Source organism: Lactuca serriola, chromosome 1, assembly GCF_051521515.1.
Source record: "Lactuca serriola cultivar US96UC23 chromosome 1, Lser_US96UC23_V15, whole genome shotgun sequence".
Taxonomy (NCBI): Eukaryota; Viridiplantae; Streptophyta; class Magnoliopsida; order Asterales; family Asteraceae; genus Lactuca; species Lactuca serriola.
Genome location: NC_136408.1, coordinates 105,119,682 through 105,191,770, shown reverse-complemented (window position 1 = coordinate 105,191,770; position 72,089 = coordinate 105,119,682). Strand labels below are relative to the sequence as shown.

General features: G+C 33.8%; 2 protein-coding genes, 1 long non-coding RNA gene and 3 pseudogenes across 3 annotated transcripts; 1 reads left to right on the top strand and 5 right to left on the bottom strand.

Moving 5' to 3' along the window:
* Positions 1–7,348: 7,348 nt before the first annotated feature.
* LOC145059868 (protein root UVB sensitive 2, chloroplastic-like) lies at positions 7,349–15,007 on the bottom strand (annotated as a pseudogene).
* A 2,075-nt stretch (positions 15,008–17,082) lies between these two features.
* LOC145059861 (F-box/FBD/LRR-repeat protein At1g13570-like) lies at positions 17,083–19,429 on the bottom strand (annotated as a pseudogene).
* A 3,489-nt stretch (positions 19,430–22,918) lies between these two features.
* LOC145070378 (uncharacterized) lies at positions 22,919–25,818 on the top strand. Its single transcript, XR_013689923.1, has 6 exons — positions 22,919–23,313; positions 24,273–24,568; positions 24,650–24,789; positions 24,891–24,951; positions 25,549–25,611; positions 25,694–25,818. It is a non-coding gene; the product is annotated as an uncharacterized LOC145070378 (long non-coding RNA).
* Positions 25,819–49,279: 23,461 nt separating this feature from the next.
* Positions 49,280–51,333, bottom strand: LOC145059855 (F-box/FBD/LRR-repeat protein At1g13570-like). The gene is made up of 4 exons (XM_079007629.1): positions 51,330–51,333; positions 49,893–50,725; positions 49,666–49,833; positions 49,280–49,570 (listed from the first exon to the last, which is right to left on the bottom strand). The coding sequence occupies exons 1-4, from the start codon at positions 51,331–51,333 to the stop codon at positions 49,280–49,282; spliced, it is 1,296 nt and encodes a 431-aa protein (XP_078863755.1).
* Positions 51,334–59,037: 7,704 nt separating this feature from the next.
* LOC145059851 (uncharacterized) lies at positions 59,038–60,886 on the bottom strand. Its single transcript, XM_079007627.1, has 3 exons — positions 60,333–60,886; positions 60,102–60,243; positions 59,038–59,781 (listed from the first exon to the last, which is right to left on the bottom strand). Exons 1-3 carry the CDS (start codon positions 60,884–60,886, stop codon positions 59,038–59,040), a joined length of 1,440 nt encoding a protein of 479 aa, XP_078863753.1.
* Positions 60,887–65,089: 4,203 nt separating this feature from the next.
* Positions 65,090–71,542, bottom strand: LOC145059845 (uncharacterized; annotated as a pseudogene).
* Between the last annotated feature and the right edge of the window lie 547 nt (positions 71,543–72,089).

Here is a 72,089-nt window from a genome sequence, read left to right as displayed (position 1 = left end):
ACGCCTTTGCTTTCTCCCAATCATCTGGAGTATCTGAAACTTAAACTGAAAACCGTAAGTCAAACTTAGTTAGTTCCTCAAAAGTATCACACACAACCAAAACATATACAATCATGCATGCTAGGTCCAGTCAGTCATCAGACTGGAATACCCTCGGGTCCACAACTATCAGGCTAGATTACCCTCCGGCCCAATCAGTCATCAAACTAGAATGCCAATATATAATGTGCCCATTCAGTCATCGGACTGGTATACCCTCGGTTCCATAATCATCGGGTTGGAATACCCCCGGTCTGTTAGCTCACACATATAGCAATAAAGCCTCAACCCAAAACCGTATTATGTCGACACATGCAACAGATAAACACATAGCCAGTCAACAGGAAATCAGACATATCTATAGATTACTACCACATAGAAGCATCCTATATACCAGGATATAGATGTAACAGATCACTACATCATAACAACATCCTATATACCAAGATACATATCTAACAGATCACTACAACATAAGAATATTCTATATACCGGGATAAAGATCTAATAGATCACTACAACATAATAAAATCCTATACACCAGGATACATAACCAAGTGGGTTGGAATTGGTGCCTTCGACCCGCATGTACAGTGAGAAAACTCACCTCACATTCTGACGAAATAGTTGAACAACACGTTGCTTTGAGTACCAACTCTATCGGCTACCTTACAACAAATAGTGACCAAAACTAAGACTCTAGCTCAAAATACCGAAAATACCCCTAGATCAACCTTGGTCAAAATCCTAGTCAAAGGTCAAAGGTTAAGAGTCAACTTAGGCTGAGTACGTCCAACATACTCAGCTCGTATGCATGACATACTCACAATCAAGATACGGGGACTAAAGAGAGTACATGCAGCGTACTCAGAAGTACACACAACGTACTCCGCTTCCCACCTTTCCTTCTAAATGAGCTTAATCCATGTAGTCCTTTCATCCAAATCCTAAATCTAGTCCCTTAATAATATTCTAAATCATAAAGTTTCCAACTTTATGATCTTGCATGGCCATTAAGGGTTCAAATCTTAAAACCCTAACTTCTTAACCCATTAAGACATCATAACCTTTGCATAGAAAGACTAGAAGAGCCCATATCACATTTTTATCACTCTAGACACTCTAAAACATCTAAAAGGACAACTCCTTTGGTCTATAGTAGCTCATACTCAAATGGACCAATATTATGGGGCTAAGAAGCACAAAACTACACAACTAGCAAGATCTAATGAAGTAACCAACACGTTTAGAGCTTTATTACACTAAATGAAGCTTGAGGGAAATATGCATCTAGATCCAAAGAGGTCTTGAGCTTCTAAGGCAAATCCACTTACTCCCTCAAAGGGGTCTTGGAAGGGTATTTTTTTCGTTAATAATTGCACCCCTAAGGCCTCCACCCTTTGGAATCGACCTAATGTACGAAATATTTATAATTACCATAATTTGGTCACCATGTCGTGGTTGACCTCCACCGCGACGTGGTCCTCAAGTTTATCCCGTATTCTCCAAGTCAGCATTGGGAATCACAAAGATTCAACTCACCACGTCGTGGTGGGATCACCACGTCCTGGTTATCTAGAATCAGCATTTTCTCAAAACACGAAAGTCATCCGAAATTTTGTCTAGTTTTCAGATCATTGTGAATCACATTAATCGGATTTACGAGTCATAAGATATGGTCAAAATACCGACGAGGGGTCAAACTGTCCAACAACATCCTTTTTGTTTCTTATTGTTGCCTACGCTCACATTTTCTTGGTTCTTGCTCCTCGTTTGCTTCCTTTTTCATCCCGAGCATGTCTTCGCTGCAACAAAACATATTTCAAACATAATAAGTACCATTTATCCCAAATTAGTCATAACTATATCTAAAAGTATTAAGAAATATGCATAAAATACATGACTAGATATGCACTTATAAGGAAACAATATCTATGTTATCAATATCCAACACTTCCCTCAAGATGGAGAATGTAGATTACCAATGCCCATCTTTCCAAGTAGGAAATGAAGTTGGTTGGAACCAAGAGCTTTGGTGAGAAAGTCAGCAACTTGCATCTTGCCATCTATCTTCATTAATGAGACTTCTCGAGAAGCAACCCGTTCTTGAACCAAAAAAAAACGTTCCATTTACACATGATTCGTCTTCTTGTGGAAAACGGTGTTGTTTACAATATGATGAGCTGCTTGTTTGTCATAAAAGAAATTGGTTGGAGTGTTTATGACAATTTGTAAATCCTGGAAGAGCCATCCAACCTATAAAACTTCACTAACCATTGAGGCCATGACACGATACTCAACTTCATCGAAAGAGGGAGAGATGATGGATTGTTTTTTAGTTTTCACAGAAATAGGAACACCGCTAAGAAAAAGCAAGTAACCTGTTCGTGAACATCTTGTGTATGGACAAACAAGCCAATAAAAAAGAAAGTGGTTAAGATTGGTTTTGTAGTTCGTGGTAAAAGGATTCCTTGACATGTGGTCCCCTTTAGGTATCTTAGGACTCGTGTAACTCCTTGCATATGGCTTTGGCGAGGGTCAGAGAAAAATTGAATCAACAAGTTAAAAACAAATGTAACATCATGACGAGTTCCTTGAAGATAAAGGAGCCGACCAATAAGTCTACGATACTGACTAGCATCGACCAGAGCTTCGTCTTCTCATTGATCTAACTATATGTTTTGCTCAATAGGAAACGAACATGCTTTACAACCCAACAATTCACTATCTTTGAGGATATCTAAGCTGTATTTTCGTTGACTTGGAACTAAGTCGTCTGAAGTTTTTGCTACTTCTATGCCAAGAAAATATTTTAGTTGCCAAAGATCTTTAATGTTGAAAGCTTTGTCGAGTTATCCTTTTATTTGTTGAATCTGGTCAAAATTGTCACCAACTACGATAATATTGTCCACATAAATCAAGACGACAGTGAAAAAACCACTTCGATTTTGCAAGAAAAGGTGATGACTGATGATCAGCCTCTGAATGACAAAAAAGAATGCTCAAAAGAAAATTGTAACATCCCGGATTTTTGGGTATGCTATTTTAATTATTTAATTTTTGAGTTATTGGAGAGACTCGACGAGTCGGTGCTGACGAGGAAAACCCTAATTCCCCGGGTTTGGGACCTATTTAAACGCCCTTATGGCCTTCATTGGTGGCCACTTACACCCTTGAGAAACCCTAGTGAGCAGAGAGAGCTTAGAGAGCAAGAGAAGGGCTAATTTATCATCCTTTTTGGTGTGTTCTTGCAAGGAAGAAGGGGGGGGGGGAATCCAAGCTAGGTTGGTGGAGGAGCTTGGATCTGTTGCTATTCGACCCGAGATTGCTTATGGAGGTATGAATTCATACCCATTTCATGTATATGATAGATTACTTGGAATCTAGGGTTTCTTTACATCATTTTGGTTGGAATATGAAGCATGTGGTGTCCCATTGTGGTGTAGATGTTAGATCTGGACCATGAGAGGTCCAAAGAGTCCCAACTATCCAAATTTATGTGATGCATGGACGTAAAGTTTGAACCTTTACGTTACTTTTGAGTGCTAGAAGGTTAGATCTATGAGTTGGAAAAGCAGATCTGACCTCAGAAGGTCGAATGAGCATGATAAAGAAGGAAACTCACTGAGTCCATGAGTAGACTCGACGAGTCGGATCGGGTTGCCACGCGATTTGTGATCATTGGTGACCCGGCGAGTTGGACGAATGACTCTGTGAGTCGAGTGAAACCTTAGGAGGAATCTGAGTACACGTTCGGACTCGACGAGTCGTCGAGTGAACTTGGCGAGTCTGGTCAGAGTTGGACCGTTGACTGGAGTTGATTTGACTTTTAGGGTTTAGTCAACAAGTGGACCTTTGGGCCAGTAGTGGGGTAGAATGGTCTTTTACCCTTTTAGGGGTCTTAGTAAGAGACTTATCTAGCCTTTGAGAGTCGTTATTAATTTAGAGTAATTTGTTTATGTGATTAGGCGGAGGCTAGATCAGTATTCCGAGTTCGAGACTTTTTGAGATTTCCCGAGGTGAGTCTTCTCACTATACTTTACCTAGGATGGTAATTAGAGTCGTGTAACAGAGTACCTTATATGTTGTTGTATGATGTGACACACTGTATTATTATATTTGTTAGGTGCTGTGTATTTATCAGAGTTTACAGAGTTAGGACCAGAAGGTCCACAAAGTTAGGGCCAGAGGGCCCATAGAGTTATGGGACTGGAGGGTCCCACAAAGATACATTGACCAGAGGGTCATGCAGAGTTATAGCCTTGAATGGCTGATTATTTGTGTGCGGTATTTTGGGGAACTCACTAAGCATTAATGCTTACCATGTTATGTGTTGTGTGTTTCAGTGAGGATCGCGGGAAGGCGCCGACATGATTTGTACACATTGGCAGCAGATTATGTTTTTAAGATTCTGGGATATATTTTATTTGTGATGACATTTGATACATGTGATTTTGGGAATATTAAATGGGATTATATTGTGTTTGAAAAATGAAAAATTATTTGAAAATTTACGTTATTACAAAAATTAATAATGCCCAAAAGAAAACTTGTCAATTTGTGGTCCCAATTACGAGAAGCTTGCTTCAGACCATGGATTTTTGTAGACGACAAATGTGAGTAATAATAACAACAACAACAACAACAACAACAACGATGATAGTAATAATAATAATAATAATAATAACTAGATTATAACCCGCATTTAACGTGGGGAACGCATAAAAAAACATATAAATGTCTACAAAACTTTTAAAATGAATTTATTAAATTCTTGAATACACATATTAAAAAAATTAATATCATAAAACAAAATAAAACATGACTTGAAGGCTAAAACTATAAATAAAAAAACAAAATATTCAATCATTAAATAATATAAAATATTAAAATATGTGCATGAGAAGAAAACACGGTTTTCAAATGCAATTTGAAATAAATACAATCACATATTTTACTTGGTATAGTAACTATCTCAAAATCTGAACAAAATAAAAATACTCCATGCGAATGATGTGCCGGAACGACATGTTGAATCGTATTTCTTTTAAAGAAATAAAAGAGATTGTTTTGATAACACCATCATTCATTTTCACCAACATTGTAATTAGTAACATGTAATTTAACCCACCGATTCTAATTGAAAACCCAAATAGTCCACGAAAGATCTCCACTTATAGAAAAATATGTCAATTTTTCATCAAACTTGATAAGCCTCGATGTATAAGAGTTGGTATCATTAGTAATAGAAGGTGCAGATATCACTAAATATTCTTCGGAAAATACATCGAATCTTAAAATGTCATAGTTAGAGAATAAGAAGTAAACTACACTTCCGCTTATAATTGCTTCATCCAAAACAGGATAAACAGAAGATGGTAATCTGATATTACAAAGCTCCCTCCATTCCCATGTATTAAAGGCAAACAATTCTAGGTGGAAGTTATCATAGTCCGCATGATCCTTAAGCAGATCACTACAAAGAAAATAACATATAAGGAATAAAATAATATAAAAATAATATACCTAAAATAGAATACAGATAAAGTCTTACGATGACAGTACATATGATAACTGAATGATCTTGAAATGCAACGGCTTCCAACTCATAACCACCATAGCAAAATTTATCGCAGCGTAATTAGAGATTGGAAATGGTAATGATTTGCAATCTAAAGTCGTTGCTTTACAAACAAATAAAAACTTTTTTGGATATTCATCTCCATTATCACATTCACCAACAATCAGTCCGCACAAGGAATATGCTACAATTGTACACGAATTTGGTACACAACTGATGTCGTTCTCACCACATGACGGAACAAAATGACGCTCTACAATTCTCCATGGTTTTACTTGTTGAACAATAACCCCAAAAACCATATTATTTCTCCACCAGTTTATAAAAAAATATATCAAGTTGTAAGCATTAAGAAAATTTTAATGTAATACTTTGTTGGAAATTTTAAATTTTATTACAGCATAAGTGGCAATAAAGGATGCATTTAAGTATAAAAAATATCATAGCATAAGTGACAATAAAGGATGCATTTAAGTATAAAAAATCCCATAACGTTCGTCAAAAGGTAAGGAAGTTCTCCGGTAATAATTTTAATGTCCACTTTCTTTTTTTTTTAAGAATTTGAAACTTATAAATTAAATCAGAGCAAAAATATAAAACTAAAAAAGCTAAAAACCAAAATTATAATGTTCAAAATTCATTACATCATTTTACTTTCAACTTGTTTTTAAGGAATTGCAATTTGAAATTTTTTACCCTACTTTAACATTCTACTTTTCAACTTTCTTTTTGGACGCTGAAATTTGAAAAATCTACACATTTATATCTATGGTATTTGTTTGTTACAGAAAAGAGATTGTTATAATGAGGTAGATCGTTTCAAAGTACAATGCTACAATATGAAGAAATAAAAGCAGGATGCAACATTAAAAATAACAAATGAATATACATTGTTATATCTTGCAGTTGAAAGTAACAATCTTATACAACACAAACGGAAAATAGGGCAATGAACAAAATGCACCAGGGGCTAAAACATCTTCAAAATGAGGCAAAAAAACTGCACCATGGAATTTTAAAAAAAAAGAAATAAATACTTATCTAGCATACCGAGCAAAAAATTATACCAGGGGTAAAAAAACTATATGGGGTTAATGATATAAGTAGCTTCAAGCAAGATGTAAATTTATTTTCTGTTTTTACCACTTTTAATTTTGGTTCTTGGTCTATTATTCAGGGAGAGGTTAAATAGCATCAAAAGGCTCCAAAAGTTGCAACTTTGATCCTTGTTTGAGGGATTTATTGAAATTTGGCTTCCTACTTAGTATAATGCATATATTGCCCTTTTTTAATGAATATTTACTATTTTTTATAATATTATTATATTTCTATAAGGTAAAAGGTTACCATGTGTTTATGTTGTCCCATCAAAATAAATTTATGGTTTGAGGTGTTAGAAAAAAATTTAAGCATTTAGAGGAAATCTAGTTTATTGATACTTGTTTGGAAAATACATCATTAACCAATAAAGCTGATTAAGAAACAAAGGAACACTAATACACTAAAACATTGGTTTTATGTAAATGACCATTTTACCCCTATCAGATGCGAAACAAAAAATGGAATATTTACATATGAATTCTCCGTGTTATCTAATGCAAAACCTATGACTTCCTAAATCTGAATTCTTTCTAATGTCAAGGACTTAGGGCATGAAGCATATCGTCATATTCATCTCTTGGTATATTGGCTAGTGTTTGCTTAGTTTCTACGCGCTGCAAAGAAGAATCAAAGCAAAAAAAATATATAAACGATTAAATTGTTACACCCTTGTTCACTGTGAAGCTGAAATAACACTTACACAATAAAAATGATCACTCAAAACCACATGGTAAATAGGAATCTTTGTAAAAAAAAAAGGTGTAGGTCAATTTCAGAACTCACAATTTAGTTCTTTTTACCATTTTTTGTTGTTTATCAACCACAAAATCAACCAAACGCTTCCTCAATAAGCTATCATCAACAACAACACCAATATAAATTTTAATCTCATCCACCGTTATTGCATTCCCATTTGAACTATTCTCTGTGAGAAAATTAACAATTTTTTCAGATAGATCTGCTAGTGAAGACTTCAATTCAAAACACAGTTTATGATCATTGAGTACAACACAAACGACTCAATTACACGATAAATTAGAATTTCACATCAATAATAGTTGTTTCGGTAGCAGCATAAAAAAAAATAGAAGACACACACAAATACAAATGACATACACAATTACATACAAACATACAATTAGAACAAAATTAAAAAAAAAGTATGGAGTTTTGCTTTGCAACTTTCGATCAAAGGGAATGTATGTGATTGATCTTTTAGACTGCAACCAAGGTCAAATTTGTTTGAAAAATATAAATAAATAAATAAAAACATAGCAGATGAAATAAAGGCAGCTCTAGGGTACCCTTTTGGATAAGGGATGAAAACGCATATGTAAAAAAGGAAGGGCCCTGGTGTAATTTTGGAAAAGAGACAAAAAAAGGGCAAATTTGTCTTTTCCTTTTTCTTTTGTATCTCGAAGTACTGGTGTAACAACCCGAAGTTGTTCATCGCCGAAAACCCATTCTACCCGTATAACTCGCCGGAAATCGATTCGTTCCGATGTCGTTTTTGGGTTAAATTAATTAAATTTATATGTTTAATTGATGCTAATGAGTGTCCAAACCTTTTAGGAACTCATGAAATTAGCCCAAAATACTTATTCCAAAAAATTTTAGAAACATCCCCGCCGAGTCACGGAAACTTAATAGGGTGCGACCAAAAGCCCCGTTTAGTGCCGGTATCGGGTAGAATTCCATCGTGTCCAAGTTTGGGACCTATTTAAACATGTTCAAGCTTTCATTTGAAGCTTTTGCTTCATTTCACAACCATATCTCTCTAACCTCTCTCCTAAATCCAAGTTTAAGGGTCCAAATCATCAATTTAAGGCTTCTAATCACCAAGGTACCTTCCCTAGCTTGTTATGTAGCCTCTTTAGCCTTCAAATTCGAGTTTAATCTTTGGATTAGGACCATTATCATGTGTTTACGGCCTTAGAACTATCCTAGGCCGTAAACTCATTTAAAAGGGGTTTTTGAGCAACAAAACCCTTCCAAACCACAACTAGAGTTTAGATATGGCTAAATGACTTCATGGATTGGACTTAGAACATTTTAGACATGGATTTTGAAGGATTATTATGAGTTTACGGCCCAGGAAGGTGTCTAGGACGTAAACACTAAATTATAAGGGTTTTAAGCCCTTAAACCCTTCCTAGACTCAAACAAGGCTTAGATATGAATTTTAGAATATTGGTAATGGCCTTAGAACATTTCAAACATAATTTTTGGGGAGTAAATAAGAGTTTACGGCCAAGGTTCATGCTTGGGCCGTAAACCCCTCAAAAATGGAGGGTAAACTCATTTTTACATGTCCAAATGCCTTGAAACTCAACCATTAGCCTTGTGGTAAATCCTAGAACCATCTAAAAATAGTTTGGGGGTCTTAATCATATCAAAATGCAACATATAAGAGTTTACGGCCATAGATCATGCTCTTAGGCCGTAAACTCCCAATTATGTGTTAAATGATGCCATTAAATCATAACAAGGCTTGGAAAATTAACTAGAATCACATGTGATTGTCCTTTGTGCCCCAAAATAATTACTCTTGACCATAGGAGAGTTTACGGACGTAAACTCCAAGTTTACAGCCGTGAACTCCCTTTTGAATGGTATAAGTCCCATAAATTTATTCCAAGGCATTTTAGAAGTCCATTCCAACATTTCCCAAGTCCAAACAAGCCATTAAGCACTCAAAATCACACCAACATGAGTTCACGGCCGTGAACTCATGTATGTAGGTGTTTTATGGTTGTAAACTCCCTAAAATGTTTACTCTTGGGGAGTAAACTCAAATCCCAAGTCCCTCGTGCCATTACATGTCCGTAGATGTCACCCGGGTCACTCCAAACACTCGTTTTGAGGTGTATAATCTCATTGGAGTATAATGTTCCATATAATTAGTGATTGTAAATCTAATTAGATATATATGGACATTATTTCATTTTACATAGGGACATCGCGAGTAATCAGGCCCCGAACTGACGTTTAGTGTCCGAAATCGTCGCATTTCCGAGTCCGGTGAGTTCATACCCCTACCCTTTTTCCGTGTTTTCAATGGTTTTTCAATGTTTTTAGGGGGGGAATACAAGCAAAAAGTACAAGTGTATTTTGTACTTAAACTGATTTTCAACTCAATGGTTTTACTTACTAGATGTCTTGATTTCCAAAGATTTATGGTAACTGACGTTTTGAATTGCAGGTTAAACATAGATTTCTTTTAAAAGTGTTATAAATACATTCTCTTTGAATAAGAAATCATACTAATCATATTTAAGATCAACGAATGTAATATAGTATGAATACTAATATAAATACGAATACGAATACGAATACGACTACGAATGCGAATATGACTACGAATGCGAAATGACGCCTTTGGTTGACACTAAGATTTCGAATATACAGTTAGTGTACTCCTTGAGTGTCACCAGAGTTTCGAATCTAATACGAAAATACGCCTCTGGACCTCTACTGAGTTTTAAATATATCCGCCTCAGAATGTCGACAGAGCTTCGAATACACAACTAATATACTCTTTTGGAACTCAACAGAACTTCGAAAATACTGTAATGTACGCTTCTGTGTGATTCCAAATATTCGAAAATACAACTAAGTTAGTAGATTATAGTCATCCGAATGTAGAATAACTAAGGGTTTAAAACACATAACTAATACTACTCACATGGTAATTACTAGTACATCGAAATCAGACTTAAGAATCAACCACCACACATAGGAAAATATGGGATTTTCCTGGGATAACATTACAATCAGTAACGAACCTAGATACAAATAGACAACTCAACACATAGGAAAATATGGGATTTTCCTGGGTAGCACAACAACACATAAACGGATAAAGTAACAAACGAATAACTAAAACTGTAAGGAAAATATGGGAGTTTCCTGGGTAGTACAACAACACATAAACGGATAAAGTAACAAACAAATAACTAAAACTATAAGGAAAATATGGGATTTTCCTGGAACGACATAACCAACTGTTTTCAAAATTGTAACAAAAGATAACTAAAATGTTTTCATAAGAAAATATGAGATTTTCTTGATCAATAACTTTTCCAGAAAGTAAAGGAACTCGTTCTTTTCAAAACTAAACCGCTTATAAACTCACCAGCTTTATGCTGATTTTCAAACCGCTTGTATTCTCAGGTCAGCGTTAGACAGGTACACCGCAACCCTTTGGAGAAGATGGAGCGTCCCGAAGACTCGTCTTTACTTTTGTTTATATTACATATGTAAAACACTTGTATAACTTTACTTTCAAACAGATGTAAACAATATTATATAATGTAATGTTTTGTGATTACTGCTTTACTATGTGCATTGGATTTGATACTCAACGTGGAGTCAACCCCGTAAATGTTTCCGCCTTTGATTTTCGGAGTGTGACAACTGGGCAACAAAAAAAGGGTGACCAAACAAAATTGGTTCATATTGTATATGACTTTTATGACTTTGCCAATGTTCTATTATATTGTTTTAAGCTATGTTTAACTTATCAATGCTACTTAGTGCTAGAGTTTATTCTCATCTTTATTTAAGTAATGTTTATTTATTCTATATTTTTCTACATATTATTTGTGTATGCGTAAATACCTTGATAGTAACATATTTTTCAAATTCATGAGATTGGTCTAAATACGAAAATTATTCTTTACCAACTGACCTTATTGTCATATGTTCTCATTAAACCCTTTCAAAATAGTAGATTTATGACAGAAACGTAATCAATCAAAAATTTTAACCTAAATGTAAGGAAGTAGGGGCATAAGTTGGAAACAATTACACATGGTAAAACCCACTACAACCGTAGATGAAGGTATTTTACATTTAGTCAAAATAAATAATCACGTATTACCTCAATTCTCCTCTTAATCTAATTTGACTTTTTTTTTTCATTCAGCACTTGAATCTCTTGTGGAGAACATAATAAACGGCTTACCTGTAAATTGCAATCGACGATGGCTGGAAATTAGTATGATTTTCTTTCTTTTCCACATTTTTTATTCCATCTTCTAGTTGTATTGTTGTGCATAAGTTGGGGTGGTATCAGATTATGACTTATCAGCATTGGATTCTATATCAGGTAATCATATTACCACATTCTTTATTCCATCATATTACTTCTATATCATTCAATAAGCCAAATGTAAAGATTAATGTGGAACATTGTTCCTGACCAATTTATCATTCAATCAAATTATTAGTCAATTAGAATCAAGTTAAAGATACATACATACATAAGTATGATTGTAACAATGGGCTTAAGTAAATATATGGTAAATTGAAATGCCATATAAAAAACATTCATGTAATTAGGAAAGGATATATGATTACCTGTGATTTGGGGTTGACAGAAAGAAAGTTTAACGACAATGCTTGATATCAGCAACAGTAACCGGCAAACTGCAATATAAGATATATATATATATATATATATATATATATATATATATATATATATATATATATATATGTATTCTTTAATTTACGGAGTAATGATGGAATTAAAACATTAAATAAATTATTTAATTACAAAAAAACTACAAAATGACATGTGGAAATAAATTTAATCCAAAAAACTACAAAATTACATGTGTCCAATTGAAGGAGAGTAAGAAACGATAGTGTACCTTTCCATGTAATATGAGACTATAGGAGTAGGAGCAACTGTCACAGGAAAGCGAGGTCTAAAATTTGATGTGTAAGGTATAGAAGGATTCAATAGAAGTAGTTGCAGCTTGTCCTCTAGGATCATTAGGAAGTTGAACCATTTGAGATTGGCCTTAGATAAGACAAAAAAATGTTATTCATCAAATATGTAAATTATGCAATGTCCCCAACTATATACCTAAAAGTGCTTCTTAGGTTTTTATTTACCATGAATGAAAATAGGTTCTTGAGGAGTCAATGGATAGTTCACAGGTGCTCCATCAGTTCGATCTATTGTCATAAAAGCAATCTCAAGAAATCAATGGAATCCCTAATGAAATGGAGAAAGAGAGCAAGTAATCATACCAATTGAAGGTCGAGTAACATTATCTGGAAATTGACATCTTTGACTTTGACCTGAAAATAAAAATTAATCTCGCATGATAGTCAAAGAACATCTGCCCCACATTCTGGAACAGATAAGAAAACCAAACAACACGGAGCTCCACGATATGTTTTAAAATCAGCTATGCTCAGGGACTAAAAGAGTCATTTTACTTGGAACCTGAACCAAAAACATTACAATACCAAAATTGCAAAAATAAGCTATACACAGGGACAACAAATGTAATTTACTCTATGTTTTAATAAGAAATTTATAAAACATTAGCAAAATAGACAGGACAAAAATGTAAGCATTTGTTTATGAACCTTAATGAAATCTTCTATAATCATTGCACTTCTTTGTGGATTTAATGTGTTAACAGGAGCAGCTCGCATTTCCTCAGATACACTGTATACATGTATTATAGAAAGAAGTGACCCAACAACCATCTACACAAAATAAAAAGAACTGACATTAGATTTGTTTCCCATATATAACAAAGGGGCAATAATGTCAATTCAAAATTTTACATGTACCTTTCCTTGCATAGATGAACAAACTGTTGTAAGCAACTGGTACCTAACCCGAGCACATTAAACACGGTTGAGATGGCTTCTCCTTTTGCAAATGAAGAATAAATTGGTAGTCTTGTTGCTCTTGCAACTACCACAGCCATTCCTTGTTCAATAATGACAACCAAGTTTTTAAAATTGGTCAATTTTGGTTATTATATAATTATTGAATATTGGTAATTATTCACCACCAACTAACCTTTGAAAAATTCCCAAGCCCAGCTGTTTGAAGAAACAGTTGAGGGCACAATGGGGAAACGATTTCGAGACCAGTGCCCAAGTCGTATAGCACATCAGCTACATATTAAAAAGAGGTTCTTGAAGTTGAATATTTCATACTCATATATAAGAACAAAGAAAAAAAATAATGGTACAAACTACAAACCCAATATTCTCCACCGTTTGGGTTCTACATCCATGAGTGCACCTAAATTGCTACATATTAGTTTTCCCATATGCTGCATTCCATCTTTTAGTACCTGTTTGACATCAAGAATGTGAGGTTAAGTTCTTTTAGTATTGGTATGATCAAATTCTTGAGATGAAAGTTGTTCCTCACCCAACTAACTGCAGTTGCTTGTGTAGGTTAGGTCTCAAGCCTGCAGCATATAGCAGTGATTGCAAAGGGGTAAGATTAAATCTTGCTATTTGCTACAATGGAATGAATCACGTAAAAATGGAATTTAAGAGACGGAGTGTATTATTGGAAGAGGACCAGAGTTGATAAAAAAGATAGTGCTGCACTTGAGAATTGCTGTAACTTTTAAAGCCCAAAATTGAGTATATCTAAGGTATCATTTGTTGACGCTGGAGTAAGAAGCGATGGTGGAATTTATATGATATGAGAAATGAAACTTTTCAACAAATTTTATGTGAAATTAAGTTCCATCAACTCACCTATATGGAAAACCAGAGGGGAAGAATTTGTTGACGAAAGATTCAGCCATTTTGTGGACATCTGTTCTTGAATCGTCAAACACCTTCACCTAAAATACAAATATCCCACAATATTCAATTTTCATGATGTTAAGCGTTATGAAAAAGTTTAGATTCTGCGATAAACAACAGACGATACATTTATTAGAACTGTAAATTATGGCACTTTGAATACCCTAATTGTAAAAATTTGATTAGCGTTATCATATGTTGAATACTTATGGAGAATTGGTCGTCTGGTTGAAAGAAGATGTGGCAGGAGACGGTGTCGGAGGTCTCAATCCAAGATATAGACGCACCAACGTCTTCCGACAACGGAGTTTGCGCCATGGTCTTCTGCATTTTCATCTTTTCCAGCCCCCAAGTGGCAATGGTTGTTGATCACACATGATTTGAGTAAACAAACATCAATTCACCTCGATTGAAGCATCACGTCAAATTGCAATTCAAAACTTACTTGCCAGTTACCCTAGAACGTAGAACATATGCTATCAAAGCACCTTGGCATAATTCCACCATTTTTTTGCTTCTGAGAAAGGAAAGCAGATAGAGTCGATGTGAAGAGAGAGATTGATTTATACAGAGAAGGGATCTTTGAAACAATACCTATAAGGATGATTTTAGTCCTGATCATTTATGTAGGTAGCGGTGATACAGTCAATCCAATATCTTCTCGATGGTAGTGGTGCGGTCGCTCGGTTTAAAGAGAAGAGGAGATGTACTAGTGGAGCCAAAATTAGGGTTAAGACTTAAGAGTTCTATGATGTTAGGTTTAGAATGAAATCCGATTTTGGAAACTTTTAAAATCATTAAGGAGACGCGTAGTCTTAAATTAAAAAGGTATCGATGATGTCAGCAATTTGATCTAACGGTGAAAAACCTATAATGAAAAGACAATCAAGGGCTTAGATTGTTTGAGATGATGTCATAAGGTTTCTCTTTTAATAATATTTAGAGATAATAATAATAATAATAATAAAGGAAAGGAAATAGGTATTGTATAAGAAATATCAAGCAACCATTATAATTGAATGTGGCATGCCATGATAGTAAGTGTTTGATATGAACCGACCCCATATTTTTTTTTTTTCATTTTTCAAGTTCTAACTTCTAACGACGGAAAATATACCAAAATAATATTTTTCTTTGTTCTGTAGCTATTTCGTCGGTATTTACTGATGGATTTCCGACGGTTTCTCACCCCGTCCGTATTCTGTCGCTATTCCGTCATAATCTCGTCACTAATTTAGGGCATGACTTTCCATTGGAATTCCGTGGGAAAATACTGACCACATATTTCCGTAGGTGATTTTCGTAGCTGTTTCTCATTTTTCTATTAATGAGTTAATGATAACATTTTATTTATTGATTTTTTTTTCTATAGAAAATTACTAATTCATGTAATTATTTTTTCCTATATTATATTTTGAATATTTACGGTTATTATTTAACAAAAAAATATCATCTTTGCAAAATATAAAGATAAAAAAAATAGATAACATAAATGTTTCTTTAAAATTTAAAGAGGAAATTATAGAAATTGTCTATTGGTGTCATCTTTCTTGGTTCACATAAAAGAATGGATATTTTAACAAAACAGACATCTTTATAAAAGGTATATGGTTTCATTGTGGTTTTGGTATCTAACCAAAGTAAAATAACTAGTTTATCATTTATATAAATTACTTTCATACATAGTCGTTAGAGCATGCTACTTAATATAAGGATAAACGAAACTTCTTGTCAAAATAACAATTTCAATGTCCTTTTTAGCATTACTCCTCAAAAAATATCCATGTCATGGCTATCCACCTTGAAGCACATCGGGAGTTCTTTCTAAATGAAGGCTAACAACTTTCCAGTCAAAAACGACAGACGAACAGCACTTGGGTCTTCGGTATTATACACACTACTGTAGCTTCTAATCTAAATAGAGTGCACTAAACTTATAGTATTTCTGTTTCAACACATGTAATTTGACACACACACACATACAGCTTCAGCTTCCTTTTGTTCTTCAACATAGTTGTTGTTCGCTATGGTCACTGCAGATCTGCATAACACAAATCTCAGATCATCAGTTTCTTCTTCATGCACACAAACTATTCACAAGTATATTAAAACACGCCACAAATAATAAAAAATGTAAAGTTACTAGGATCCTTCTGAATTAAATCATAACATACCAATCATTACAAATTCCTGGTTTTCTAATGGCTGAAATATATATAGTCTACTGAGCACTTGTTTCTTACTATAACTTTCAATATGCAGTCCTTTTTTTATGTAATCTTATGCTTAAACAAATTTAATCAACAAACTTTGTTGGAGTTTAATAACTGCTTATTTTATTTCAAGGACATAGAAAGTAAAGAGTAAGAAGATGAAAAGCAGGGGACTTGTAGCTATAAACAACTCAACTGAACCAAGGTCCTTTGTGCAAATAACAAAAATGCAAGGGTAGCAAAGCAAATAGGAATATAGGATAGATAAATAAGTGGGTGTTTTAAGGAAATACTCTGCAGAAACTTACTGTTTACTGGTATGAAGCTGTACACATATTTTCTTTCTTTGTGTATATAAGTTCAAATACTTACATCAATAAAGTCTTGATTTCAGTTGGAGGTATCTGTCTACATTTTTGTAAATTTATACTAGCGCTTTGTGAAGGTCAAAGTTTATAGTAGAGATTTTGTGGAAGGAGAGGATGACAAAAAAGTCCAACATATATACTTGGCACTTGTATGAAAGTATAAAGCTAACTTGAAATGTAGTTGAACATTCTTACATGATTATGTCTCCGGGTTCAAATAGATCATTTTTGCTTTTGGTGAGGCTCGAGGGAACTGCATCACATCTTTAGCAATGTCAAATCTTTTTTGAGCATCAGTTTTCTCACTTGGTGTGATGGAAAAGTTCTGGAGAGAAGGTGAATGAGCAAGAAGAAGCTTTATAAAAAGCAGTTCCGGTTTTGATCCTTCTAAACATTCTATCTTCACGGTTTGTAATCGATTCAATATACAGTCCAAACAGTTTGGGGATTCCAAATGATTTGAAGCTGGTCCCACATCCACTCGAGACTCCTGAAACAATTTTAAGATGCAACCACAGTTTAGCATCTAACTCTTTTATTATATGTATTTACTTTTAACACTCTTTACTTTACCATTTCAGAGTGCCATACAGACAGTTGTTCTAGATTCGGTGAGTTTCGAAGAAAACAAAGAGCAACATGAAGTTGATCCAAATCACCAAGTTGATAATCAAACAAACACAGACGCTTTAAACTACTAATCGCACGTGGCAGCAATTTTGGAATCTTTTCTCTAATCAAAGACTGTGAGATGAAAGTTAGATTTCAAGTTACCCGATAAACATGAGAATTACATACCCTCCAATTCAGGAAGAGCAAAGGTTAAGCATAAAAACTATCCCTTTATATCATACCTTAAGGAAATGATTGTCGATAAAAAGGTATTCAACTCTGGGCAACTTACTCAACATTGTGGCCAAATTTATTTTTTCACCTCGTACAAAATCTTGTATGGGGTTCTTAAGAGCAAGCCCAGTCACATAAAGGCATGAACTGTCCAATAACCGGAGCAGTATGACATTAGGACAAGCAACGATAGTCAAAATCTGCAATTTTGTAACCTTAATGTTGAAAGTGTAAACATTTTTGCACGTAAGAAGGAACAACTTCTTAAGCAGTGGTAGGTTGATCTTATTTCCGCACAATTTAGTCCCAAAATCAACATTCTCCAGACGGAGTTCTTCAAGATTGAGAAATCCTTCAAACTTAAGTGGCTTCTTGAAGAAACAGTTCACCGGTTTTAACTTTGTCAACTCTAGACAAACAAAACACATAAGAAGGAAGTTCATAACGTTGATTTAAATTAGTAAGGAGGAGTTCGGTGACACCGTTTCTTGATAAGAATGACATCCATTGATCAACTTCTTTGAAGCTATCAAAAGATATGTTTGGTATATAGAGATGAAATTTCAAGATAGGACCCTTGTGAAGGAACAAGACTTGGTTTATGATCCTTATAAACCCATTACGACCAAAAGCTCCATTGTTTGCAAATTTATTGGAGAAATGTTTATCAAAAACCAGTGCCCCCATTGTCGTCCATCTGTACCTCCAACTTTCTGATATAATGCTTGTCCTTACAGAATCTTCAATCGGGAGCAGCTCTAAGATCGAGTCTATCAATTGTTCTGGCAACTTACTGATTCTATCTTCCTGGGGACAACTGACAACCCTCCTTTTATTTCTCTCTGTTACTAGATTCAGAAAAAAAAGACCAAGTTATATCAATATAAAATAGAATGCAATAAGAAACATGGAGCAACTTGTCCTTTCGAATACTATTCTTAATATCCTTTCATTATCAACGAAGTTTATATGTGTGTGTGTGTGGTAGCACAGCTCATGAGAAAGAAACTATTTTATATGTAATACTTATGATTTAAAGGTTGCAAGCATTTTTAAGGAGCTGTGGCTCACATATTTACATTTTGTAACACTAAAGATAATAATCCAAGAGTTTTTAAGAGCATAATGGTTTATAAGAGGGTCGTGGAAAACAAAGGGAAATCTCGGGAGAAACCGACGTGAGTTTGGAAGCTATCAAAGGAGGTGAGCATAAAAGTGAAAGACAATTGATAGTCGAGCAAGAAGGTTATTCCAAAGTTGTACGAGTAAAAAGAAACGCTAGAGGCCATACATACATAAAGCATTATTAACCAAACTTGTTGCAGAAGGGTGAGAACAAAACAAATTTCTTTTGGGTTTCAGTTTTGGTCTATCCTCAAATTTTTCTAGTCGCATCGATGGCTTTCCCTGGCAAAACCTAACTTAAAACAACCTACATCACCACATGATATACCCTTCATACTTGCAAAAACTAGATTATATCCATCATACTTGCGGCCTTGAAAAATTAATAACTATTCAATTATCTTTAGAACGCATGTAATATTCTCAAATCGGTTTCCTAATTTCTGTTTTCCAATACGCAAAAACAGAGTTTACGTTTCGAACTAATGAACAAAATAAATCATAAACAACACAATCCAGACAAAAACTCTTTCCTAGACCTTTCAAATAATTAAAAACAGTATAAACTTACCCATCATTTCAATTGGACTGACTTAGGGTTTAAAGTGAGTAAGCTGTAAAAATTTTCCTTGTCTGCGATTTCAATGTGTGAGAAATAAAAATACAGGGTCAATGTTATAAAACCCTTAAGTTTTAAAAAATATGTTTGGTTTTACCCTTTCATGTTTTTCGGAGTTTAGTAAAGCTAGAAGTTTGCGTCAAAATTTTCATTTTTGTCTTTTTAACAGGTTAGGTCACCTAGACATTACTTGAAAACTTAAGGATAAAAAGGAATATTTTTTAAAAACTTAACGTCTTTATGACATCAGCACAAAAATATATAAAAATGTTATATATATATATGTGTGTGTGTGTGTGTGTGTGTTTCTTACATTTATTGTGTGATAAAATGCATCAATATAAATTTAGTAAAATTAAATAATTATTTAATAAAATAAAGATAGATATTAAATGATTCTCATAATTATATGTAATTATATATCTCATAATTGTATGTAATTATATTCGTCATTAATGTTAGCAATAAAATTCTTTCAGAATGAATTTGCATCTAGGTTTTCATGTAAGGGTTCATGTTTTTTTTATGGATTCATTCACTTAAAATACAACAAAGTTGCATTAAATATGAAGAACGAGAGTGTATTCTACTAGAATACACTCTCATTTTGTTAAATATACTCTCATTCTGCTATAATACACTCTTGTTCTCCATGTTTCAGACAAGTTTGTTGCATTTTGAGTGAGTGAGTCATGAAACAAAATATGAACCCATACATGACAACCTAGATGCGAATTCATTCTGAAAAAAAAAATGTTATTGTTGATATTAATGACGAATTTAATTAGTTTCCATAAAAAAGAATTATAATTATGGATATCATTTAATATACATATAATTATGGAAATCATTTAATATCTACATTTATTTGATTAAATAATAACTTAATTTTCACTAAATTTTTATTGGTGCATGCTAGCACATAATAGATGTGAAAAACATTTGAACATAGTTCTTTTTTTTCTCTCTCTCCCTCTTTCTCTCTCTCTCTCTCTCTCTCTCTCTCTATATATATATATATATATATATATATATATATATATATATATATATATATATATAGGGTTAAGTTATTTTGTTTTTAGTAACTATTATGTGGCAGAATGCACAGATCTGGACCATTGGATGTAATATAATCAAAGGTCATGATCTGAGGGTCTATGATAGTAAAATAAGATAACATGTACCATATAATCATACAAATTTGAGCATAAGGGCATTCTAGTCAATTAACCTATATTAAAAAAGGAAATTTTCGGATTTTTAGGGATAATTAATTCCTTTATTTTTAAAAATCTAAATATTTTAAATTAATTTAAAATTAAAAATCCGATTTTTATTCTGTCAGAATGATAGAATTTTAACCATAAAGTAGTAAACATATTTTTCGATTTTATTTTGTCAGAATGACAGAATGTCAACCATAAACTAGTAAATATATTCTTAAAGATTACACAAAATCGATTCTTGAACTAATAATATACCAAATAATTACATTGTACGATTGTGATTCATTGAATTATAACAAACATTCTGAAAGAATAACAAGTATAATTCTTAAAAAATAACAACATTCTAGATGTCTTGTGTATGTTTGACCTCTAAGCCAATTTAAAATATGCTAGCATTCAATGAGATTGACATTTTGTGACATTGACATTCTGTCAGAATTGTATTGCATGAGAAGGATTTTATACAAGGAGTCTTTCCCCTCAGGTCTTCAAGCCATTCTTCAAGTCATTTCTATCACAAATTCATTGCCAAATACTTTGTAGTGATACACTTGTAACAACTACACATTAAACATATAATTAATTAACTACAAATTTTATCAGAATAAAACAATAATATTCTTATATAATAAACTATTCTTTCAGAATGGAAATATTATAAAAAGGTAAACAAGGTCAAAGCTATGATCAGCCCATATGTCTGTTTGCTTCAACATCATAAACATAAGGAAAAGTCAGTTTGCTTCAACATTAAATCTATGATCAGGATAGATGTTTGCTTCAACATCATAAACATAGATTGAATCGTCAATACTTCCAGTTACAAGTTCTCTGCCATCAAAGAATGGTGTCTCTGAATTTCTGAAAAAAATAAAAAACTATAAAAACCCAACTCAAAAAACTTAATCAAAGATCAATAAAGTTCATGTAAACTTACCAGTATCTCCTCATTAACCGGTGTTCCATCACTAACCACGAATACAATATGAGATTGTCATATTTCTCTTTGGCATTTCATCAAACACTTTAAGGGCGCTCCCTAAATCACCACATTTTCTATGAATCATGAATGAAAAAAAATACCAATTCAGAACCATCAACATCAAATGAGTTACACAGGAGGGTATACCTCCGGTGTTCGGTTTCCATACGATCGAACAAAAAAAAGCATAAATGGTTATGTGGCTTCGGTTTTGATTGAACTGATAATATTTGAGAAATATAATTACATACCTATGACTGGTGAGTATAAATCACTGTATTCTAGGATCGGTCCATGGATTTGGAACGAGAGAGATAAAGATAACGACTGTAAAATAAGATCGAATAAAGCCCGAATCTTGTTGAAGGTCCTTGTAGGCGGTGGTGCAAATAGGTACATGGAAGAAGGAGGGTGTGAGACGAGAGGATACATCAATTGTAGAAGAACAAGTAGAATCGGCGATGGTGAGCCGCTGATGAATGTGTTCGGCCCCAAATAACTAGGTCAAATATATTAACTTTATTTCCTTAATTGAATGAATTCAATTAAATCATTTCCTTAATTAAAAGTACCAAAAGTCCAAAATACCATTTAATGATTTATTTAATTCTTTATTATTTCTTGAATTCTTATTGGTGCATTTAGGCACACAATAATTGTTAAAAACATTTGAACCTAACTCTCTCTCTCTCTCTCTCTCTATATATATATATATATATATATATATATATATATATATATATATAATATTAAAACAAATTTATCATATCTTTATGTTTACAATATGTGTAAAACATAATTAGATGAATTTAAAAATCATATTGTGATGACTGGATTGATGTTGAGGTGTTTCTTTTAATTAAAAGTTAAAGCTTTGAGGGAAAGTACACTATAAACAAAATGATATTTAGCGGCATACATTTTTAATGACATATATTTAATGTGCCATTATATCATGTTTTTAGTGGCATATTCTATGTGCCACCATAAAAATTAATGAATTTAATGGCATTTACCATTTTATGTCAATAATATTTATAATTATTAGTGGCATAATATATTAATATATCATTTTCTATTTTATTAAAAGTATTATATAATATGATTATTATAAAAAAAATAAGAGTAAATTACAATTTTACCCTTTCCTCCTTTATTTTACACTTTACCCCTTCCCAATATTAAAATTTTAAACCTATCGAAAGCGATGATTCAAAGTTCAAACAATCAGTTCAACTGGCTCTTTAGCTAACGTCATCGCCCCTGCTCCACCACCACCACTGTCCCTGCTGTTGCATAGGTGTCGTCGTCGGTTGCTTCACTGCCGTCGTCGTGTGTATCCACCATCGCCGTCACATTCGTCCACCGTCGCTACTCTAGATATTAATTTTTCATCTTCTGATCCTAGCTTCAAACTCTCCCAACATACATACATAACACTCGTATCTACAATCCATTGATCTGGTAATTTCTGCCAATTTTAAATTCACCTCCATTGATCCGGTAATTTCTGCTAATTTTAAATTCACCGTCGCATTTAGTTCCAATTTTAACATAATAGTTGTGAAAGGAAGTAGCTACAAACCCTAAGGATTTCAATTTAGTTCTCACCGGAGGCAAACACAGGTACGTTCAAATCTTAAGAACTTATGCCATAAATCCTTCCTAATGTATGCGTACATTTTTTTGCAAGTGATTCTTTGTAGCGTCTGTACCCTAAATTCAAAGATCTATTTCATATATGTTTTGATTCGTGTTAGATTTTTTCACGTATTGATTTATTCAGAGATATAGAATCATAGACGCAGATTAGGAAGCATATTAAATCGATGTTGCTATTCTAATTGTGATCTGTTTGGGGTCGGATATCTGAATTGAATCTATAACATTGGTCCTTTTCTATGAAATTACGTCTTTGATCTGCAAGTGTATTTATGTTTAAGTTTAGCATCTTATAAGTATTAGCTATTGGTCATACGTCTTATGGTGAACATTGTCTTTTTGAATAACCTTGGATATGGTTTAGTTATTTGCCCAGATAAGCCTGGGAATTAGAGATCAGTCTTTTAGTATTACCAGTTGTTATTATACGAACACTACTGGAGTGGAATGATGTAAGGGACTCTTTTGTGAAGTTTTTGTATACTTATGGTTCAATTATTTCATAGATAGTACTTTATATCCTCCAAAAAATGGCTATATTTAGACTCAATGTCATAGTCTTGATAGAGGGAGTCGTACTTCTAATTTCATGGAGTTTCTACAAAGGAGATTCCTTCACTGAACTATAGGATTGGAGCTTTCTCCTGTACATTATCTCACATGTTTTAAGGAGTAGGTTTAGTCTTCAACTCCCAACTATCCTTACCTGTATTTTGATTTATGTTAAATGTTAAAGATACATCATATTTTTTAAATATTAAATTCTCAAGATCCAATCTTTATTTAAAAAAAAATGATTCAGATTAGTTCTAGATACCATGAATCATGATAATTGATTAGCTCATGTAGAATGGTGAATATTTTTTTTGTATTATGGTATTATAATGCTGACATGTGGCATGCTCGCATCAATCTTTTCGCAGACCCAAGCTATTTCCATGGCAGCAAATCAGCGTGATTTGCTGGAAGACAACCTAAGAGCAGCAAGTCTACCAGGAATGGATAATACTACGAAATTATGTCTCCAATTTAGAAATCGGAGTCACTAATGAAGATATAAGGGTAAAAAAACTATCAACTACCACAAAGTTGTTTCTATATATTTTCATTAAGTTAACAATTGATTTGGGCCCTACTCCAATAATTGTTTCCTGTGATTGGAGAGCTTGGAGAGCTGAATAGATATGCAATTCATTATGACAAGAGTGGTCATCTAAATGTAAGTGTAACTATAGAGTCTCAAATTCTTTGATAAAACAAATATTTTTTAATTCTTTTTGTTGTTTTACTTTGGGAACAGATGAAGTGATGTTTACTAGAATAAGTGATGCATTTCAAGCATTTGAACATTACAACAATATACAATTAGATGAGAAGCCTATGAAGATTGAAATTGTAGGGTCAAAGTCGGATATTCCTCCTTCACCTAGTGTCAATTTGGTTAGCAGAGTACATGGACATATATTGATATCTCAGTAAATTCAATTTAACAAACATAATTATTATTTATCCCCTTCTATTGCAATAATCGTTTTGTATAGGTTTTGATATTGGGAGAAGGAAATTATATAATTGAAGAGAAAGGAAAAGAAAATCCACCATGTAAGTTTTGAATATTTTTCTCTCCTTCACTTTTCCGGATTAATAGTTTAATATCCTTATTTCTTAATTTTTTCTTGAAATGTGAAGATATTTAACAATCAATATAAGGCAACAATAGGAGCTGATTTCTTGAGAAAATAAATGGAATTTGAGGATAGACTCTTCACTCTATAGGTTAGTTGTTAGTGATGCTTATTTAATAGAGATGCAGATCCGTTTGAAAGCATTATAAACTTGGTTATGTGGGTATCAATCAGAAATATAAAAAGAGATGTAATTAAATATTGTGACAAACTTGAAAAGGTTTAGGCTTTAAAATTCTAATTTCTTGATTCTCACTACCGATTAGGAATATAATATTAACCCAAATATTATTCCAAGTAAATTGGTTGAATTTTTTTCTTCTATGTACATATAAGTATCAATCTTTCACCACTCCCATGATACCATTTGTAACATCACATACACGGTAGCTAAAGAATTCATTTGATGGAAAGTTAGTTATAAAATAGTCCTAATTCATTATTGAAACTAACACAGGCCATGATCTACAACACCATGATTACATTTTTTTATTCTTGCTTGTTTTTCTTGCAGAAAACTTACCTATTAGTACACGAAGAAGATTGATCCATCTTCAAACAACGTTGCTTAACTGTGGTAATGTATTTTGGATTATTTATCAACATTAATACTTTCTATACTCATACTAACTTTTATTATAATTGATTTTGTTTTGTAGTATTTCCTACAAGCTATTTCAAATGATTCCACAAACACACAATGGTCAAAAGACTAGCTAGCAAATCATTATTTGTTTTGTTTTGTAATCTTCCATACTAGCACAACATTTAGATTTATTAAATTTTAAAGGCATTTGTATTTTATGTATTGAGAATATTAATGTTAGAGAAATTAATTTGAACTTAAGTAAAGATTTTGTGTTTTTCAATTTAAAATTTATAAAAAAAAAATTGGACCTAATTATCAGATATAAATATTTTTTGATAGTACAAAGTGTCCCAAAAACATAAAGATTGTTTTTTATTTTACCACTTATCGTGTCATTAAAGAAGCTCTACAAAAACCAAAAGTGTTATAGTGGCATAAAAAAAGTGTTAACTAAAACTCAAAAGGGCTGCAGCGACATAACCAAAAAGTGCCACTAAAAGCTTTTAGGGGGAGCGTTTCTAGTGGCACTTCTTTTTTGTGTCGCTGATTGCAAAGGAAGGTTTTAGTGGCATTATTTTTATTTTTAGTGGCACTTTTTTGTGCCACTAAACATCATTTTATATGTAGTTAAAAATATAAAAAATATATTTATCTATATTGATATGTATTTTAAAATTTTTTATTAATATCTATAAAAATGTCTTTATATGTATTTAAACATCTAAAACCTCATATATATACATATAAAAATATACTTTTACAAATATAGATAATTTTTAAATATACAAAATACTTATAAATAAATTAAAATATGTATAAAAACATTTTTAATACATATTTATACATATAAAAAAAATTATACATATATAAAACATATTTAAACATATAGAAAAAGCTTTTATACAAATTTAAACATATTTTACATATTTATATACATGTTACATATAAAAACCTTTTTATACATATTTATACATATAAAAAATATTTAAAGGTATAAAAACATATTTCTAAAGTTATAAATATATTTAAAAGGTATAAAAATTGTATTTTGTATTTACTTATAAGTATTTTGTACATTTAAAATATATTTTTATTTTTAAAAATTCTATATATATATATATATATATATATATATATATATATATATATATATATAGTTTTGTATGTTTAAATTCATATAATAAAACTTCATACATATTATAAATATAGAGATACGATAAGTATTTTTATAATATATATATATATATATATATATATATATATATATATATATATATATATATCTTTTTTTATATATTTAAATAAGTATAAAAACATTTTTATATCTTTTTGGGATAATGTCATAAAAATCGTTAAGTTTTCAAAAAATGTTCGTTTTTACCCTTAAGTTTTCAAGTAATGTGTAGTTGACCGGTTGATAACCAGGTAACTTGCAAAAAAAATGAAAATGAAAAAATTTTATACAAACTTTCGACTTAGTGAACCCAAAAGAGATCAAAGGGTAAAACTGAACATCTCTTATAAACTTAAGGGCTTTTATGACAGTACACTAAAAATATATCTTCACCCTAAGTTTTAATTAAAATTTTCCATAAAATAACTTCAAAAATAAAAGATAACCAAAATATTTATAATATTTGTAAGCACATAATTTTTGCCATGTGAAAATCAAGTTCTTATTTTCCGAACTTTAAACCTTTTTTTTTTGAAAGGGAACTTTCTTAACGAGGGTTTCTGGGCCAACTTTCACATACCAACTAATCCCCGCTGCAAACATGAGGCTATGCCTCATGCCATGGAGTCTTTGAATGCGAACCTTCATGGCCACAAGGGCTAAGTAGTGTCAGGGTTTGAACATCGGTTAATTGGTTATCCACCGTATCTTCCACATGTCTTACCAAGTCACCACAACCCAAGTGATACTAAACTTTGAACTTTCATAACTCTTTTATATGAAATTCGTTTCGGATGATTTTTTTAATTATGTTATTTGAAACAAATATGACACCCCTAATTTGGAGGTCGGTAAGTCATATTTTTTTAGGTGAAATATATGAAAAAAGACCAAAGTTTGAACTTTAATAACTTTTTTCATACTAAGTATGTTTGTGGTGAATTTGTAACGTCCCAAAAACACAGTCTAAAAATTTCGTTTTAATTTAATAATAAAACCATAGTCATCGAACATCATATATAAATCATAAACTATACATCTCAAAATATCATAACAATTGTCAAAATATCAGAGTATAAACATCCCAGGCTGAACAGATGGTGTGTGCACTGCAATCTTCCCGAGCTCCTCTTTTGAAAACTGAGTACCTGAAACCAAAACAGAAAAATGTAAGCACGAAGCTTAGCGAGTCTCCCCAAACTACCACATACCATACAATAACATATAAAGCACATACTGGGCCTTGCCCACTGTATCGGAGCGAAGTCCGGAAACTGCATCGGACCGAAGTCCGGAACTAACCAGGGCCTTGCCCTCTGCATCGGACCGAAGTCCGGAAACTGCATCGGACCAAAGTCCGGAACTGATTGGGACCGTTTCCCCTGCATCGGACCGAAATCTGGAACTAACTGCATCGGACCGAAGTCCGGAACTGACTGGGACCTTGTCCCTTGCATCGGACCGAAGTCCGGAACTGAATGAACATAACATAGAATAAACACATATCAACTAGCATGAATACATATACTGCATACTGCATCGGAACAGAGTCCGGAACACATAACACAAAACATGCTTGAATCACAAAGACATCAAGCACTCTAGCTACTGCATCAGACCGAGGTCCGGAACTAACTGAACATAGCATAACATAATCATAACATATAATATAAACACATATACTGCATACTGCATCGGACCATAGTCCGGAACACATAACTCATTTGTATCACAAAGACACCAAGCATAATGAACTACTGCATCGGACTGTAGTCCGGAACTACTGCTAACTAAACGGGCCGACATTGTGGCCGTAGACCCGTTCCTACTGGATGGAAACTCACCTCACACTGTTGAAGTCCCGCAGAATCAGTCTCACACTGCTAAAGTCCCGCAGACTCGACCCCAGCTGCTAGATGACAGATTCCCGATCTGTCAACATCAAAATAACACCCAATTAATAATTGGGTTCCACTACATAACTATCATTACATACTTTTGATAATTACTACATTACCCCAAGTTTGGCTTACCCAAGCCCAAGGTCCAAACCATAAGCCCAAAGTCAACTAGGGATCAAAGCCCAACATATGGCCCAATTTTCTAAATTAGGCCCAAACCTCTACATGGGCTTCCCTTAAGACCCAATTGTCCAGTCCAGTCCAACATATCCCATTCTAAGGGACCAATATCATACAACTCTCTAGGCCCAAACTATGGCTCATCTATGGCCCAATTTTCCAAATTGGGCCCAATCCTTCATTAGGGCCTTACCCTAAAGCCCAACTAAATATTCTAGTCCATAATCATTCTTAGATGGCCCATTATTGGCCCAATTACCAATTACCCAATTGAAAATCCCAACTCAAGGCCCATGTGACATTAGGGTTTCACATAAAATGACAATTAGGGTTAAGTGTTTCTCACTTAACCCATTAAGGGCTTAACCCACTAAGGACTTAATTCATTAAGTCCATTATTGCTTAGATTAAGTTCTGCCAATGATTATTATTTAATATTTCACTTGTTAAATAATTCTCGTGTGTGTCCTGATAATTTCTCAAATATTAGTATTTTCTTAATTAGCCCGTTAAGGACTTAGTCCATTAAGTCCTTTATTCTACTAGATAAATGACATGAAATAGTTTGGGCTTAATTCACAATCCAATCCCAATGGCCCAAAAGTGGGTCCAAATAAGTCCAAGGCCCAAATACTCATAATTAGGGTTTTCCACCTGAACATGGCCCAATAGGCACAAAACTAATCTCTAAGCCCATTAGGGTTTGCTAGAGGGGCACCACCCACTACCACCTCGGGTAGTGGTGGTCAATGGCGGCTCGCGGCGGCGGCCACCACCTTACGGTGGTGGTTTGAGTTTCTTTTCATTAATCTTTTGAAAATTACAATTACAATGCTTTACTCAAGGATAAACACACACTAACTAACTAATACACACACAACCACACCATGGTGGCCAGCGGCGGTGCTTGGTGGCAGCCACCACCTCACGGTGGTGGCGATGGCTATTCTCGACTTTCCGGCTAGACAAAACGCCCCATACATAATCTAGCACACACACACCACATGAGATAACACACAATAAAACGGAAACACACACTCACACAATCTCACAGCCACCACCACGGCGGCTAGTGGTGACATGACACGGTAGGAGGAAGTAGAAGCGGCGACAGGCGGTGGTTTGCATCAACAGTCGGCGGTTTCTCTTGATTCCCAATCAAGCAAACCCATGTGCACACTCGAAAACATGGTTTGAAGGTCGAGACATCTCCAACTCAGCCACTACGGGTGGCAGGCAACAACCGGAACCCTGGAGATGGCGACCAACATCGGCGGCAACCCAAAACGGCGACCATAGGGTTGCTGGCGGTAGCACCTGACGTACACCACGTCGATTCACCAAGAACATTGAAGGAGAGGAGAGGGAGAGGTAGCGGCTGAGAGGCTCACGTGACAGCTAGGACTTCGACTGAAGACGACAGTTGAGCAGCGCCTCGACTTGTCGGAGGACGAGAGGAAGTCCGGTTGCTGACGACCATAACAAAGGTGGTGGTGCGGCGCCATAAAACGAAGAGGGAGGCGTAAAGTAGAGAGATGGCGGTTGCATAGATGGTCCGTAGGTTTAGGGTTTGGCCGGATGTCACGCTTTATACCCGGCTTCACATACATCTTTCCCGTATTTATAGTTCTAGTCCCTGCCCTTAGAATCTTTTCAAATCTAATCCAATAATTACCCTTTTTACCCCGACTTCTAAAATTCTTTTCATAATAAGGCCCAAAATTACTAAACAGCCCCTCCTCCATAATTTATTCTCAATTTGAATCTTTAATTTACCAATAAACCCTTAAGCCTTCACTTCTTTTCAATTTAAGTCCCGAATTTTCACTTTAAACCTCTGACTTTTAAAATTCTTCACAATTTAGTCTGGGACTTTCATTTGTTATTTTATTTAAATAATCGGGGCGTTACATAATTTTTTTAATTGTTTCTATGTAACAAAGGCAATCCATGGACATATCACACTTCTAATTTAGAGGTCGAGAATTCATATTTTGTTAGTTCCAAGTTAGGATGGTTTGTGATGTTGGGAGTTTTCTTGAGGTCACATTAATTAGATACTATATTAGTGGATAATGAATAACATTACATATACATTTAATAAAAATATGTATATATTTAAGTTACAAGGGGGTTAACACCACTAGTACAACTTTTAATAATTACCATTAAGGTAGGGGTGGTAGAGAGTACACCATTTCAGTTTGGTATGCAACGCGATACACGACAAAAGTCAAATTTAAGTTAACAAATTGGTGAATCTTTTCCATGTTAAATAATCCCATCGTTATCGTGTGCCCACAAACTACACCACTTTTTTTCATTTCCCATATCTACATATCTTGCGATTAAGATGTAGAAATGTATTTTGCAAAGAATCTGTAATGTCATAGTTGAAGCTATAAACTTGTCTTGCCCACTAGGTTTTGCACTTGTGCATCCTCCTATGAAGTTTGGTCTTAACATAAGGTGTGAGATCACCATATTGTACCTGTGAAAAAATAAACATTATTGTCATTTAACACTTAAAAGTAATTATATATATCCTTAAATAGAGATAAATACATTCTACAAATCTATTTACCTAAGTTGTATTGAATCATGAACTCTTGTTGCATCGCCCAACGGACAACTTCATGACATGATGTAATAGCCTAAAATCTAAATAAGATTTTTCATTTTTTAAATAACGAATTCCATTTCCATAAGTTATAAAGTTCTAATCACAATTGTTTTCAATTCCAAAACATCAGATACATTATTCATAAAATTAGAATGTCCCCAAACAAAATGCCAGAGAGTGCATGCCACGACATCATGTTGGGCCCTTGCCCTTAGATCTTGAAGTACCTGAAACAAACAACAAATTGTAAGCTAATGCTTATTGAGTTCCCAGAGCATATCCCATATAATCCACATAATCACATAATCCATATAAATCACATAAGCAACATAAGCCATGCCTACAAACATATATGGATGCCTTGGAAACCCTCCTAGTTCTTACTCTGGGTGCCATGGTAACCCCCATATGGTCTTAGCCCAATGCCTCGAGAACCCCCTGAGGTCTTAACTAGATATGCCATGGAAACCCTCCAAGGTCTTATACCCTTGTGCCTCGGGACCCCCCTGAGGTCTTTACTTAGGATGCCTTGGAAACCCTCCAAGGTCTTACACCCAAGTTCCTGAAGAACCCCCGGAGGTCTTTCATGCAAGTATCACAAAACTAGCATACCATATAACATGTAACCAACTAGTATAACACATATAACTACATCACTAGTGTATCACGTATCACAAAATGGGCCGGCCTTGCTGCCTTCGACCCATTGGTATGGTGAAGAGACTCACCTCTACTTGCTGAACCCGAAAGCTGCTCTCCTAATAGTCCGAAACCACCCGTGCTGAATAATAATGCCATTAACCTTAAGTTAGGGTTAAACACAATCTAATTGTAGAACCCAATTACCTAAGTCCAAGTCCTTTCACAATGGCCCAAAAGTCTCCCCTTGCTAATGGGCCCAAAGTCCATGTCTAAAACTATAAATGGGCCATATGGCCCAATAAGGCCCAACCAAACAACCATGGCCCAATAAGGCCCAACCAAACAACCATGGCCCAAAATAGATTAATCGGACCACCAACCCAAAATATGACCGGGTCCAAAACTGAATACGACCTAAAGGGCTTACAAGCCCATACGAAGCCTAAAACCTATCGGGCTACGTACGCCAAGTGTACCACTCCATTACGCTCAACGTACTAACGTCTTAATCAGTACGCGCTGCGTACATGCTGCTGTTGGAATAGTGTCTAAGGCTGCAACTATATTAGGCAAGTAATTGACCCGGTTGTGCATGATCCTTTTGGGTTGCCTTCACCATAGCAACTTGATAGGATGATTTATTAAGAGAGAGTAAATATTATTAGTATATTATGAGAATAATATAAAGAATAATATATTGTTATTTGATTAATATAAGTCATAAATTAATTGGAATTAATTTGGTGACTTAAAGAGATTAATTAAATAAGAGGGTATAAACTGTCAATTGTTTGATAGTTAAACTTTAGACTGTAAATCCATATTGATATGCATTGGACGATTCTAGAAGATAAGGATAGCTTCAAATCATCCAAGGGGTTATCTAAGGAATGGATTTGGATAGCCTTAAGAGAAGATTATCCAATTAGGGTTTAGGTTGTAACCCTTAAGGAGTCTACAAGTATAAATAGACCCTATGGCAAAGGGAAATCGGCACTTCATCTAAAGTAAGAAAACCCTGGCCGATTTCCTCCCCTCTCCTCTCTCCCAAATCACCCTCCTTGCTATTTGGTGTTTGTAAGCCATTAGAGGAGTGATAATTGTGACTCTAGAAGCTCCAAGACAACAAGATCAACAAGGAATTCAAAGGTATGATTCTAGATCTGTTTCAATATTGTTATTACACCTAAATAGTCATTAGAAGTCTTGGATTCAAAGCATGTTTGATTAGAAAGCCTAGATCCAAGCATTAGGGTTTTGCATGTGCACATAGGAAAGTTCTTATGGCTAAAACCCATCAGTGGTATCAGAGCCTAGCTTGGTTTTCATTAAATTGTTGCTTAATTGTCTGAAACTAAACTGAAAAATTCGATTTTTGTGTTTCTGAGTCATGGACTCGGCGAGTTCCATAGTGGACTTGGCGAGTTGGCCTGACTCGGCGAGTCACTTGGTGCACTCGGCGAGTCCAAGCGTCAGGAATGGCCAGATTCGGGATTTCTTCATGATTATCTTATGGAAACTTGCCTTAATCATATTAGATCAACCCTAATCCGATTTTTTGATATATATGACTATTATCTTGATCTAATTAAAGATATTTATCAACTAATAAAATATTTAATTTCCTTATATGATAATTAATTAATTATTTTGATTATTTTGGTAATTATCTTGAAAGAAATCTTGAATAAATCAAATATAGATAATTAGGAAATTAATTGTTAATTAAAATTATTTGTTATTTGATCCTTCATGTTTTAAATGTTTAAAACTTGTCCTCAAGTTTTGAAATTTATATTTTGTGATTAAAAGTTTTAATTTGGACAATTTAAATTTCAAACCCTAGATTTTAAAAGGTTTAAAATACAACCCTATACTAATATAATATTACAAGATTAATATATATATATATATATATATATATATATATATATATATATATATATGTATAACTAAAATGCTAGTCTTACCGTTAGTAGGCCTCATTCACGAAGCCGATCTATAAGGTGGGTATAAGGTTGCGACCTATAAAATGGCGCTTAATGGGTGTACACTCACACCCACCGCTTGCTTGATCGGTGGAGGGTCTTTAGCCGAACGGGTAGGATAGGGCAACCTCATCCTCTCATTAAAAGTATAATAGGAAATACAAAGTAACTACACATATTTTAAAATTTCCCAATCTTAGTTACTTTAGGAAAAGTGAATTGATGCAATCCCATGAAATTACACTTTGCACCCTTGCTAAGAAGTTAGTGGAGCGTGTGTGGTTTACAGGCACACTAATTGGTTCTAAGCAAAGGTGACAAAGGGTGATTCATTGTTTATCATAGTTCGATGGAGCGTGTGTGGTTTACCGGCACATCGAATAGGTGATCGTTACAATGAAGGCACCATGTGAATTTGCATGGTAATTCACACCCGCTTTGTGATCCTCGGTATCCCAGTCACAAACTAGAGGGGCATATCGAGATTTAAACATGCCATTGAATAGTTTCAATGAATCTCATCCGATCCTAGGAATTCTCAATACATTTAGGACTAATAATTAGGTTTTATGGTGGAGAATTAGTGAATCGTCATTCACTTACCTTCAATTTATTTGCATGTTAGATTACGACATCCCTTTTCTAATATGTAAATGTTGTTGTTGGATCCTAGCCCTAATTTTTCTTATTGGGTGATAATTAGGGATTCATATTCTAATCTATCTTTATCCTTTCTATTTGTAGATGTCAAACGCCAACAACGCTGCTGCTAGTTCTTTCACGTTGATGAGCCTTTGCCAAAAGGTCACCTTCGATGGAACGAACTTAAGCGAATGGACAAGATACATTCGCACGATTGCTCGCTACGAGGACAAGGAGTATGTCCTCGACGAAAAGCTCGAGAAGATCAATCTAGAAATTGCTACTCCGGCTGAAATGGCTGCTTTTGAAAGTCATGAGCGAGATGCAACGAAGGTACATTGCATCATGATAGCCACCATGAACTCCGAATTCCAAAAGTCCTACGAGGACATGTACCCGTACGAGATGCATGAAGAGTTATTGGAGAGATACCACCAAAACGCGATACAAGAGCGATATGAGATTTTCACTAACATGATTTCCGCTAAGATGGGTCATGGAGAGTCTCTTACCGTGCACCCGCAAAAGATGCAAAGGTATGTCGACCGCCTTCGCAAGTTAAATGTTGACTTTGGGGAAGACTTGGCGATCGACATGGTGCTTCACTCTTTGCCTCCGATGTACAACCAATTTAGGATGACCTACCACATGAACAAAGAGGAAGTCACCCTAAGCAAACTCCAAGGTCTCTTGAGGGTCGCTGAGAGCAACTTCAAAGACAAGTCTGTTGCACCAACTCCCAATCCACCCGCTGCTCCTGTCTTGGCTATTGGTCAAGGAAAGGGAAAGAAGAGGAAGGCTTCGTCTAAGAACTATCGCAAGGTTAAAGCCCGAGATGGTGCCTCTTCTAGTGGGACCAAATTTGATCCCGCTAAGCCCTGCCCTACCCCGAAGGAGGCAGAGTGTCACCACTGCCACAAGATAGGACATTGGAAGAGAAGCTGCCCGGAATACCTGCAAGCCATCAAGGAAGGAAAGATCAAGCCATCTTTCGCAGGTATATATACAATTAAATCTAACGATTCTAATCATGCTATTTCTTGGGTTCTTGATACCGGTTGTGGTTACCACATTTGTTCTAATGTGTAGGAACTAAGAAGAAGTAGGGATGTGGAGCAAGGAAGAATCAATCTAATCATGGGGAACAGAAGATCATCGCCTGTGACCAAGATTGGAGTGTATTCTTTAGTGCTTAGGAATAATTTATGTTTAGATTTGAACAATTGTTGCTATTCGCCAGAAATGGCTAGAAACATCATTTCATTTCATGGTTTATATAGACAAGGTTTTAGATTTTCTTTTAATAATGAGAATGGTTCTATTTTAGCTTATCTAAATGGTGTCTTTTACTTTGAAGCTATACCATGTAATGGAATTTATGAAACTGTTATGATTGTTGATAACTTAGGAAATGATGTTTTGAATATAGATTCTTCCACTAGTATGGATAAAGCATCCTTGTGGCATTGTCGTCTTGGACATGTCAACAAGAAACGCATAGCCCAACTCCAAAAGGATGGAGTGTTGGAGTCATTCGACCTTAGGGAAGATGACACATGCGAGTCTTGTTTACTTGGAAAGATGACTAAGTCACCCTTCACGAGTACGTGTGAAAGGGGTGAGGGTCTATTGGACTTAATACATACCGATGTATGTGGACTGTTTAGATCAACCACGAAGGATGGGAACCGCTTCTACGTGACTTTTACCGATGATTATAGTAGATATGGGTATATCTATTTAATCAAGCAAAAGTCAGAAACTTTTGAAAAGTTCAAAGAGTTCAAGAATAAAGTGGAGAATCAATTGGGCAGGAAAATCAAGATGCTTCGATCCGATCGAGGAGGAGAGTACCTAAGTCTTGAATTCCATGATTATCTCAAGGAGTGTGGAATAGTTTCGCAATTGACGCCTCCTAGGACACCGCTGTTGAATGGTGTGGAAGAAAGGTGTAATCGAACCTTATTGGATATGGTTCGCTCTATGATGAGTCGTGCTTCACTACCTATATCTTTTTGGGGGTATGCCTTAGAGACTGCCGCCCATATCCTTAACCGAGTCCCTACTAAGAAGGTTGCCAAAACACCTCACAAGATGTGGACAGGGAAAGCTCCCTCGTTGGCACATATCAAGGTTTGGGGTTGCGAGGCTTTCGTAAGACGAGATACTCACGACAAGCTCGAACCTCGAAGTGAGCGATGTATTTTCGTCGGCTACCCACAGATATCCTTAGGATATCTCTTCTATAGACCGAAGGACAATGTTGTCTTTGTTGCGAGGAGAGGAGTTTTCCGAGAGCGAGAACTCATAGGCCAAGGAGACAGTAGGAGGCAAATCGAGCTTGAAGAAATTCAAGAGTCGATAGATGAAGGAACCTCTACCGCTGGCACTCAACCCGAGGAGGAAACTTCGGTTGAACTGATTGACGAATCCTTACCTCTTAGACGTTCCGATAGAGTTAGAGTTCTACCCCAGTTTTATGGTTTTCATATTACTACCGAAGGGGACACGTATATTAGTGATGGTACACTAATAAATCTTTATGAACCTAATAGCTATAAGGAAGCCATGGCAGGCCCGGAGTCTGCGAAATGGAAAAAGGCAATGGATAGCGAGATCCAATCCATGTATGATAACCAAGTGTGGAATTTGGTTGATTATGTGCCCGGACATAAGACCGTTGGGTGCAAATGGATCTTCAAGAAGAAGACCAACGTGGATGGAAACGTACACACATATAAAGCGCGATTGGTTGCGAAGGGCTTTACTCAAACTCCCAGAGTTGACTATGATGAGACCTTCTCACCAGTTGCGAAGATAAAATCTATTAGAGTGATGCTAGCGATTGCCGCATTTCATGATTATGAGATTTGGCAAATGGATGTCAAGACCGCTTTCCTTAACGGAAAGTTGGCTGAGGATGTTTACATAGCTCAGCCAGAGGGGTTTGTGGATCCGAAACATCCGAATAGAGTGTGTAAGCTTGAGAAGTCCATTTATAGACTTAAGCAAGAGTCTCGCAGATGGAATCTTTGCTTCGATGAGAAAGTCAAAGAGTTTGGATTTGTACGAAGCGAAGATGAGTCTTGTGTATATGTCAAAGCCAGTGGGAGTATAGTAAGCTTCTACGTTCTATATGTCGATGACATATTACTCATAGGAAACGACATCCCGACTCTGCAGGAGGTTAAGTCCTGGCTCGGGAAGTGCTTCGCTATGAAGGAACTCGGAGAGGCTTCTTACATTTTGGGAATAAGGATAGTAAGAGAAAGAAGTAAGAGACTAATTGGACTTAGTCAGAACACTTACTTGGAGAAGGTACTGAAACGTTTTTGTATGGAAAACTCGAAGAAGGGAGAATTACCGATACAAAGTAATGCCAAGTTGAGTAAGACTCAAAGTCCGAGTACCGAAGCTGAGATAGCAGAAATGAGCCGAGTTCCATACGCTTCCGCAGTTGGCTCAATCATGTACACTATGACTTGTACTCGCCCTGATGTAGCCTTCGCTTTGAGCATGGTTAGCAGATATCAAGGGAATCCTGGCAGAGCACATTGGATTGCGGTGAAGAATATCCTTAAGTACCTTCGGAGGAAGAAGGAATGGTTCTTAGTCCTCGGAGGGAGTGATGATTTGAAGGTGCGAGGGTATAGTGACGCTAGTTTTTAGACCGACACGGACAACTACCGTTCGCAGTCGGGCTGGGTCTTTACCCTAAATGGAGGAGTAGTGACATGGAAAAGTTCCAAGCAGGAAACCGTAGCTGATTCAACGTGCGAATCAGAGTACATTGCAGCGAGCGAAGCGTCGAAGGAGGCAATATGGCTAAAGAGCTTCATCGGTGATCTTGGAGTTGTACCTGCCATAAAGGAGCCCATGGAGATTTTTTGTGATAACGAAGGAGCGGTTTCCTTGACCAAGGAACCAAGGGATCATGGTAGATCACGATATATCGACAGAAAATATCACTTCATTAGACATCGTGTAGAAGAAGGACAACTCGTAGTGAAGAGGATATCATCAGAAGATAACCCAGCAGATCCGCTTACGAAGGGACTGAGTAGGGTTAAGCACTTGCAGCATGCTAAGAGTATTGGGCTAAAGGATGATATTAGCATAGATTAGATAGTATTAGAAACGTGTAATAGATAAATGTAATTAACATTTGATGATTAAATAAAGGAGTTTTATTTATGAGTAATGTTACTATCTTATGTTAATTGTTTAGCTATTGTTTCACTTTGCATGTTTTGACTTCCAGAATAATTGAGTTTATTAGGAATAATCGAATTGTTCAAATAGTCCATAATCGTTCATATGTTGGAAGTAGATATGAATGAAGATTGTCATGAATCGGTGCGTAGATTGTCTAAATGGTATTAGACATAGCAAAGGGTTGCTGCGACGTTCATGAGTGCTTATGAACTAGTTTTGAGCATTGGAACAAACCCGCGCTTGCTGGAATCACCTTATGGAATATGATATAAAAGGGTGATCGCAAGACGATAATATCATATAGTCTTAAAACCTAGATATATGGTTTATTATTTGCTAATTGATTGTACATTGATAATGCGAAAACGCATTGGTAACTCAATGTTATAAAACGCATTGTTGTGTATAGTTGATTATTGAATAAGTAAATGCATATAAGTCGAAGTTTATCTGTAACTTTTATCTAAGAAGGTAAAAGCGATATCTCGGCCGCTCGATGATTTGATTTGACTTATGTGCCGGGCCCGGTCAGAACTGAATTGATGTGTTCAATTAAGTTCTATGTCGAATAAATCAGAGATCGAGAAACCTAAATGCTTGACTAACCATTCCATAGAATTGTCAGCATGATATCTAACAGAGGACTGTACGATCCCTTATCTAAAGGACAAGATTGATTAGATCAAAGTTTGACAGCGTCTTTGAGAGCTACGATTGCAAACCGAATTGTACTTGTGCATATAGTTACTAGACTTATCCAAGTGGGAGACTGTTGGAATAATGTCTAAGGCTGCAACTATATTAGGCAAGTAATTAACCCGGTTGTGCATGGTCCTTTTGGGTTGCCTTCACCATAGCAACTTGATAGGATGATTTATTAAGAGAGAGTAAATATTATTAGTATATTATGAGAATAATATAAAGAATAAGATATTGTTATTTGACTAATATAAGTCATAAATTAATTGGAATTAATTTGGTGACTTAAAGAGATTAATTAAATAAGAGGGTATAAACTGTCAATTGTTTGATAGTTAAACTTTAGACTGTAAATCCATATTGATATGCATTGGATGGATTCTAGAAGCTAAGGATAGCTTCAAATCGTCCAAGGGGTTATCTAAGGAATGAATTTGGATAGCCTAAAGAGAAGATTATCTAATTAGGGTTTAGGCTGTAACCCTTAAGGAGTCTACAAGTATAAATAGACCCTATGGCAAAGGGAAATCGGCACCTCATCTAAAGTAAGAAAACCCTGGCCGATTTCCTCCCCTCTCCTCTCTCCCAAATCATCCTCCTTGCTATTTGGTGTTTGTAAGCCATTAAAGGAGTGACAATTGTGACTCTAGAAGCTCCAAGACAACAAGATCAACAAGGAATTCAAAGGTATGATTCTAGATCTGTTTCAATATTGTTATTACACCTAAATAGTCATTAGAAGTCTTGGATTCAAAGCATGTTTGATTAGAAAGCCTAGATCCAAGCATTAGGGTTTTGCATACGCACATAGGAAAGTTCTTATGGCTAAAACCCATCAGCTGCTACATGCACCGTACTAGTCTGGCATGCAAAAATGGCCATTAAATGCTTAATACTTGGGACTTCAACGTCCAACTTTAGATCTGAGTCCATTAAGACGTCCTAAGGCATAAAGTTGGCAGCTTTATGCCTTTACATGTTCCATATGCTCCCAACAACCCATTAAGACCTTTCCAAGAGTCTTAATCCATGCATGAGGTCAAAACACCCATCAAGAGTCCATTTTATGGTATGAATGAGTGAATGGACCTCAGATCTATTCTTCCTAAGCTCTGGAGTTACTCAAACTCTCAAGAGATAACCTATGAACATAAAAAGGGACTATATAGAAAACCCTAGCTCCAGAAATGACTATGATGACCAAGGAGAAAGCTTTTTACCTCCTCAATCTTCCTAAGTTGCTATAAATGCAAGATTCAGAAGCCCTTCCTGGTTTAAGTTTGTTTCTTCCTCTTCCTTGTAGCTAACACACCAAGAAGATGGTATTAAAGCACTCACAAGCTCAAGAACAGGCACTTTAATGATTCTAGGGTTTCAGGGACGTTTGAGGGTTAAGCAGGCTATTAGGGTGAAGCTTAAATGAGATAAGGATGCTTATATAGGTCTTATGTATGGAAATTAGGGTTTGAACATTCGTCACGTACGCCCCGCATACCGTTTGGTACGCACAGTGTATGTGCTGACCCTTCGCGATCATCCATGCATGGTACACTAAGGGTACTCCTGAATTACGCCCAACGTACTTAAGGGACCACTATGCAATACTTATAATTTCAATGGTTCCAAGGGTAATACCTGATTTGGAGTGTTACAGATGAGGCATATCAACCGACGAAACAAAATTTGCATTATTGATTACATGTTGAAGTTTATCTAAAAACAACTCAAAATTATACATGTTAAATTTTTTTACATGTCTGTCTGAACAACCTTTCTACTACCTTATTGTGACCAATACTAGCTCTAAATTCTGGCCAACATTCATACAACAAAACCCATGATATGAATCCAGGTAGACAATACATAGGGATAATTCTATGAACTTGGACATATTACTTATGAATACGACTTCCTCATTGTCCCCAAGGAATTCCTTGAGTATACGTAGGAATCAGATTCAACCTTCATCACTCTGTATAATTCCCAAACCAAACGCTAACATTACTTCGTAGTGGTTTCCATCCAAGGAAACCGCTATTAACATTAAACCTAAGTAGGTCCCATATAAAGAGACACTACCTATAAAGATAAATGGTATCATGTGTGTTAGAAATGGTTGAATCTACAAAAGAAATGGTACAAGTATTAGTTAAACTATAACTCCAAATACATAATGTATACATTATAGAAATATCTTACCACACATCCTAAGGCCAAACAACATAAATCAAATTGGTCCATGGCAGTTTTATGTATTTTTGTTATGGTGTTGGGACCGGTTATTTCAAAATTATGAAATATTACGTGTAGGTTGGCAAAACTTTTTTGGTGAACTCCATTTTATGAGCTCATTTTGAAATACATTTATATAACTAAAATTAGTTAAAAGAAAGATGATTGCAAAATGAGTCTAATTTACCACATTTATAGGTTAAGAATATAGCTTTATTATCAAAGTTTTAAAATTCATGGTGACATGACAATTCACTGATGAAATTAAAATTCAATGGTTGTATGAAAAATATTATTAAATGTTTGAAATTCATTGCAAAAGTGTATATGTTTGTAGTCAAAGTGACATTAAAAATTCTTGGCGAAATGACATTTCACTAGTCAAAGTGACATGACAATTCACTAGTTATATGACAACTTTTCATAAACTTTTAGTAAAAATGTACATGTCCGTAGTCAAGTGACATGACAATTCCCAGATGAAATGAAAATTCACTTGTTGTATAACAAATATTAATAAATGTATGAAATTCATAGTAAAAGTGTAAATTTTTATAGTTAAAGTGAAAATTCCATACTGAAATGACATATGTTTGGTTAAATTGAAAATCATATTAAATGCATGAAATTCATAGATAATTCGATATAAGGCACCTAAAATCATTATATATATATATATATATATATATATATATATATATATATATATATATATATATATATATATATATATATATATATATATATATATATATATAAAATCTTTATCCCCATGATGTCTTCGAATCAGAAAAATTAGATTTTCATTTACATAATTATCAAGTGCAACACCACTAGCACCATTAAGAGCAAGGATCAGTTGGCCTTGAGTGAAATTGGCCCATTCTAGACCTTCATATGTCGTCTTAATTGCATGAGGATGAGCAGCTGCTTCTGCAAACCTCTTCTAGACATGCAACTCCACCTGTCCTTCCTTTCTTCTAAAACCTGTAACTAAAATCACCATCACCATTGGAGAGTGTCACCTCAAACCTACAACTAGATCAAAAACCCCACTATTCTTCCATTCTAGAAAATCCTTTGATCTAAAATCCTCAAACTACAGAAACAATAAACAGGAAGAAACTTTAGATCAAGCATATAATAGGGGAAAATCGACGACATCAGGGCAAAAACTTTCTGTTTCCGAGTGTTAAATGCTTTTTGTAATAACTATAGATCAAGCGTATAATAGGGGCAAAACAACTATGTCTTTTAGATTAGAGAAATCGGAGGCAATAAAACATGATCGACCATCATATCTCAAACTTGAGAGCCGGAGATTTGAAAGAGACATAAATTTGTGGATGTCAGAAATCAGATAGTAATTTCCTCTTCGTCGTTGATTTGGATGTGGATTTTGTTGATTTCTTCAATGATATTCATATCAATAAATTTTTAGTTTGTAGTTTTTTGAATTTAATGGTTCATCAATAACTAACCTTTTTATGAATTTGTTAATGTTTGTAGTTGTGCGACTACTTAATCATGAGAGTTTTTGTATATGGTAAATTAGGACTTGTCAATAATGCTTGAAAGAATGTCTTTTTATGTGGGTGATTTTGATGCATATAAACTAAAGCATTAAAAAGTTTGCATCTTTTTTACGTATTTACCCATAGTTTTTTCCCACTTTTGAAGATCCAACTTTGCTACCGACTCAAACATTGTTGATGTTACCACCTTGAAGATTACTAGATTAGTCATTGAAGATCCAAAGTTGGTTGTGTTGTCTCATTGTTTGTGTAGGAGGGATATGTTGTGCGTTGCTATTATCTAGATTGTACTTGGGTAGGTTGTCATTTGCTAGTTTTTATTTAATAAAATTCTTTTTCTTTCAAAAGAACTTTGAATATGCACATCCTAGTAACATACTCATATGTCCATTTATGCTAAAAGTTCTTATAGTTACATGTTAAAAAGCACAACACTCTAGTTAACTTGCCATTTTTAAACAAAGGAGTTGCACCTTGTAACATTAAGGTTATGAAGGCTGCTATGGAGAATGCTGCTAATCAAGGTATATTCATTATATAAATACACCATCAAACTAATATGAGAAATATTAACGTATTTTTATTGATTTATTGCCTCTAACTGCATAAATGGATGTTAAAAATGGTCATGAAAAATAATCAAAGAAAAGCAAGAAAAATAAGTTGAAATACAATGGTGAAACAAAGCTAAATGACAAAGAGAATAACAATGTTACAAATGGAGATGTTGCTCCTGAAACCAAATCAGGAAAGAAGAAAAAGAAGACGATGTGAAGTGGAACGCATGCAAGATGCAAAGCTTGTGAACTTAACAAACATGTCAACAAGAGGATATGAAATGGCACATAGGGTTAGGTTGCTTGATGACCCCATATTTTGTTATATTTTATTATTACACCATTGTATTTCTAAGTTTGTTTATTTATAAAATCAATTCCAGTAGAATGCATATATAAATATTTGGATATGTAATAGTAAAAACACAAATCTGCATATATGTATTTCATTTATTTTTCAAACATCTAATTTTTTTGGAGGATCGAATGTATTAATAAATTTCAATTATTTTCTTTTTGAAAAACATGTTTTTTTAATAAATTCATAAATTTGCAATTTTATTTTGAAACTTTTAAGTTAAAATAAAAAACTAAAAACTAAAAACACGTTTATTTTAGAAAACAAAAATCTGATATTAATAAAAAAAGAATATTTGAAATTGTTAAAGCTTATTTTTAATATTTTTTTTGGAGTGGTTATTATAATATATATATATATATATATATATATATATATATATATATATATATATATATATATATATATATATATATATATATATATATATATATATATATATATATACACACGTGAAAGTTGTCTATTTAGGCAGTTTTGCATGCATTGAGAAATCGAGTGTGAAACTGAAACAAAACAGTTAGCTCTACTTAAATTACATATATAACCTTATAGCATATACGTAATGTTTAATAAGTAAAAGAAAATAAGAATGATGTGTAAAATTGTAATTGGTTCTTTGCATTTTCACAAGATATATACATTTTCGCATGAACCTTCCTCTATATATATACTAGGTTACAACCCGTGGAAACTATGGGTACAAATTTTATAAAATTTTATTAAACTAATAAAACATAAGTTTTGTTTAAACTTTTATATTGATTATTTAAAATTAATATATAATTTTATTTGAATATCTATAGGTGATGTGATGTAGATGGTATAATGTAGCATGATTTTATAAAAACTAAAATAATCAAATTAATGAAATCAAAAAGTAAAATAGCATTGTACTTTGAAAGTGCATTGTTATTTACGACCATATAAAAAAAACATTTACGCAATTATCAATTACCCTTGTTTTACTACAAGCACTAAAAAATATGTTTAATTATAAATAGTTGTTTTTTAATAGAAAGGACAAAAAATCTCCTAAAAACATCTGTGAGACGAAATTTCAAAAAAATTGGGTATTGTAAATAAGCCATAAAGTAAACTGTCAAAGGAATTGTAATATGAGGGAATCGAATAGCATATTTTTCAAGAGAGGAAGTAACAAAAAAAAAGTGATTATTTTTATTCTTGAAGATATGAGGTTTAAAGTTATTGGTTTTAAGAATGGTTACATGTGATTTGATTATGAAGTAAAGAGGAAGTGGGGAATTCATGTTGATAAGATTAATGATGATGTTTAGCTGAAATTTTAATAAGATAAATTGAATGTGGTTAGTTTGGGATTTAAATACTTGAAAGAAAGTCTGGTCTAAAATATGGGATAGTCTAGGAAATAAAAGAAAAGGTGGCAATATGGTATTTTGGTTGTTAGTAGTGCTAATAAAAACTTCTATTGTAATGATACTTTGTTAGTGATCTGTAAAATGAAAATTCGAAAGTGCAGTGTGGAAAATGGATATTTTTTTGAAGGGCATGATGGTCTTTTATTAAAAAAAATGAAAGTTCAAAAGAAAAAGGAGGTTTGCGGTGAGATGTACAGTAAAGCAAAAGGGCTAAATGATTGGTTAAAATGATTTACTTTATTTGCTTATTTTAGCATCATCCTTTTTATTAATAACATCATACTTCCAGTTTCTATTGTTAAGGCTGACAAACTTACCATTTACAGCAAAAGAATTAAATATATAAATACAGTTTATAACATTAAATGAACTTTCATTTTGGTGCTCCTGGTGTTCCTTCAACCCATCTCCTCAACCTATAATTTTCATAAGATGAAAAATAAGACTTTGAACACTAAAATTTTCATTCAAGAACACAAGCACTCAACTAAATTTGGCATCCAAGAACACAAGTACAATCTACATACTCAAATCTGGCATCCAAGAACACTATGTTAATCTACACTAAAATTAACCTTCTCCCGGTGCATTTATTTGTGTATTATAGTGGCCAGACTTTCTTTTCTTTCTTATATATAATTGTTTCTGAAATAAGAAGATAATAAAGAATAATCACAGTTATTTGTAATATGTATATGAAAAAAAAAGGAATCACAAAATAAAATAACTTACAACCAAGTGCTTCAATCCAATGGCAACCTTCCCACCCGAATTAATTACAGCCAACTACAAACTAACTCAAAACCCATAAACTTGTCAGAATCCTCTTTTCCTGACGAATAATTGGTGATTCTCTCTTTTAATTTCTATAAATATTGGATTTTGTAGTTAAGATTCATCTCTGATGAGTATAAATTGAAATTAGATGAATTATAGATAAGGAGTGAGAAGAAGGAAGGAAACCTGCTCATATGCCGCTGAAAATCTTTGCCTATCAAATAAAATGTAACACATTTATAAAAGAAATTGGGTTTTTAAGCTTAATCAATACCGATCCAATGCTGAGAGATTCCGTTGTTGAAAATCACAAAGGAAATTCACTCTTGACGAAAAGTAGTTGGAGGTTTATGAATAAAGAGAGGGGAATGGTTAAAGAGAATTCAAATTAAGAAATACTGATTTGGTTACTGATTGATCGGCTTCTTGGTATTATGAAAGAAGAGAATTCAAATTTTGAAAGCCCTAAAATTACGATTTTTGAAACGTAACAATAGAAGAGGAACAAAAGTTTCTAAATGAGATTTTTGAAATAGGGCACACCCTGAATATTAGTGTAAACATTGAAAATGGTATCAATCTTGCCTTTCTTTTTCTTCTTCCTCCAAATTCGAACCAAACATATTAACATAGGATTCTAGGTTTTCGTTTATCAACATCCAATATTTCCAAATCCGATCCTGGATATCAAAATTGTGGTTGTTGATATATCATAATCAAAAACTAATTGTAAGGGTCTTTTTATCAAGATAAACAAATCGTACCAAGGAAGTAGAACAAATGTTGTTGACATGACGATCTAACTGAAGAAAACAAACCACGTCCTTCATTTTCTTCCTCAAGTATAGAATTCATTTTCTCCCTCAAGCCCAGAAATAGTAGACAATTATGCAAGAATCACAAATGTAAAAAGGAAATTAATCTTCCAAACACCCAAAACCAAAACCCATGGTTAAATCATCCAACAGAAGATGCGTTAGCGGAAGATGAGCTGTGATTTCTGAAGAAAAGTAGATGAGAATCGAAGGTTTATTTAAAAATTAAATAGTATCTAGTTTCCAAAATCAAGAATGTCAAATTGACGGAAATAGAGGCGTGATTTATTTTAGTTTTAAAGAATAAACGGATGAGTAAACAACGTTTAGGGGTTTTAAAAGCTGAAGGGTAAATTAGGTATTTTACTTTGAAATTTTGATAGATGGAGAAGATGCCATGTAAGATAAATGGTTTGTTTTATTAGAGTAGAGGATATATATATATATATATATATATATATATATATATATATATATATATATATATATATATATATATATATATATATTATAAAATTAAATTAATATGGTAAAGAAATAAATAAGAACATAAAATAAAACTAGTTGTGAGGGGTGGATTTAAGAAATTGACTAAAAGCGGGACAAAAACTAATACTATATTTTTATAACAAATATTAAGTCTTAATGATGGTATAGATAAATCAAATATCCTCCAACTTTTTCTTCCTTTTATATTCCTACACACTTATAATTTATATGAGGCGACAATAGTCAATGTTAGTGTCTAAAGAATTTGAGTAGTTTCGTTAGAATCTCCCGCATTTTCATTATTATGCCTCAAAATCCATGTCATGTCCATCAACCCATAAGCACATAAGGTTAACAACTTCTCCGTAAAAAAGGTCATATGACTAGCACCAATGTTTTAAAAAGGTTTTTTTAGTTGAACCAGTCTTTTGAACGGTTACCGGTTCGATAGCCGGTACAACCGGTTCTATTGTCAGTCTACATATAGTAGTGATGTGTGTCAACCTTCGAGTTGTGTACACTACGGGTAACGTGATTGATCGATCAATCCATTCAATTTGTTTTGGAAATGGACTGTGTTTTTAAAAGGTTAGGTGAAATCCAATTATACAAGTCTAATAAACCGGTTGAAATGGACTGGTTCAATCTGGTTTTTTAGCAAACCATCCGGTTTAATCCAATTTAGAAATTGGCATAACTTAATCACTGTTGAACCGCCCTCATCCCATGTTCCTGTTCCAACCAGCCAAAACCGGTTTTTAAAACAGACTAGCACTTGGATCTTCACGAAAGCGCTAGGACTATATAGAGATGAACTTTTTGGTCTATGGAGCACTTGTTTCTTACTATATATAACTTTTAATATCGCAGTTTTTTTTTACTTAATCTTATTTCTAAACAAATTTAATAAACAAACTTTGTTGGATTGTAATAGCTGTTTGTTATATCTTAAATGTAAGAAGACGAAAAGCTAGGGCCTTGTAGCCATGTCAACCTAACTTGACCGAGGTCTTTGTGGAAATAAGAAAATCGCAAGGGTAGCAAAGCAAATAGGTTACACATATAGGTGGGTGTGTAAAGGGGAGATTTTATATAAATCTCACATTTTACTTGGTTGAAGTCTTGATTTCGGTTGTAGGTATCTATCTATCAACATTTTCGTAACTCGTTTATCATCTGCTTTTACATTGTAGTTAATCCTGTGATTTAAATAAAATAGTAATAATAATAATAAACAAGTTGTTTTTTAATGTGAAACTGTGAAAGTTTATAGTAGGCGAATTGTACATATTTTGTGAAAAGACCAACAAAATACTAGTTTACAAGAAAGAGCGAATTGTATGTATTATGTTAATGTAAATACAAAAATTTCATCATACTTGGTAGTTCTAACAATCAGTAGTGTGTTTGAACATTCTTACATACTTGATTATCGCTTGGGATTCAAGTAGAACATTTTCGCTTTAGGTGAGATTCGAGGGTACTGCATAACATCCTTAGCAATGTCAAGTATTTTTTTAGCATCAAGAGCTCCACTAGGTGTGATAGTAAACTTGTCGAGAGAAGGGGAATGGGTAAGAAGAAGCTTTATGAAAAGCAGTTCTGGTTTTGATCCTTCTAAATATGCTATCTCTACAGTTTGCAATCGGTTCAATGTACAATCCAAACAATTTGGGGATTCCAAATGATTTGAAGCTGGACCCACATCAACTCGAGGAACCTAGAAATACACAAAATGCAACCACAATTTACCATCTAATTCTTGTATCATATAACCCAAAAAGTTGTAGTTTTATCATTCGTTCTTTACTTTACCATTGCCATGAATATACACAATGTTTCAAGATTTGGTGAGTTCCGCAGCAAACAAAGAACACTACGAAGTTGATGCAAATCAGCAAGTTGATAATGCAACAACGCCAGACGCTTTAAACTATAAATTGCATGTGGAAGCAATTTTGGAATTTTTTCTGCAATCAAACACTGTGAGATGAAAGTTAGTTTTTTTAAAAAAGAGCAAAGGTTACGCATAAAATGTTTACCTTAAGAAAATGACTGTCGACATAAAAGTGTTCAATTCTAGGCAAGTTACTCAACATTGTGGCCAAATTCATTTTTTCAACTCCTACAAAATCTTGTATGGGTTTCTTGAGAGCAATCCCAGCCACAAATAGGCATGGACTGTCAAACAACTGGAGCAACATGGCATCAGGACAAGCAGCCACAGTCAAAATCCGCAGTTTTGTAGCCTTAATGTTGAAACTGTAAACATTTTTACACATATGCAGGGTCAACTTCTTAAGCTGTGGTAGTTTGATCTTAGTTCCACACAATCTAGAACCAAAATCAATATCCTTCAGAAGAAGTTCTTCAAGGTTGAGAAATCCTTCAAACTCAAGTGGTGGATTGAAGCGACACTTCTGAAGTTCTAACTTTGTCAATTCTGGACAAGAAAACAAATAAGAAGGAAGTTCATAATTGCGATTTAAATTAGTTATAATGAGTTCCCTAACATTGTTTCTTGATAGGAGTAGCATGAATTGATCGACTTCTTGGAAGTTATCAAGAAAAATATTTGGTATATGGAGATGAAATTTCGAGATAGGACCCTTGTGAAGGATCAAGACTTTGTTTATGATCCTTATAACCCCGTTATGATCAAAAGCTCTATTGTTTGCGAATTTTTTGGAGAAGTGCTCATCAAAAGCTAGTGTACTCATTGTGGTCCATTTGTGCCTCCACTTTTTTGATATAATGCTTGTCCTTACAGCATCTTCAATCGGGAGGCTCTCTAAGATTGAGTCTATCAAGTGTTCCGGTAAGTTACTGATCCTATCTTCCTCACCACAACCGACAACCCTCCATTTATTTCTATCTGTTATTAGATTCACAAAAAAAAAGGCAAAGTTATATCAATAGAAAATAAAATCCAATAAGAAACATTGGGCAACTTGACCTTTCTAATACTCTTCCTATTGTCAATGACACTTTTAGGTGTGGTAGCATAGCTCATGAGAAAGAAACTATCTCATTGAATACTTATGATTTGATGGTTGTAAGTTTTTTTTAAGGATATGTGGCACACAAATTACATTTTGTAACCCTAAAAGATAATAATCCAAGTGTCTTTAACATCATAATGGTTTAAAACATGGAATATCGAAGGGAAATCTGTGGGGAAGCCTGCATGGATTCGGAAGCTATGAACAAGCTTGAAGTTGTATCAATGGCTTCCCCTGACAAAACCAAATCTAAAAACTATTCAATTATCTTGCGAATGTCATGTAATAAATCTTCTGGAAATCGGTTTCCTTATTTTTTTTTTACTGTGGATACGTAATGATTGATAATGACTACCCAAAAACATAGTTTACGTTTCCAATTGGAAGGAGCAAAAGAGATCCTGAATAGCATATTTCAAACGAAACACACGACTTTCGAAGAATAAAAATATGGAGGCTTATGAAATAGAAACTTACCCATCTTACAATCGGACGAACAAATAGTATATCTGTCGGGGTAAACTGTCTATCAATTTGGGAATTAGGGTTTACTGCTCAATCAGATAAAGGACTAACACTATAAAACAATTATGTTCACACTGTAACGATTTAATAGAGGAAATAAAAACGATTTAAATTAATAAAGGAAGAAAAAGAAGAAGAAAAAGAAGAAGGAACATAAGGAAATAAAAGATATTCTATTTGTTTTAATTTTTTAAATCGATGAATCGGACAAAAAGGAAATTAAAGTTTAAAGTTTAAACAGTGGGGAACGGTTGTTTAATTGGTTGAAATGAAATACAACATTGTTGTTTATATTTATTTCTAGTGAAATTAATTAAATACATATTCTATTATTTTATATTGTATTTTATTAAAAGAGACTTTTATTCTAATATTTTAGGTTAGTTTACAGTTTAATCAGAAATTAAGTTTTGTTTACAACAAAAGTCAAATTACCTGCTAAGACTTCGAAATAAGCTTTCGTGTTTGGTAATATCTTGTCTTTTTTTTTTTATTACCTGATCCAAATTTTGGGTTTTTTTTGAAGATTATGTTATTTTTTTTTTTTACCAATTATCCTTAAACTAATGTATATTTTTTTGAAGATTATGTTTTCGTTGTCACTCAATTTGAAACTTTTTCATGTATCTTTTCTAAACTTTCACTGATTGTAACATTGCGGATTTTGATTAAATTTTCAATTGTTTTCGAAGTCTTCGTTTATGACTCGTGTGTGAAACCAAAAGTTTTCATAAAAACATAAATAAGCATACTTCATAATATTTTACCATCAATAAGGTGATTTATTTTGGTCTTTAAGTCTTGGAATCAACTCGTGCTGGAGTAGAGAATCAGGAGCATGAAGGGTTGGCCACATCTGTCTGCCATGTTTTTATTACTTAGTTATGTCTGAATTTATTCAAGTGTTGTTTGTAATAGAATTTGATACATAATATACATATTTTCCTCATATTTGTTCATCATATGGATAGTATGTTGCAAACATCATAGAGTTAATATATTGTTATGGTTTGGATCTACACGTGCTCTTAATCAATTACACCGAATATGATTGCTCAAATCAATTTATTACAAAGGGATAATGGAATATGATATAAATTGGGCAATATGAAAATGCAAGTTAAATGTTATTCGGATCATATTTTTCATTGCATTTTGTGTGAATGTATATGAGTTTTGACCCTACGAGTCCAAATAATCGATATCAAGTATCGAACAATATCATATTAATTAGATTTTTGGGTTAGCTTTCACATGCCAGAGTTAACTTATAAGGCTAGAAAACTGTGAAGAATTTACCAACAAGTTTAAATACTAAGTATGGGTAAAAAATAACATAATTTTTGGAAAAGCCCCAAATTTTGATCAATTAATAAAATAAGACGAGATACTGGCTAAATCTATGAAACCGGCCACGAAAGGTTATTCCAAAATTTTAACCAATAATTTGTCTTTTTGTAAACAAAAATTAATTTAGTATAAACCGTAAACTGACTTGAAATATTATGATTTTATTAGAGATTTTCCTTTATTAAAATACTAATGACTTTTTTAATTTACGGCCTCATTTGTCTTTATTTTTTGATTCTATACCTTGAATATATATATATATATATATATATATATATATATATATATATATATATATATATATATATATATATATATATATACATCCGGACCCAAATACATTACTACAAAGGGACTTCTATTTTGAAAATTATGATCTGAATTATTAACTTTTTTTTTTGTTTTGTAAATTAGATATGAACTTTTTTATAAAGTAACGTGTAATTAAAATGATGAATATATTTTCGGCTTCAAAATCCATTTTATATTGTTAGAAAATGTACTTTTCAATGAAAACTTTTAATCATTGATTATTCTGGGCCTAATATATTTTCATTTCTTTACATGATAAATAATTTTTAAATAGGTTGGCTTTATACGTGCAAAAAACACTAATCCACGAGTATAAATGCAAAAATAATAAATAGCGGGTAGCTAAGATCTTAAAATTAAAATATGAACCTTTAGTTTTATATGTATATAAGCTTTTTCTCTTTGGTTTTTTTAGAAAGCTAAATTCTTAAACCTATGAAGGGGCTATTTGATATTTTTTTGATGTCTGCTTGTCAAAGGTTTAACTTGGTCTACTATTTGATTGAATCTACATGTTATTAAAATCATCGTAATTGATTGTGCTGAATGATAAAAATTATTATTTTATCTTTTTATTCTGTTTAAAACTCAAACAATACAAATTCAACTTTTTATCAAATAAGTATCAATTAGTGATAAACTCAAACAATACAAATTCAACTTTTTATCAAATAAGTATCAATTAATATCACTGATGTGTTGATTACTTATTATTAAAATGAATCATAACAACACCATGTCAGTTAGAAAATATAATAAACTTTTGCAAATCTCAATTCAAATGAGGGTAAATAGCACAAAAGTCATAAAGTTTACATAAAACTCGATTTTGACATTGCGTTATATTTTGTCTCAAATTGGATACTTAATTTTCAGTTTGTTACAACTCCGACCAATTCACCAGTCAACCTGGTTGCCAACTGATGTGGCATGATGATATGTAGTTTTCATGACATGACATTCTGACATTGAATGCTAACGTATAAAAATTGAAAAATATTACACAAAAATATTTTGTTTCCACTTTTTTTCTATTTTTACACAGTTTTATTTATTTATTTCAATTTTGACATTCCATTTTTTTTGTTCCAAATCCAACATTATTTTTTTCCCGAAATTGTTCAATGACAACCATTCTCCATTTGAAACTGTATAAATACTTTTTTTTTTTTAATTTTTTATTTTTTTTTTTACATTTGAAACCGTATAAATACAGTTTTTCCATTTAAAAAGTCATTTTTGCATAAATACAAGGTTTTTTTTTACATCCACACCATAATGTCCCGATTGAAAAGTTTGAGCTAGCCAATCAACAATTCTCTGTTTAAATTTCAAGAAACATGTTAGACCTTTGGTCATTAAGAATTTATTTGTAACATAGGACGGGATCCTAACCTTGACATCTCCTCTTAAATGGCTATCTCCTGAGGTTGAAAGTACGTCAAAAACACTGTCACTAACCCGGAGTACACAAAGATGGATCTAAGTTTTCAATGGCACAAGGATAAAAGTACTTCTGCAATCACAATTAGATGACAAAGGGAACCTTACCAAGCACATTCCACCACCAAGATCAAACACTAGAACTTTTTCATTGTGGTATTTTTTTCTCAAAACCATAAGCTAATGAAGCATTTGGGTCATTGATAATGAGAAGAACTTCAATACCTGCGATTCGGCCAACATCTTTGGTTGTTGGCACTCTTACTACTTCTTTCGTGACTTTATCACTTCAAAAATTTCGATGCACATTACACAAGCTTCCTCAGCACCTAAAGCCAAAAAAGTGAAGCGACAATTAGTTCTTTTTTTGCTTAAAACAAGCTCACGAATCCATGATTGGCTGTAAGAAAAGATGAATTCCATTAAAATAAACGACTGATGAAGATCGGTCAATGAAGATGAATTGAAATGGGTACCTGTGCAAAAATTTCTTCAGGAACGACTTGTTTCCTGAAAACAGGGCAATCTAAGTTGACTTTTCCATTATCGTCTCTGATAACCTAATAAGAAACTTGCTTTGATTCTTCATCGACTTCAATCATTTTCCTTAGAGAAAAACATGTTCTCCAGACTCACCACCTCCTGCAGTTCGCAATCTGACCAACTAACCACTCTTATGTATCTGAGCGCGGCTGAGTAGGTGAACGCAGGCTTCGACGTCAATTTGGTCGATTGTGTTTCCAGTGCTCAAGTGATTGTGGTAAGAGAACAGACTAATGTCGATTCACCAAGAGTATTGTGGTCAACTTAATTTTTTTTATAATTAAAATGATTTAAATAACAAATAATGAGTATAAAAATGTTTAAAAAAAATAGGATTTTAGCAAATATGATATTTCCGACGCTTATAAACAGTATATATCAAACGTTCCTACGCATTTCCTATGGAATAATTGGTAGTAAATCCGTAGGAACAAGGCGTTACCTACAGATTTCCTACAAAAAACAGGTTGTAGGGAAAACCCTTGTGGGTAATTTTTTCCTACAAATTAGCTACAAACGTTCCTACGCATTTCCTACAGAATATTTTGTTACAAATTTTAACTACGGAATACCTACGGAACACGTTAACTACGGAGTACTTACAGATTACCTACGGGTTATTTAGCTACGAAACTCCTACAAAATACATACATATTATTTTCCTACGGAATACCTACGAAATGATTTTCCTACAGAATACCTACCAACTCCTTTACCTACGGATTACCTACCAACTGATTTTCCTACAGAATACCTACCAACTACTTTACCTACAGATTATCTACCATCATTTTTTCCTACGAAATACCTACATATTTTATTGGATTTTATTTCCTACCGAATACCTACTGAATATTTATTTCCTACAAATTTTCTATGAATTTTTTTACCAGTTTTTATTGCTATATTAAATTTATAATTCCGACAGATTTATAATTTAAAAAATATCCAAATTTTCTGCTAAAAAAACCAAATAAATAATTAAAATAATAGTCAAATACCATTACATTCATTACCATTAAAATAGTCACTAACATGCCATTCATACATTCAAATACTCAAAATACCATTACAAAAACTAAGAACTAGTCAATAACATAACATTAATTGAGTGTTCTAAAACAAAACTAAGAACTACTTGGTGGATTATCGGACAGATTAATTTATTTCATAAAGGCCACCAATTGTCGTTGCACTTGCAATTCCATTTCATTTCGCATTTGTTGCATTTGCAAATTCATTTCACTTTGTTTTTCTTCCATGGCTTGTTCCATGTTTGACATTTTTTGTCGCAACTCATTTACCTAAATATAGCAAGACAAACACATGTAGTTAGTAAATGTAATTCAACTTTAAACCATGATAGCAATGTACTTTACTTTTAATTCAATATAAAAACACACTATTGCTAATAAAAATGTACATTGTTTTTAACATCTATAATAATAACTTTTTATATGCATAATAATAACATACTATATTTTTATCCATTATACCATTGTACTTTACATTTCCAATCCATAATATCAATATATTTAAATTATTATTAATAACAACAATTTACTTTACCAAATATCAATAATAACAACATACTATAACTTTCACCTATTATAGCATTATGTTTTACCTAATTTAATAATAGCAACAAAGTATTATTTTCAACCATAATAACAATGCACTTTACCTAATATTAATAATGACAACATATTTCAATTTTCACCCGTAACAACAATGTACCTTACCAATATGAACATATATTTTTCAGCCATATTAAGTACCTCTTTACTTGATTTTTTTTCTCTATAATATATTATGTAAATAATAGTACCTCCTGTTGTGACTTTGCAAAGTCAGCAAAAGATGAAGTTAACTCATAAGAATATGCATCCGTCATCAGAAAGTGAAGATCCGAGTATCCTGCCCCATAGATAGGACCTTTTTGTTTCCCGCCTTTCCTAAGCAATTGTGTTTGGGTCCACAATTCAGGATCATTCACATTATGTTGAGTCGGATCATCACCATATTTTTGAGGTAGGGCTGTGTTATATAATTCCTACAACATACCAAAAGAAAGTTTTTGTTATTGTACTAAAGAGTAAAAACTAATATTAGTAAATATATAAAAAGATAGAGACAACTTACGATCGCCACTCTAGATGTCTCATTCACAAAATCCACTTGCGCCTCTTTATCTCCCCCAAAATATATTTTCTTTGATTCGGCGGTAAGATGTGTTTTATAATAAAGATCAATGAATGAGGGGTCTTCACCCGTCAACTGTTTCTATATAAACGACACAATATAATTGATATAATTAGTGTTGAAAGAAAAATGGATCACTAAAATCTATAATTAGGATTATTTACCAATTTAAGACGGTGCTCCTCAAATCCAATGCTACCACCCGTATGTCTGGCTAAACATCTATATGTATTTCAGCAGGATTGTAATTTGCAAGAATCTCAAAGTTATCATTAATCTCTGCGATAACGTGGCCAACTTTTCTTGCAGAATTTACCGATGCTTCCTTAGTATCCCTCATTCTACCCCTGTAGCGATCTTTCAGTGTATTCTCAAACCCTTCACGAATTAACCCTTCTTCATTTGGATCCCACCGGTATTGAGTCTGTAAAAAATAAAAAGTAAAAGTTTAAAATGCAAAATAACAGTGAATGAGAAATAGATAATAAAAATAAATAATTGATATATTACCCTAAAACGCTCAAACATTTGAGTGACAACTTCCTTTAGAAATTTTTTATAAGTAATCCAAGGTTCATTTATAGACTGCCAAAATATCTTTACGATCGCCCGATGAATACTTTGTCTCCCACACCTACAATATTGAAATAACCATATAAGGATAATTATAACCTTAAAAATAGTAAATTTATAATAATTAAAAAAAGACTTACTTGTACCCCTTTCGTGTGATAACTGGCCTATGAGAGCCATTCGAATCTGCATCATTTGATCCACCATGTGTACCCGAATAATGGGGCGTCTAAACCATTGGTGATTCAGGCTCATGCCCATGCTCAGGCTCATTTTCATGCTCAGGCCCATTATAGAAAAAATCACTAGCAGGGTCTTCATTGTTGCATGTCATCTCATAACCATATGCAATACCATTCCCAATATTCTGTACCACCCCTGTATCTGCTATAGCATCAGTCAAGCCCATGTGGGTATTTACGTCACCCATGTTACTACTCCCTGAGAATCCTGACCTTTCCGTCCTAACTAAAGTGCGTGAAAGGCCACCCGACAAAGGGATGCGTGGAAGGCCATTAGGGCCGGGCGATGACCTCGCTCCCGATACAAAACCACCGTGTGGAAGGCCACTAGGATCAAGCAAAGGTGATGAACCGGATCCTGGTACAGAACCACCTATAAGAGGGATGCGTGGAAGGCCACTAGAATCAGGTAAAGGTGATGACTTGGCTCCTGGTACAGAACCACCTGTGAAATGGATGCGTGGAAGGCCACTAGGATCAGGCAAAGGTGATGACCTGGCTCCTGGTACTGAACCACATATAAGAGGGATGCGTGGAAGGCCACTAGGATCAGGTAAAGGTGATGACTTGGCTCCTGGTACAGAACCACCTGTGAGATGGATGCGTGGAAGGCCACTAGGATCAGGCAAAGGTGATGACCTGGCTCCTGGTACTGAACCACTTGTAAGAGGGATGCGTGGAAGGCCACTAGGATCAGGCAAAGGTGATGACCTGGCTCCTGGTACAAAACCACCTGTAAGAGGGATGTGTTGAAGGCCACTACGGTTAGGCAAAGACGATGACCTACCACCCGATGAAGGACGAACCGGAAAAAAGTTACATGCTAGGCCTTTATCCAACATGCTTCGTTTATATAACAAAAATAGTCAAATATGTTAGATGATAATAAAAAATAACAAATAGACTAGTATCTACATACCATATTATAAATTAAAAGTAAAACAAGATAACAAATATATTAAAGTGTATATACCATATAACATAAAACAAACTTCCTAACATTCGTCCTCATCTGGATAGTAGTCAAAATAAAATGGTTCGTCTCTATCATCTTCATCTGTATCATCTTCTTGGTTTTCCGCTTCAGAACCCTCACTCTCATCGGAAGATATTTGCTCAAAGTTAGTTCTATTTGAGGCTAGGCTCAAACGTTCACTAACATTTACTTCATTCGGTAACTCAAACCGTTCATCAAGATGAAAGACTCCATTTGCTTCAGTACTTCCATCAAGCGCAACTTCCGTTTCAGCTTTGGTGACTTCATATACCCCTCTTGGTTTTGTCTTGACAACTGCCCAAAGATCTTTTAATTCATCTGTCACCGCAGGATATGGTGTATAAAATACGTGTTCCGCTTGTGATGCCAAACAAAAAGGATCATTAGTTTCAATATGAGACGTAGGTTTAACATCAACCAATTTATTCTTATTAACTACTACACCACGGATATTATCAAACCAAGTGCATTTGAATAGCACAACAGTCGAGCGCCCAATGTCATAATAGTCAATCTCTAGGATCTCATCCAATAAGCCGTAGTAGTCTGACTCTTCGCCATTATATATCTCCCCCCTCACGCATAGTCCATAGTTATTTGTTGCACGTCCTTTACCATATTCTTGTGTGTGGAACTTATAACCATTTATAAAGTAGCCGTTATAAGACCGAGCATTGTTCAAGGGTCCATTTGCTAAAGGTTCTAAATGTTTAGCACTTCCATCAGTTGAGTCCCCCGTTACCTACATTAAAGAGCATATATGCAAAATGTTTCTTGAAAAAAAAATACAAAACTTAACAAGTATGATTGAATTGGTTTTACTTACTTTGTATTTAAACCATTCTGCAAAGTATTTATCTCTAAGTACTGAAATTGGTTCATTTTGATATGATGCTTGGGCTGCTCGATCAAATTATGTGATGAAAGGGGCAACTTCTACACAGTTTAGTAGGATGTAAGTGTGTGCTTTGTGAAGTTCTTCATGTTTCAAGGGTCTTTTCTTTCCACCCTTTTCATATAATCTTCTTGATGGAAAGGCAAATACGCTTAATATATCTCCACTTGAAGAGTTGTCATGTTGTCAACCGTGGGGGCAAAATATAAAGAACAATAGGTAGCGATTTCATTCACTAGATGTTCATTGACGATTGAACCTTCAACCCTTGCTTTGTTCCGAATTCTTCTTTTTATTATGCCCAACTTTCTATATTTAGAAATTATCAAGAACGTGTTATGAATACTAAAAAGAACGTGTAAAAGTTTAATACTTAATATTACAAACAAAATGATTACCTCTCGTATTGATAGATCCATCTGTATTGCACCGGACCACCAAGAATTGCTTCATCAGCTAAATGTATGATTAGGTGTTCCATGGAATCAAAGAAACTAGGAGGGAATATTTTCTCCAACTTGCAGATGGTTTGAGCAATACTGCGTTTCATGTTGTACAAGTCCTCCATATGCAATGTTTTTGAGCATAATACTCGAAAAAACATGCATAACTCTGTTATGGCCTCATATACCATATTTGGAACAAACCCTCTAATAGCAAGTGGAAACAAACGTTGCATAAAGACGTGACAGTCATGGCTCTTGAAACCGTAAAAACTACCATTTTTGATGTTCACACAATTCCCTATATTCGATGCATATCCGTCTGGAAATTTCAACTTTTTCAGCCAAGCACAAATTTTTTTAACATCGACCCTCTCTAAAGTGTAGTCTCCTTTCTTGATCCAAGCCTTCCCTTTTTTGTCCCGGACGGGGTTTAGAAGAGGCCGGTCACATAGCATCTCAAGATCTTGTCTTGCACTCAATTTATCTTTAGATTTCGGGGTGTCCATACTTGTATGAAACATATTTTCAAACACATTCTTCTCGATATGCATCAGATCAAGGTTATGTCGGATCAATAAATGACGCCAATAGGGAAGCTCCCAAAAATGCTCCTCTTTACCCAATTATGTGTCACTCCAAAACCATCCGGCTTTATATAATTTGGATGATACGAAGTCCCTTCATAAACAGTGTTAAAATGTTTGACTGTCTGCCAAATTTCTTCTCCGGTTGGGTACGAAATATCTACTTCGCTCTTCGATGTCTTGTTTTTCTTAAAATTAATCTTATCTTTTTTGAAAGTGTGGCCTTTGCGTAAGTATTTTCTATGACAGTCAAACCAACAATGTTTATTTCCCCTTTGAAGCCAGAATGATTCTGATTGATCCAAACAATATGGGCAAGCTAACTTACCATGTGTGCTCCATCCGGACAACATTGCATAAGCAGGGAAATCACTAACTGTCCACATCAATATAGCTCTCATCTGGAAATTTTCCCTTCGATGAGCATCATAAGTTTCAATGCCATCTATGAACAACATCTTTAACTCGTGCACTAAAGGTTGTAGGAAAACATCCAAATTTTGACCAGGATTCTTCGGCTCAGGAATGATCAAAGGAAGCAATATGTATTGATGTTTTAAGGCCAACCAAGGAGGTAGGTTGTATATTGTGATAAACACTGGCCAACATGAATACGAACTCCCATTTGAATTATTTGGACTAAACCCATCGGTACATAACCCAAGTCGGATATTACGTGTCTCTTGTGCAAAATCAGGAAAAACTTCATCAAAATGACTCCAAGCTCGACCTTCACTAGGATGTATCATCTTTTCATGATCTATCGGATGATCTGAGTGCCAAGTCAAATGTTGAGCCGTCTTCTTCGAATAGAACAACCTTTGAAGTCTATATCTAACAGGCATGTAAGTCATGAACAAATTAGGAACCTTGTTGCCCTTTTCCATGTATCTACTTTCATTACATACTGCACAACGATCCAGATTAGCATGATGTCCATAGAATAACATGCAATGGTTTATACACACATGAATCCATTGTGAAGGCAGTTGTAATGGCTTCAACATTTTCTTGGTATCGTAAAAGTTGTTAGGAAGCTTCTCACCTATAGGTAGACTGTCTTTGATTATAGGAATTAATCTATCAAATGAAGAGTCTGATACATTGCACTCCGATTTCTAGTTCAACAATCTGGTGGTGGTGGAGAGTGTGGAAGCTTTTTTAGACCCGTCCCATAAAGGCTCGCTAACTTGGTTCAATATTTTATAGAAAGTTTGGGCTGATTGATTTGGGTTTTATTGTGCTTGTTGACAATAAGGAGCATGTTGATAGTAAGGAGCCTCATGTTGATGCATGCTTTCGATAATTATCTGCTCATATCTACGATAATCACCCACACCTTCATCATTGTCTTGAGCCGTTTCAGAGATTGAACATTGACCAATTTCTTGTGTTGGATATAATTCCCCATGTGTATACCAAAACATATAATCTTCCATGAATCCATTTTGGCATAGATGCAATTCAACTAAATTTCTTGTCTTGTAATAACGATTTTTGCATTTCTTACACGGGCATCTAATTTCAAAAACCTCCACCCCTTCCGCAATACTATGTTGGATGTTTGTTGCGTTCGTTTAAGCAAAGTCCAAAAAATAATTGACATAATGTCGAAATTCAGTATTGAAAGCCCCATTCATAGTGAGTCTCATTGTGTACATCCATTCTCTATTTGATGTCATTTCTATCTGTAAACAACATTTAATCTATCATTCTACTTGATTAAACCCTAAACAAATGAACATAGCAATGTACTTTACACTAAACAAATAAACATGTCATTGTAGCATAACCTAAACAAATAAGCATAGCAATACATGAAACACTAATCAAATATGTTGATGCAATAAATGAAACTATTTAAAACTAACCGATTAACAATTTAAAACTAATAAATAACAATTAAATGGGAAAATAATATTTTGTGTTTGCCTCTAAGTTTCCATATAATTTTTTAAACACTTTTTTGTTGTTTGCTTTAATGATATTGTGCTTGCAAAACTTTTGATCATTTGATTTAAGCTAATTTTAAGTATAATGCTAATGATAGTATTTAAAGGCACTGTAAGTAGAAGTTGTGAAGTCTAACTATCTAGGAACCATAGAAGTTGTATAAGCGCTTGCAAAACTTTTTCACAACAGCATATTATGTTATAAAGGAGCTGTTTTCTATGTATTATTCAGCTTGGTTCAAAATTCTCTTAAACCATTGACGGGTTTTTTTTTTTTTTTTTTTTTTTTTTTCTTTTTCATTTCTTGACAAGTCAACCATGGGTAAAAAGAATCATTTAAAATAATATATAAATTATCATAACTGAAACAATTGCAAAATACAATTAGAAATAATTAGTAGAGAGAATTATGTGATAATTGGTGGGTGGAATTAAGCCCCATAATACATCTGTTTATACCAGAAAAACAATACGTAAATCATATTAAGAGGTCAAAATACTACTTAAGCTAAAAGTACTCTAATGGTATATTACTTTATAGTTTATTATTATTTACTTAAGCTAATGGTATATTACTTTATGGTTTATTATTATATACCCATATGGCCATACACCACTTGGTGAAAGACTGTAAGTGTTCACCCTGCCTTGTACTACTCATGTGCAAATAACACAGAGACACAAAATTCGTAGCAGATTAAAAGCTAAAACACCCAAAAGAAATAAAAAGTCAAATAATCTTACAATAAGTGAGCTACATGTTTTGAACTAGAAAAATAGAAGTTTTAGGTCAAACCTCCTTGCAATATCTTGATGCAGCAGTATTTTACTGTTTAGTCTTGATCAAAATAAACCAACATTTACAATATACACGATATGCAACCTTAATTGAAGATATATACAACACACACAACTTATTTAACATAGAATTTATCAAAATTAAGATTAACATTACATGTTATACATAAACTAGATTTCTGAAAATTTGAAGTCTTGTGAATGTGTGAGCAAATGAAAGTGAAATACATACCCGGGGTGTCGCAGAAGGTGGTATGGTGCAGCAACGGTGGTGGAACGGGGCAACGCCGACGGATATGTGATGCAGTGGAGCGGGAAATTGACGGATCAGAAATCGCCCGTGTAAGATAGGGTTTTGTTGGGGTAGGTTTGATCAATGAGTGCTGGACATCAGTAAAGTGGGAATTGGGTTTTTAGGAGGCGTAGCAAATTTGTAGGCATAAATGTGGCGTAGGTATTTTGTAGGTATCTACAAATTGGAAAACTGAAGTATTATAATTAAATATCATTTAAAAATTATCTATATAAATATCCTATATTAATATAGTATCTACGGTTTTATTTCAAAGGTATAAGTGCTACGTTTTTTTTTAAATATAATTAATATAATATATAAATATCCTATTTAAGCAACATATGCAGGATTTTCAGTGGATTTCTCATTGACAGTGAGGGTTGCGACAGGGGCATAGATGAACCACCTACATGAGAGATGAGATTTTGATAAGTTAGAACAGGAATCATTTGGTATTTCTAGAGTAAATAGTTTGAGGAGCAAAGCTTTATAAGTATAAAGTGAGCAAGGGAGTGAGGAAGACAGTTATCAGTGGAGGAGGTAGACATGGCTGTGGAGGAGGAGGGAGAAAATGGAAGGAAGGAAAGAGGCCGATATGCTCTAATACCATAAAACTCTTTAGAAAAGAGTATTCTGTGCATTTCAATGAAAAATATACATACAAAGCACAAATATATAGGGAAGACAAAGTACACGAAAAGGCAAAATAACACCCAATAATAAACACAGGAACTTGGAAAGACACATAACATCTCTGTTTTGAATGAGGTAAAGTAATAATTATAAAGAAGAAGGTATAAAGAAAAATCATTGTTCCCTTCTTCATGCACAAAACTATTTACAAGTATTAACACACACCATATAGAAGCAAAAATTAACTATGAGTAGGTTCGCACTCAATTATAAAGAAGAAACTATAAAGAGAAATAATCTGTCTTACTTGCCATTTTTATCAAAATCATCCCAAAGCAAACAAGACAAGAGGAACAAAAAGAAATAAAAGATAACCTAAATATACTTATAATGACGAAATTATAGAGCTAAATTGCAATGTAGTTGAACATTCTTAGGGAAATACGGCTAGGGATCCAAGTAGAATAGTTTTGCCTTTGTTGACGCTCGAGGGAATTGCATAACATCCTTCGCAATGTCATGTATTTTTTTAGCATCAAGATCTCCATTTGGTGTGATGGTAAACTTGTTGAGAGAAGGGGAATGAGCAAGAAGAAGCTTTATAAAAAGAAGTTCCGGTTTTGATCCTCTTAAATGTCTCATCTCAACAACTTGCAACTGATCTAATGTACAATCCAAGCAGTTTGGGGATTCCAAACGATTTGAAGCTGGTCCCACATCAATATGATGCTCCTGAAACAACATAAAAACGCAACAGCACTTTACCATCCAAATCTTGTTTTATATATAATATGATTTTAACACTCTTCACTTTACCATAAGGTGTGTAACAGTGAGTTTTTCCAGCTTCGGTGAGTTTCGAAGCAAGCAAAGAGCAACATCAAGTTGATCCAAATCATCAACTTGAAAACGGATCAACCACATATGCTTTAAACGACTAATCGCACGTGGAAGCAATTTAGGAATCTTTTCTACAACCAAAGACTGTGAGATGAAAATTAGATTTAACTTACCTAGAAAACATTAGTATTATTTACATAAGAGTACGAAATGTATAACCCTTTATGCAAACAACAATTGGGGAAGAGAAAAGGTTAAGAATAAAAAAGTTTACCATAATAAAATTACTGTCGGTATAAATGTATCGAAGTCTGGGCAAGTTACTCAACATTGTGGCCAAATTCATTTTTTCAACTCCTACAAAATCCTGTGTGTAATCCTGTGAAGAAATGAAAACTGAAATAAGACATGGACTGTCCAATAACCCGAGCAACAAGGCATCAGGACAAGCAATGACAGTCAACTTCCGCAGTTTTGTAGCCTTAATGTTAAATTTGTAAACATTTTTGCAACTAAAAAGGAACAACTTCTTAAGCTTTGGTAGGTTGATCTTATTTCCACAGCTAGTCCCAAAATCAACATCCTCCAAATTGAGTTCTTTAAGATTGAGAAATCCGTTAAACTCAAGTGGCGGCTTATAGATACAGTTTCGCAGTTCCAACTTTGTCAAATCCAGACAAGAAAACACATAAGAAGGTAGTTCATAATGTTGATTTGAATAGGTAAGGACTAGTTCAGTGACACCGTTTCTTGATAAGAATGACATCCATTGACCAATTGCTTGCAAGCTATCATGAAATATATATGATATATGGAGATGAAATTTCAAGATAGGACCATTGTGAAGGAACAAGACTTTGTTTATGATACCTATAAACCTATTACGACCAAAATCTCCATTGCTTGCAAATTTATTAGAGAAATTTTTATCAAAAACCAGCACCCTCATTGTGGTCCATCTGTACCTCCATTTTTTTGATATAATGCTTGTCCTTACAACATCTTCAATCGGGAGCCTCTCTATGATTGAGTCTATCAAGTGTTCTGGCAAGTTACTGAGATTATCTTCCTCACCACAACTGACAACAGTCCTTTTATTTCTATCTGTTATTAGATTCACAAAAGAGACCAAGTTATATAAATATAAAAAGAAATCTAATAACAATCATGGAGCAATTTGACATGTCAAATACGCTTCTTAATATCCTTTCATTATCAATGAAACTTTTTGGTGTGGTAGCATACTAGCATAGCTTGTGCGAAACAAAATGTCTCGTTCACAATACTTATGATTTAACGGTCATGAGCATTTTTAAAGAAAAGTGACTCACATGTCACATACCTAAGTTATTTCAAAGCAATTGGAATGAATAAGAGACATGGACTAAGTTTTACTTACATTTACCCATAATAGAAACATAATACATCTTGTTACATACAATAACAATGCAAAACCTGAAATTTGTATAATGTACTCTGTTTTTGTTCATATTAGCAATGTACTTATATTTATACAGATATCACATAAATGCATTTACAATCCCTTACCGATAATAACAATGCACTTGCATATTTTTATTGATGATAACATTATGCAACATGAAACTTGTAATCTTGTAAGCATTTTCCAAGTTTCAGGTTATACATATTGCTCTTTGTTGGTAAATAAATGGAAATATAAGTACTTTTCTATTAGGGGTGGATAATGAAGTATATTTCCCACATTGGTATCGGGAGTAAGGTCCATTGGAAATTTCGACACTTTTGTGATTGTTCAATGGCATCTAATATTACCTTTTTTTATTATTAGTTTTTCTCACAAAAAGTATGATATTTGAGTACAGAGGTTCTTATGTTGGTGCCTTCCAAGGAGGGAGTTAATACATAAAATTAGCACAATCGAGTAGTATAGGTCTTTGACTCTTTGCTATTTCTTTTTGAAACGACGGTCTTTGCTAATTAATTCATTTTTATGTGCATTTAGGTAGTGTTTGGTGCATAGGACTGGACTGAACAGTATTGAACTCGATAGAACTAGTCAAATTATCTATGAAGCATTTGCTATCACTAGGACGGGACATAACATGAGATTAAAAAGACCGGATTGTCTCCGAGACATATATATATATATATATATATATATATATATATATATATATATATATATATATATATATATATATATATATGTAAGCAATTGTAGAAATTCATAAGATAAAAAGACGAATGTATGTAGGAGGTTAGAATTTGATAATAACTAAAGTGTTTCAGTTTCAAGAGGCCATTAGAGGGTGTCTGGATGGTTGTTTAATGAAGGCAAAGAGATGAGAAAAGAATGTTGGGGTATTTTTGTAACTATGTTTTGTTCCACCTTTTTGGATGGGATTAAAATCTAATAAGATAGTTTCATTTGACTTGGTCAACAACTACTTTTGTTCTTGTCCCATCCATGCCAAACGTTATCGATAAAGCCTTGTTATGTATAGTATTATGTTTAGTCTCATGTACAAATCTCTGCCTTAAGTACTTAAGTACTTATCTACTTATTTATCCTCAAACTTAATACCTTATAGTTACATCAGTTCTACAGGTAAAACCTAACTTATAGAAACTCAAACTAATGAAATTGTATGACCATATAACATATGGAAAACCACTCCCTTGCAAAATTAGGCACTATCCAGTTAACTTTCCAACAAACTACATCTTCAGAAAATTGGTTTACTGATTTATGTTTTTAAACGGGAATGTGAAAGTTGACAAAGAAATTCTAAAAACAGAGTTTATGTATTCAACTTGAATGAACAAAAGAGATCATAAACAACAGAATTCAAACAAAATTTAGAAAATAAATGGAGGTTTACGTATTAGAAACTTACTCATCACTTGAAGATACCCTTCACTCAGAGCGACCAAGTAGTTTATCTTCGTGTTAAAATCTCAAAATTCTGAGATGAAATTGAAACGACGATTGGAGCGATCATCCACGTTTTATATGTAACGAAAAGGTTTTTGGAGCTATAATTTACTGCATATCGATTTCTAGATTAAACCACTCCCTAAATTAAATATGAGATTTTCTAGCATGCCCTAATCGCATACATAAAAAGCATTAATTGAACTATTAATTATAAGGAATATTACTATAATTAAAAGTGAAATTCATTAATTATAGAAAATATTCTTCATAATTAATGCATTTCATATTTAATTATGGTAATATTTCCCATAATTAATAGTTTTTAAGTGTCCTTTTAGAGCACATGTCAGAAGATCCTCAAAGTCAATTGTTTCATATGGTGTGCAATTCAAAACAAGATAGCTTCGATGGTGGGTCTTAGAGCTAGAGGTATGATTACCCAAACTATCACTTGTGGCGCATGTATCAATGAAGAAGAGGATGCTGATCTCATTTTGGTAAAAGGTCCGTTTGCCAAAGTTGTGAGAAGTACTTGGTTTTGCTTCAAACTGGGGGAGAAGTCCGAAGATAAAAGACCGGTTTCCCTCCATATGTTATGGTCTTTTCTGGCATCTATGAAATTATCATAATGACCGGATGTTTAGACAGGTGTTTTTTAAGCCATCGTTAGACAGGTGTTTTTTAAGCCATCGTATGGTGAAGAGCGAATCAAATCAACATTATTTTTGTGGGTTAAATGTAGACGTAATGGTGGACCCTATTCATGGGATGAGTCATGAATGGTCATCATCTCTATTTTGTATCTGATACTTTTTGTGCTCTGTATTTTGTTACTCTCTTTTTCCCCTCGATAGTTACTTACTAATCGCGAATGTCTTTTCAATGATATTTTCCGTTTTCTAAAAAAAAATGTTAGAAAATCCCATTAAATATAGACAAATTTGCGTAAAGGTCCATGTACTTTATAAAAGTCATAGCTTCATTTATTATTATTATTATTATTATTATTATTATTATTATTATTATTTTAAAAAGTGGATGGTTTCTGTAGTTTCAACTTTCAATTATTTGCGTGGATGATAGTTATGTAATTATGTAAACGTGTTAAAGATCTAAACACAACATGCTAAATTTGGATTGGGTTCAAGTTGAATTGACGGATTATGTCACTTTTTGTCATCTCTAAATGTGATTTTTAAAAGTAAGTTACAACTCTTTAAAAAAAAAAAAAATCATTTTTCTATAAACTATAAAGAAGTGAAATAGGTTTTCGTTTTTGCCAATAAATTCTAGAAACACAATACAAGATTTCACATTCAACAAATGCAAGTGTACCTACTTTAAAATATCATAAAAAATAAACATAACATTAATTCTATTCCTATCATCCGCAAATCAATACCACTTTAAACTACATGCAAGGTAGACGTGCAAACAACAAAGGCCATTGCCATTTGCAATGCTGAAATCAGCATGTTGCCTAAAGGAGTAATATAGTGATCCAAAGTATAAAGCAACAGAATTCATACTTAGCATTTATCAAAATCGCCAAGGGGAATAAAAACAAAAGAAAGATAAGGATGTAAGTATAAAGCTACATTGCAATATAGCTGAACATTCCTCATTACAGAATTACAGATCGGGATTCAAGTAGAACATTTTTGCTTTTGTTGAGGCTCGAGGGAACTGCATAATATCCATCGTAATGTCAAGTCGTTTTTGAATATCAGAAGCTTCACTTGGTCTAAGGTTAAACTTCTGAAGAGAAGGGGAATGAGCAAGAAGAAGCTTTATACAAAGCAATTCTGGTTTTGATCCTTCTAAATATCTTATCTCAACAGTTTGCAATCGATCCAATGTACAGTCCAAACAGTTTGGGGATTCCAAATAATTTGAAGCAGGTCCCACATCCACTCGAGGCTCTCCTGAAACAACACAACAATGCAACCGAAGTTTAGCTCCCAAGTCTTGCATTATATAAGTAAAATAATTATATAATTTTAGCACTTGTTACTTTACCATTTCCAAGGGCATCCCCAGTGTCTTTAGATTTGGTGACTTCTGAAGCAAACAAAGAGCACCATTAAGTTGATCCACGTCACCATGTTGAAATTTTCGGAACCACAAACGCTTTAAACTATTAACCGGATGCGGAAACCACTTTGGAATATTTTCTGCAGTAAAAATCTATGAGGTGAAAGTTAGATTTTAACTTGCCTAAACTACATGAAAAATATATCTTTTGTGCAAATTCCTTTTGAAAATTATACCTTAAGAAACTGAGCATCGACGAAAAAACATTTAATTCTGGTCGTGTTACTTAACATTGTGGTCAACATGGCATCAGGACAAGCAATGACAGTCAAATTTTGCAGTTTTGTAAGCTTAATATTGAAATTGTAAACGTTTGTGCACTTATGAAGGGACAACTGCTTAAGTTGTGGTAGGTTGATCTTAGCTCCACACAAGTTAGCCCCAAAGTCAATACGTCGGAGAAAAAGATCTTTAAGATTTAGAAATCCTTCAAAATTAAGTGGTGGTTTAAAGAAACAGTTTTTCAGTTTCAACTTTTTCAATTCTAGACAAAGAAACACATACGAAGGAAGTTCATAACATAGATTGAAGTGGTAAGATTGAGCTCCTTGACTCCGTTTCTTGATAAGAGTAGCATCCATTGATCGACTTCTTGGAAGCTATCAAGAGAAATGTCTGGTATATGGAGATGAGATGAAATTTCAAGATACGACCCTTGTGAAGGGTCAAAACTTGGTTTATGATCCTTATAAACCCATTACGACCAAAAGCTTCGTTTTATGCAAATCTGTTTAACTGTTTATCAAAAACCAGCGCCTGTGTTCAGTCAATATGTACCTCAAGTTTTTAGATATAATGCTTCTCCTTATAAACCCATTATGACCAAAAGCTTTGTTTTTTGCCATCTTTTTTGAGAAGTGGTTATTAAAAACCAGTGCCTTCATTTCGGTCCATCTGTACCTCCATATTTTTGATATAATGCTTGTTTTTACAGCATCTTGAACAGGGACCCGCTCTAAGACTGAGGCTATCAAGTGATCTGGCAAGTTACTGATTCTGTCTTCTCCAACACAAGCTACAGACCTCCTTTTATATTTTCCTGTCATTAGATTGAGAAACAAAAATGGGACTTGGTTATTTCAAGGAAAATTGAAAGCTTAAGCAATAAGAAACACTAAACAACTTGACATTTCTAATACTCTTCTTAATATCCTTTTAATATCAGTGGAGGTTTGGGAGTGGTAACATTACTCATTATAAATAAACACTTTTATTTGCAATAGACAAAACTATAAAATTGGTCCCTGAGGTATTCAAAAAACTTTGGATAGGGTCCAAAACGTTTTTAACTTGCATGGAAGGTCCAAAATCAAGAATTTCCTTTGGTTTTAGTCCCTGGAGGACTTGAAAAGACTGTTTTGCCCTTTCCATTTCATTTTTTGTATTTTTTTTATTTTCTTTTATAATTTATTAATTAAAAATTAAAAATGAAGGAATTGGGTCCACACCCACCTCTCTCTCTCTCTCTCTCTCTCTCTCTCTCTCTCTCTCTCTCTCTCTCTCTCTCTCTCTCTCTCTCTCTCTCTCTCTCTCTCTCTCTCTCTCTCTCTCTCTCTCTCTCTCTCTCTCTCTCTCTCTCTCTCTCTCTCTCTC

Bases quoted from the DNA above. Each gene is read 5' to 3' on its own strand.
- LOC145059855 (XM_079007629.1), bottom strand. The intron at 49,834-49,892 runs GTAAACATTTTA...TTCATCTCACAG, and splicing joins TCGACAGTCATTTTCTTAAG to TGTTTGATTGCAGAAAAAAT. The intron at 49,571-49,665 runs GTAAAGTAAAGA...GTGTATTTCTAG, and splicing joins TGTGTATATTCATGGCAATG to GTTCCTCGAGTTGATGTGGG.
- LOC145059851 (XM_079007627.1), bottom strand. From the start codon at position 60,886: ATGGACACCCCGAAATCTAAAGATAAATTGAGTGCAAGACAAGATCTT. The intron at 60,244-60,332 runs GTAATCATTTTG...TTCTAAATATAG, and splicing joins TGGATCTATCAATACGAGAG to AAAGTTGGGCATAATAAAAA. The intron at 59,782-60,101 runs GTGGAGATATAT...TCTTTAATGTAG, and splicing joins ACAACATGACAACTCTTCAA to GTAACGGGGGACTCAACTGA.